Source organism: Humulus lupulus, chromosome 4 (assembly GCF_963169125.1).
Source record: "Humulus lupulus chromosome 4, drHumLupu1.1, whole genome shotgun sequence".
Lineage (NCBI taxonomy): Eukaryota > Viridiplantae > Streptophyta > Magnoliopsida > Rosales > Cannabaceae > Humulus > Humulus lupulus.
The window spans coordinates 5,206,903-5,277,057 of NC_084796.1; the positions used below are offsets into that span (position 1 = coordinate 5,206,903).

At 34.9% G+C, this 70,155-nt stretch overlaps 3 protein-coding genes across 3 annotated transcripts; all 3 read right to left on the reverse strand.

The window, feature by feature from the left end:
- Positions 1-8,222: 8,222 nt before the first annotated feature.
- LOC133829774 (N-terminal acetyltransferase A complex catalytic subunit NAA10) lies at positions 8,223-9,238 on the reverse strand. The gene has a single exon (XM_062259569.1). It carries the CDS (start codon positions 9,103-9,105, stop codon positions 8,470-8,472), a length of 636 nt encoding a protein of 211 aa, XP_062115553.1. The 5' UTR covers positions 9,106-9,238; the 3' UTR covers positions 8,223-8,469.
- A 3,165-nt stretch (positions 9,239-12,403) lies between these two features.
- Positions 12,404-16,082, reverse strand: LOC133829775 (F-box/WD-40 repeat-containing protein At3g52030). Its single transcript, XM_062259570.1, has 9 exons — positions 15,813-16,082; positions 15,527-15,712; positions 15,193-15,247; positions 14,374-14,472; positions 14,076-14,179; positions 13,754-13,843; positions 13,308-13,447; positions 13,122-13,206; positions 12,404-13,037 (listed from the first exon to the last, which is right to left on the reverse strand). Exons 1-9 carry the CDS (start codon positions 15,974-15,976, stop codon positions 12,683-12,685), a joined length of 1,278 nt encoding a protein of 425 aa, XP_062115554.1. The 5' UTR covers positions 15,977-16,082; the 3' UTR covers positions 12,404-12,682.
- Positions 16,083-19,728: 3,646 nt separating this feature from the next.
- On the reverse strand, positions 19,729-27,768 carry LOC133829776 (serine carboxypeptidase-like 40). Its single transcript, XM_062259571.1, has 7 exons — positions 27,120-27,768; positions 25,553-25,660; positions 24,698-24,972; positions 22,801-23,058; positions 21,889-22,100; positions 20,970-21,075; positions 19,729-20,100 (listed from the first exon to the last, which is right to left on the reverse strand). Exons 1-7 carry the CDS (start codon positions 27,520-27,522, stop codon positions 19,942-19,944), a joined length of 1,521 nt encoding a protein of 506 aa, XP_062115555.1. The 5' UTR covers positions 27,523-27,768; the 3' UTR covers positions 19,729-19,941.
- Between the last annotated feature and the right edge of the window lie 42,387 nt (positions 27,769-70,155).

Consider the following 70,155-nt stretch of genomic DNA (forward strand, 5'->3'; position numbering starts at 1 on the left):
GAGTAATGATAACTGCACTAAAATATGTACTCAAATATTACACTCAGTAACGTGCCACTGTTTTTAAAATAGTGAATCTCAATTTTAATAAATGTGATTAGCTAGCCTAAATTATCATGTCACTATGTGTAATATTTGGATACATATTTTAAGTGCACATATTTATTGACTTTATCCTTATTAGTATTATAGGGACCAAATGAGCAACCTTAAAAGATCCCCTCTCTTTTCTTATTCTTTTCCAGCTATAGAGATAGGAATATGTATAGAGATTTAATAGAGAAAAATTTAGAAATACTTATTGAACTTTCTAGCATCTTTCTAAGTTGATCAATTTTATTGTAATGAACCCATGATGGAAAACAAATCAATGATTCCTTGAGGACTTGTAGCTACAAATTTGCATAGAATTTTCTAAGTCATTGGGATGGACCCATTGGCATTATTGAGTTATTAATTTGAGTAATGATATCTGCACCCAAAATATGTATACAAATATTACACATAGTGATGTGCCATTATTTTTAAAACAGTGGATCTCAATTTTAATAAATGTGATTAATTAGGCTAAATTGTTACGTCACTATATGTAATATTTAGGTATATATTTTGAGTGCACATATCCTTATTAGTATTATAGGGACCAAATGAGCAACCTTAAAGATCCCCTCTCTTTTCTTATTCTTTTCCAACTATAGAGATAGGAATATGTATAGAGATTTAGCAGGGAAAAATTTAGAAATACATGTTGAACTTTCTAGCATCTTTCTAAATTGATCAATTTTATTGTAATGAACCCATGATGGAAAACAAATCAATGATTCCTTGAGGACTTGTAGCTACAAATTTGCATAGAATTTTCTAAGTCATTGGGAGGGACCCATTGGCATTAACTTGACTTAATAAGATGAGAAAGAGCATGTGAGATTCTCACTTTAACTTATTGGTAATTCTGATTTGGTATTACCTTGACTCTTAGGGCACTTGAGAAAGAAAGAAAAGGAGTTTTAAGTAATGTGATTGGTAATCAATGAGAATTGTTTGTAACAAGTCTCAATCAAGAATCTTGACAGTATGGCGTGAGTGTTCATCCAAATGAAGAAAGAAAGAAAGAAAAAAGAGAAAGACTTATTTAGGTGGTATTTAAACCAAATAAATCTATAAACTTTATAGGATATACACTATTTTACCCCTTGTATTAGGTGCACTAACACTCATCTGATTTCCAAAATACCAAATTATACTTCCTCTATGGTTTGTTTAAAGGGGCAACGAGCAAAATAGTCCAAAAAACAAACATTATTTAGATAAATGTCTTAGTTTTAAAATAAAAAATCAACAAACGGTCCAATACAATAAATTAGTATAGCGAAATTCCACATCTACCCTTATCCTCTTTAGCTTTAGGTAAACCCTAATATTCACTTGGGGCTTGGTGCAAAATGATAACTTAGGTAATCAACAATATGAAAGGGTAATTTTTCTACAATTTTAAAAATGAGGACATTAGCTTCTTTATATCATTATTTTTGACCATTTACTATAATTTCTCTTGTTTAAATACCTAATTGCACCCCTACAATTTTAATAATATATAATTTCATCTCTATATTTTACCGATTAATACAAAATACACACTTGAATAAATTTTTGTTTAAAAATAATTTTAATAAGACAATAGTACCCTCCGTTCATATACTTGAAACTATTGTTTAAAAATATTTGAGGAGTTTATCTAAATAATTTATTTAACACATTTCTAGAGCTGTAAATACGGGCCGGGCTTTTGAGCACGGCACGAAACCGGCACGAGCCCGGGAGTGTAACTCCCATTTCTTTTTACAAATTCCTTACAACAATTATGAAAAATAAGAGAAGATATTTTTATTCATACTTTTGAGTGCATTACAATGCTAACCAAATGCTAGAGCTATTAAGTAAAGTGGAAGAATAACTAATGAATATGCAACTATAACATTCATGGGCATTTCATTAGTATAATACCCATAGAATGATGCTAGATACAAGCAAACAATCACTAAAGTTATGAAAAATAAAGAGAAATTCATATTTTGATGATGAATTTTATCTGGAAGGTTAAGAGATGAAGAAGTTGTGCAAGTAAATGGTTGAAGGAACAAGTATTTATAGGACAAAAACTAGCCGTTTATGACCGTTGGTGAATAGTGATCATGACCGTTGGGGGTATAGTTGTTTTCTATTATGAGATTTTTTTAACAATTCTAAGTTGTTGGAGTAACTAACATGTGAGAATAATTAATTTATGGGTGTTAGAGAAATATTTTCAGAAAAGTTTGTAAGTCAAAAATGTTAAACTAAGTAATATAAGAAGATTGGGAAATTTTCATTTTTACTATTCACTGGGTACTATTCATAGTGGGTCCCACAGTGGGGTCCGCAAGGGTCCCACAGTAGGGTCCACATGGGTCCCACAGCGGGGTCCACCCCATGGGTCCCACATGTTGATGCAGTAGTGATATAGTGATGACCTAAGCAAATTACTATGTTTGATATTTTGAATATTTTATTATTTTACTATGCTTGATATTTTTAATATTTTATTATTTTACTATGCAGCATAGTGGCCCAATGTTTTCCTATAAATAGAGCCTTTCAGAATTCATTTTTGAATTACGAAAAATCTTTATTTCTCTCACTCTCCCTAAAACTCTTCTTAACACTCTTTTAAAGTTTTAAATCTCTAAAATCTAGGCGAAGTTCTGTTTGTAACGCTAGCCTACGAAGACCTTTTTGGGTAAGCTTCTTCCCGAGCCTTTCAGTTCAGTTATTTAACTATTATTTATATATAGATTATTTTACTATGCTTTTATAATGTCAAAATTTATATATAGATTATTTTACTATGCCGTTATAATACCAAAATTTATATATAGATTTCTTTACCATGTCGTCATATTTTACAATGCTAAAATTGAAATATGAACTAATTTTTAAGTATCTTCATAATACTAAACTTATATAGGCTATGGTCATACTTTGGACTATTATTATGGACAAGTATTATGACCTGGACTTTTCAGTATGACCATGACCACGACTTTTAGATCAGGACCTTGTCATGGACAACTATAGTATGACCATACGCCTGGACATAAAATAAGCAATAAAACAGGAAAAATGGGATAATAACAATTATAAGCTAACATTTCATAATGTAGATTTTATGTAAGTTAATAGTTTGTGTTTTTATCAGGAAGCTAACAATTTCGGTTGTTTTATCAAGACGCAAGGTAAGTAGAATCCTCATCTACAATACAAGTCTTTTATGTGTCTTATGTGCATTTATATGCTTTATATGTTATCCTGCCATGTTCTTATGCATAAGTTATTTTCAAGAATGTTATATTTATTATGCATAAGCACGCTTAATGTTCACAGACAAGTTATTGAAAACGTTAAAGTAGAGGTGCTGCTTGGGAGACCTAAGTCCCAAAAATGTAAGGAGGGAGATGTACGTCCCTATTATCATGTTTATGTTCAGGTGGGAATGTGATTCCCTATGTAATGCCGGCAGCAGCATCCTCTAGGGCCCAAAAGAAAGGAAAGTAAAAGAAAGAAAGAGAATACATAGCATGTTGCACGTTTATTTTAATGCATATGAGGTAGTTATTCTGCTTACTGAGCCTTAGCTCATCAGTTAATGTTTTGTATTGTAGGTAAGAGGCCCCAAATATAAATCGTTGATGAGTATACGTGGAGCCAACATGACTGTACATATGGGACTGACCTGAAGGGAGTGGAGTTCTGCTATGCTATTTTATAAATAAACAAGAAACTTGGTTTTATTATATTTCATTAAAAGTATTTTGTGAACTTTATCATTTACTTAAAGCTTTAAAAGTATTTCATGAACTTTGTAATTTACATAAAGCTTTTCAATTTATCAGTTGGATACATTTTCATTTCTACGTTAAGGTGTAGTAACGCCACGAAAATGATTTATAAAAGTATTAAGATTTGTATGTAAGATAAAGTTTTTATTTAGTTGTGAGTATTGTGTGGTTTGAGGTTATAAACATTATTTATGTATTGTTTAATAAAGTTTTTGTAAATTCAGAATTTCAGTATTGTCGTATTTAGGTTAAAATTTGTTTTTACACTATATATGTATGTTAAGAAAGGAGGTCGTTACAGGGAGGCACGAGCACGACACGACATGAAAAAATATGGGCTTGGGCCAGGCACGGCACGACACGACAAGCCCGAAGGCACGACACAAAAGCACGAACAAATTAGCCCGAAAGCTCGACACGATAAAAAATCCGATATTTTGACATTAATAATCATAATAAATTTTTATTTGTCAATAATTAATAAATTAAAATGATAATATATGTCTTATTTTTCTCAATGTTTATATTTTTATAATTATATTAATTTATTTTAAGTTTTGTTAGTTAAATTTTTAACATTTATTAGTAGGTATTAAAATTCTAATAATTATCTTTGATATAATTTTGTGTAAAATATTGTTAAAAAGTATATAAAAATATCTAAAATTATAATTTAAACAAATAAGTGTATTTGGTTTGGTGGTAAGTCCATTGATGGTTAAAGAAGAGGTGGAGGGTTCAATTCTCCATCCTCACATTTTTTAGCGAAAAAAAAGTGGGCCTAAAAGTGGGCCCGAATATAGAAAGTGGGCCGGTCCGACACGGCACGACATGGGCCTGGCCCATGGGCCGTGCTGGGCCTACTCTTTCAAAAATGGGCCGGCACGAGCACGACACGAATTGAATATGGGCCCGGCCCAGCCCGGTCCGAATTTACCGGAAGCACGAAAAATGTGGGCCGGGCCGGGCAGCCCACATTTACAACTCTACACATTTCCATAATAAAATTTTATTTAAAATGTAAAATATTTTTAAATATTTTGTTTTATTTAAATAAACCTTTTTAATTATTTTCAAATAAAAAATAATAATATCAAGTAAATAAAATAAAAGGATCGTATTATTATCTTATTAAAATCAATGTTAGACCACAAATTTATTTAAGTATATTTTTGTATTGTTTGATAAAACTCAACAATGTAATTTGATATTATTAAACAAAATAAAAGGCAAAATTGATGTAAAACCCCAATTTTAAAATTGCAAAATTCTCTCATGGTAGGTATTTCACTTTCTCTTGCTGAATGGGCATTTAAAGATAGATTTTACTCTTTAGTATACTAAACTTTTGGTATAACCCTATGTGATCACCACTATCTTTTCTAGCTTTTAGTTCTATGAAATTTTATACTCAATGCCATTGACAAGGAGTATTCACAAGCTAGGATGGTATAATTATAAATTCCACAAGCTTCCTAAAAGCCACATATTAAGAATAATATAATCACCTGTCTAGTTTATTTTTTTATTATTATGGATATTCAACTATCAGATTAGTCGGTAATAATAATATAATCACTGATCTGGTTTGTTTTCTTATTATTATGGATATTCAACGATTAAATTAGTCGGGTTATAACATATTTTAATCAACCTAATGTAAAAATCGAGTTGCAAAAATCAAATTCTAACCCGTCCAATTAATAAAAAAAAAATTTAATCCGTCTAAAGTTTTAAGTTGTTCCAATCTTAAATTTGTTTTTTTTTAAAATCTTCAAATAATTAGATTTAACAAACTACAAATATAGTATACATATTCCAAACTTAAACATATTATTCTAAATTTAAACTTTAAAACATTATTATAAATTTATTGTTAAAATTTTTAAAACAATATTTAATATATGTAATAATATCTCTTCTATATAAAAAGTGTGTAGATAATGAAAATTCTTACTTTTAAAGATTTTTTATTTTTCACCGTTAACTTTAACGGAATATTCTGTTAACGGAATATTCTTATATTTAATGGTAGATATTTAATATAAATTTAACGGTACATTATTATAAATTTATTGTTAAAATTTTTAAAACAATATTTAATATATGTAATAATATCTCTTCTATATAAAAAGTGTATAGATAATGAAAATTCTTAGTTTTAAAGATTTTTTATTTTTCACCGTTAACTTTAACGGAATATTCTGTTAACGGAATATTCTTATATTTAATGGTAGATTGTAAACATGACTTAAACTTAAATAAATAAATAATTAAACAAATTAAAATAGGATATTTTTGAGATATTTTACAATGATAATTATTTAAAAATAATAAAACCATACATTTTATAACTTAAATAAAATTTAATTAAACTTAAATTTAATATTATATTAAACACATAATATATAATCTTTTGTTGTCAATGCCAAATTCAAAAACTAGAACAAACATAAACTTAAAGAAAAATTAATTAATTAATTAATTAAGATATATTTTTAAGATATTTTATAATAATTTAAATAATTAAATTATATTTATTTAAAAATAATAAAGACATACATATTATTATTATTTTATTTAAATTTGTGTGATGATTTATTTTTTATCAAGTGATTGAAGTTTTTTTATTCATCAAATTTAATAGTGGACATTCCGAGATGCATATATACTACTGTCTATATGACTTTTTGTATTCTTATTTTATTTCTATTATTAATTTCTTTTTAAATATTATTATATTTTATATATATATATCATGCAGTCATGTTAATATATATATCAACGTTATGTTTAGATATCATATAGATGTCATATAGGTAGAGATTATTGATATAAATATTTATATATCCTATAGAACTATAATTCATTTTATTATATATATATATTTAAATAAAAATAATGAACCGGTTTTTATTAAAACTAAGCAAACGTGCATTGCACATTATACTTACCTAGTATGTAATATATGTATGCATAAATAGAAAAAAAAAATAACCGGTTTATCTGAAATATATTGACCAAATTGGTATAATTTCCATACCACCAAATATAATAATAGGACAGTTTGAATTTTATTCAAGTTAGGCGGTTTGGAAAAACTTTTGCATAGCCCTACTTATTATTATATGTTTCTCTCAAGGTAACCCCTAAGTTGAGGTCTTAAACATTTGGTTTCGTCTACACTTTTATATGACATTCATTGATTCAATTGTAATACTTAATATTGATATTATCTAATGACATAAAAACATAACTATAAATTCAAATTTTAAATTCGGTTTGGGCAAGTTTGGTTTCACCAATTCACGGATCAAACCAGCTTACAACAACAATAGTGGTAAACCAAAATATTACTTGTTTAGCCTCAAAATTACATATTCACAATCATCATCATCCTTGTCCTTAACATATTCACAATTTTTTACCTTGACCATTTGAGCCATCCCTCTCTTAAGTACTATTATCAACACATCGTAAATCTACTAGGTGTTCAAATTCTTCACTAATCCACATAAGAACAAGGACGTTCGCTCAGTTTATTAGAAAGGGTTCAATTAAAGTTTACTAAGAAAGCTCGAAAACCAGACACATCTGAGCTGTGCCTATGGCACATTCCCTGAATACTCTAAAGCTAGAAAAGTCATTTGTATGGATCAGCAAAGAAGCTAAACTAAGTTTTCATCTGAAGTTACCAAACATCTATTGCAAGTCACAAATCATGATGTACATCATGATTCTTCGATAGGGGAAAGAATAATATTCTATAACTAGAATGCTAACAAGTACCTCTAATTTTATGCAAAAGACACTCAATTTCAGCAAAGTCAGATTCTATAACCTAAATTTGTAGTTATAAAAACTGTAACAAATTAGTAAGTAGTTCCCACAAGAAATCTTACAAAATGTAGCTATCTAGTATTATACCAAGCTATCAACTCATGTATTTCCTACACTCACTGCTATACTCCAACACCTCACAAAACTACATTCCCATTTCTTTTAGAAAACTCATTTCCATGTTTGCATCTAGAGCTCAATCAAATCGTAAGCAAGGTTTGTAATTCACTAAAGAAGAAGACATGATCCAATCCAATAGCAATGGTATCTGAAAATGATGTCATATAAATAAGTACTAAGTAGTTGATAGTTTAGCCACTTTTCCTTCTAATTTTTAGTACTTAGCTTTCATGTCTGTAACAACAGACAGAGAAACAAAAAACTAAAACTCTAGATACTCATCACTCTCAACGAGACCAAACAAGACACAAAGCACAGATCATTAGCCAGTAAATATTCAATACAGAACTGTATAAACCAAACGACTCTCAATGGTATAAGAATCAATTGCTGCCCAAAAAGCACAAGAATACTCCATTAAACCAAAGAGCTCATACAACATATTCTATCTACCCAAGCTCATAATGTATATATAGTAATGCTACATTAGGAAACACACATAATATATAATTAGATTTCCCAATCCAAAAATGCATTATTCAAATTACCAAGCCAGAACAATCAGATAAAATAAAGGTAAAAGTAAACCAAAAAAGAATTAAATCTTTACTACCCACATTTCATTTCTCGATTCTCAGCCAGTTTTGGAGTCAGCTTTAGCTTTCTCAGCCTTGGTACCGCCTCTGGCCTCCACACTCTTGGGCTCACCACCAGAGCAGCACCCACCACCATGTCCATGGTGATGATGATGATGGCCATGGCCATGACCATGACTATGACCGTGAGCATGCACATTCTGATGAATCTTCTTCCCCTTAAGCTCTTTCCTCATATCATAAGCATCTTCTCCATCAGCATAATACTTAGCCTCAATATCATGAATCTTATACCCCAAAGTCTGGGTATACAAGTTAAAAGCAGCTCTATTACTCTTCCTAACGTGAAGAGAAACGTACTCAGCTCCAAATACCTGTTCCATGGCGTTCTGAGCTGCGCTCATGAGCTTGGTGGCAAGCCCTAGTTTGCGATGGGTTCGGAGCACGGCGAGCGAGGTGATGTGGCCGTGGCACTCGTTGCTCTCCTCCTCCATCTTTGCCAGAACGTATCCGACGATTCGGCCGTTGTAGTCCTCGGCCACGTAGAGTAGTTGCGGCCATGAGAGGATGTGGTAGAGGTAGTACTTCATCTGGTAATTCTCAGGAAGGCAGAACAAGTTGCAGGCTTGCATCGCCAGAAGATCGTCTATCGTGGCCTTGCGTATGCACACCATGGTGGGGTTTGGATTGAGGAATCTAGGGTTTCTCTGGTTTAGGGTTTGAGGGAATCGGATTGATTGTTTCTAGGCCTTCTCAAGGGGTTGGAGGAGTGGAGAAGACGAAGAAAAGCAATAGAGTGAGACGAATGGAGGCTTTTTGGGGTTTGAGGAAGAGAAGTTATATTTGGGCTTTATATGGGCTTGGACTTTCTCTTTCTATTGGGCTTTCTCATGGGCTTGAAAATGGGTTTTACATCGCCCGCTTATGTAGTGATGAACTAGTTTGATTTAAGGTAATTTTAAAAAAATATGACTTATGCAAAAATATGGGAGTTAAACTTTTCTTAATTTGTATAGAAAAAATTAATTAACAAAAATTTAGTTTATAGGAAAACTAATCACATATTGGAAATCAAAATTAAACAAAAAAAATCAGAAAAAGGAGGGGTACTATGGTAATTAATATAGCAAAAACTCCTTCAGTCAAGCCACATCTTCTCTTTCATTTTGCCCTAGTCGCCTCCATGTCCTCCACTCGCCTGCGTCACCATCTCCACCATCATCTCCGGCCACCCATCCTCACCACCTGCCAAACCCTCACCACCTGCCAAGAACACTCCAGCAGCACCTTCGTGAAACCCAGCCATCCTCACCACCTTAGGCGCGCACCTCACGACGGGGATGGCTGGGTTTGCGACTGGGTTTTGCGCACAGGGGATGGGGGTTTCTGATGGTGGTCAGAGGCGAGGGAGAAGGTTGGTTCGTGGTCAGATTTGTTTTTTTCTATCTTTAAATCTGTGGTAACTGGTTACCTTCACATTCTGATGTGTGCGTATATTTGTGGGATCTTTATGGTAACTGGTTACCTAGGTTACTAAATCATACTCACTCTTCCTTTTTTTTCCCCTTCAAATGTGATGTTTCTTTTCATTTCTAATATGAGTGACGTCGTCACCCCTCTTATGATAACTGGTTACACCTCTTATGACAGTAAGTTACTAGTCTCACTGTAACTGGTTACCCCTCTTGATACATGTTATTTAACCTCTAAGACTATTTTTTACATAACTATGAAAAATCAAACAAGTAACTGGTTACCCCTCTGGATAAATGTTATTTAACCTAGCTGTAGGATTTTTTTTACAGAAAAATCAATTAAGTAACTAGTTACCTTACCCAGGTTTTGAAAAAAAAAATGTTTATAATAAATAAAAAAAAAAAAAAACACAATTCATATTACAAAAAAAATTAATAAAAAAATTGCAAAACAACCATGGAAAAATTTAATATAAAAATAGTTATATAAAAAAATCAAATAAGCTAAAAAAAATAATCAAATTACAAATATACCATTCCAAATTAATAAAACTTGATTATGAGTAAAACTATGGCATAATCAAACTTTTATACAAAAATATGGGAAACTAAACCCATAAAAGTGAAATTAAAAAAAAAAGCCATATTTTTGCACAATCTATTAAAAATATCATATAACATGTAATTTTCACTTGATTTAAGGATATTTTTTTATAAATATGGCTTTTTCGCTATTATTGTGCAAAAATATGGGTATTATACGTTTCTTAATTTATATGAGATAATTTATTAAAGAAAAAAATAAAGTATAGGAAATATAATTGCTAACTAACTAAATATGAGAAACTTAATTAAGAGTAAAACTATGACATAAAACAACTTTTATAAAAAAATATGAGAAACTAAACCCATAAAAGTGAAAATTCTTATAAAAAGCTATCGAATAACTTTTTTTTTTAAATAAAAAGCCATATTTTTGCAAACTTGACTTAAAAACCTATATAAAATGTAGTTTCCTCTTGATTTAAAGTGTGTTGTAGAAAAATGACATTTTGTAAATGTTGTTTGTAGAGATTTTTGCAAAAGTAACTTGCTTTTTATTTTTTGTTTTATCATTTTTACGGCCTAAGATAAATTTATATTAGGTCTGTATTTAATATTTAGTATTGAACATACCAACAAAATATTATACACATTAAAAATATAAGAAATATAAAGAAAACAGAAAAAAAAAAATATCAAAACTCGTATAAATAAAGGGTCTTTTGGCAAAATGACCTATTTTTTAAAGTCATTTTGCACTCTAGCATAATTTTAATAATTCTTTGCAAAATGACCTCTCATAATTTAAACAGCTAGTTGAAAATTTAGACAGTTGGTCGAAAAATTAAAAAATTTTAGACAGCTGATTGAAAAATTTAGAGTGTGATTGATACTGAATTCAAATCACATTTTATGTTTTTAAAATTTAAAAATTGTGGGACCTACAAAGAAATCTTGTTTGGTTTATCATTTTTGAAAACTCATTTTAAAAACAAATTCTAATTTATCAAAGGTTTTAGAAAATGATGTTTTCACGTTTTCAGTTTGATATTACTTTTTTTTTTCCGACCACTTTTTTCTTACAATCTCTTTATATGATAGGTACAATACTTTTGTTTTGCAGATAATTCTTTTTTTTTTCTTTCTACAATTTTAGTTTTAGACTATTTACTCTCTATTTTTTTTTTTATAAAAAAGGGTATTTTCTTCAATTTAAAATTCCTATCCACCTATATATATTTGTTAAAATATTCCATTGTAAAATTATACAAGGGGATATAACTTGATTCTAATTTATAATATATTTTTAAAATAAAATTAAGCTAATAATAAAATATTTTATAAAATAAATATTACAAAAAAATATTACTATTAATAAATATATACAAATTTATCATTTCAATTCTATACTAAAAGTTAAATATTATCAAATAAAAATAGCTAACAAAGTAAGATATTTTTCTAAGTCCACAAATTGTAAATTGAGTTTTATGTTTTTAGATTATCTACCAATCATATATTCGGATTTTTAAAACTAAAAAATAGCTACAACTAATCACATTTTTAGAAATATGTTTCCAGACAATGAATTCAAATTTTTATTTCAGAATCACACTTCTCAAAAATACAATTTTCAAATCGTGAACCAATCAGGCCTTTAGACAACTGGTCAAATTTTAGACAGATATCATTTTGCAAAAAATTATTAAAAGTAAATCAGAGTGTAAAATCACTTAAAAAAAATAAATCATTTTCACCAATTTCTATGAAAATAAATAAAACCTTGCAGAAAAAAACTTAGCAGATGTTAAAAGTTTGCTTTTGTATGAACTTTTTTGCAAAAATGAGATTCTATAGTTAATAGTTCCACCAGTACAAAACAATTCCTCAAAAAATTCTGTACCAAAATTATTGGTAAACAATAGCCAAAATCATGGAAAAAGAAGAAGAAAAGTACAAAAGTGGAAGATATATACAAAATAACAATAATAAATAAGGGTTTGAACTATGGACTATTTGTTCATTCATATTTTTCATTCTAGTCCACTATTTGTGAACCCCTTTTCTTTCTTTCTTGATGGAGCATTAAGGTACGGGTTTTTGAGTAGATCACATATATTTTGGGACACAAATATGTCATCCAAAAATGTTTATGAACATAGAAAGGCAATGAAAAGTGAAAAGAATATCTAAAAAATACATTGAACTATCTCTACATTGTGGTATATATAAGTTAGCTAAATTTCCACAATCTGATGAACTTGGTATTATGTGTGGTGACAACCTTCTTCATCCCAACAGCCAAGCAAAAGATGGGAGGTCTAATGATTTTAGGAATGCTGTCAATGTGAACATCTTCTGCAAGCCGCGCTCCTCTTGTTCTTGCAACGACTCCATCCTTGTCTCGAGAGCTCGAAATGTTGCCTGCCAAAGCAATTCTGGAAACAATTTCACCTGTGTTTTGGTTCAGAACACGCAGTATGCCGTCTATTCCTCCCACAACTAATGTTGACGAGTCATTTCGTAGGTGTTGCAAGGAATATAAGACGTTGGGGCTAGCTCGTTTTTCCCATAAAATTCTCATTGTCCTGCAGGATGTAACAGAGAAAAATAGTTCATAGATTTCAAGATAGAATTGTTACGAAAAATTGCAGAAAGGCCTGTGCTATTACCTAACGTCCCAACAAGACATATTTCCAGAAGTTGATCCAGCAAATACTAGGTGAGAGCATGGGTTGAAACACAGAGCCCTTATGTCTGCTTTGAAAAGTTTGTTAAGTTTTGTAACCTGGAAAAAGTTTTGAGTATCACGAAAAGCATTCCTAATTTTTTCTAACTAGGTGAGTTGTCTATCTAACCTGTGGAATCTCTTGTTCTTAGCTTCGAAACCTGCTGATCGGATGAAAGACTTGAGATGCTGACGCTGCCTAGAGAGGAACCGCTGAGTATCAGTTGATCGTCACTCATGCATAAGCATGTCACTGGCCCAGAATGCATCCTGAAATCAGAAAAAAGAAACAAACATAAAAATTAAGAAAAGGAATAAGACATTCAACAATCTCAGCGCCAAGATGGGTCATCAGAATGGTGTATTTTTTTTTTTATCACAGAGTGGCAAACTAAAATAACTATTTGTTTAAAAATGTTCAAGAACAAATGTGAGTTTATAAACTGATCTAGCAGGATAGCAGGTCATCCTCAAGAACAAGCTATAATTAACTACTAAAGAATTTGATATGAGACACAAGTCTGAAAAAGGAAAGAATACATAGTAATCCAAACTAATTTTTTTTAATGTATTTACCTAAGTATCCGAGAGCATTTCCGACTGTACATATCAAATACACGAGCTGTTCCATCTTCACACCCAACCACAGCCTCTGGATCCAAGTACCTGTAAATAGAGAAGAATACATATTTAGACATGAATGAGAAAAGGGTCAGAAGGAATAATATTATACAAGGCAAAGCTGGTCAGTTCCAAGTGATGCACATATGCGGACTTAACATAAACCAGTGATCATGAATTATATTTCTAACTCACTCTTCACTAAAATTTCATAATTTTTTACTGCATCTTAATCAAATGGCCAAGTATGTGAAAATGAGAGGATGAACCACTGTACCGCATGCATAAACCCTTGGAAAAGGTACCATCACGGGGAGGAAATACACTTCTTGCCCCATCTCGCCTCCATATACATATTCGAGTGCCAAGTAATCCAACAATCTAAGAAATGTAAAGAAAATGTCATGAACTATTATACGATAATACTATGCAGCCTTCACTAGTAAGAAGTACAAGAAAGCTTCAAATAACACTCGTAATGATTTGCTGATTTGTCATGGCTGTTTACACCAGTCACTATATACAGAATACAAAAAAGGATAAAAATAAATAAGACTTTAATTTATTCAAGTTACCTTAGATTCGTCAAAATCAAAGTCAACTAGAGAGGTTGAGTCTGGTGTTGAATATTCTTCCAAACATTTATAGTTTTCTAACGACCACAGACGCATAACCTAGCATAAGAACCATAGAAAATTGGTAACAATAATAATTATGATGCGAAATGTTTTATAAGTAAATCAATGTATATATAAGAGGTGTATATTTGAGGGAAAGAAGGAAAATTGCAAAAAAAAAAAATCTTTTCATGTTTAGAAACATCAGTTTCTCATAAGAAAGTATTATGAGGGCTAATGACTAATGTGACATAGCATTATGAAATCATGGAAAAAAAATAATGAAGACCCATTTATTCTGATAACTATATGTTCTTTATTCTACTTGTGAACTTCTTGCACAGCCAATGCCAATGATTTGAACATAAGGTCTGTTGAAAAGACTGAAAATCGGCTCCTGATCTAAACAGAACATCTGCAAAGGAAACTTATCTATGATGAATAGAAATCAACATAATCACATTCTATTACGCAAGAACATATGTCTAAATCAGCATATAGTCCCTCATTTTCATGTTCTGACTAGAAGTACTTGATTGACAAGGTGAGATCATAAGTAAAAAAACCTTTGAAAACTAGGCTCTCCCTTCTAGCCTTACAATATTTACAAACTAGAAAACTATAACAATTGCTATGTAAGCACCCAAAACAAATTTAAACCTCATGTGGGAGCAAACCACATGCCTGTTAGTTTGAGCTACTCTTGCGCATATGTCAAGCAACTTTTCAGAAATTGGATTTTTATCTTGTAGCACACGTATGTGATGTGGAATATACCTTATCACCTCCACCAGTAATAAGCAATCCCCTCTTCATTCGACATCGATTCACCCTAAAGAAATAAAGGTTAGAAAACATGATATCTTCTCTTTGCCCTGGTTACATTTCAAGTTCAACATATACACTCAAAACATCCATATTGATCTTTATGCACATTCTTTAAACTTTGTCATTAGTAAGTACTAAAAATACGAGGCATGAAAGTCTATCAATGATTCAATATTAACATTTACCAAAGTAACCAAAAACAAAGTCTCAAACTTGAAGCATAAAAGCCCATATTTTGCTTAAAACTCACATAAACAAAACAATATAAAAGATTAAACATTACCCAACAGAATGGCCTCTCCACTGATTAACAACAACCGATCCTCTAGCCAAGGCCAATCTATGGCGCTCCATAGCCAGCTCCTCCAAATACACATTCAAAGGTTTCTCCAAACTCGTAGACCCATCCAATTGTTGCTGCTTTAAGTAAAAAACTTGAAGCAGCTTAGACCTATTGATAACCACATGCCTTCACCAAAAAAAAATAACAAGAAGCAAAATTTTGATACTCTTTCACTCGGGTTTCTCATATAAACAAAAGGGTATGAGAGATAAAGGGAAAAGGGTACCAAGATTTGCAGACTACGGAGCAGTGGGCGAGGTCGAACAGGTCAAGGAAGGAGAAGATGATGCAGAGGACGTTGTGGTCGAGGCGGGCACCTGTTGTGCGAGCTCTTGAGCTCCCATGCGTGTGCAGATGCATCTTCTTGTTGCCTGCCGAAGAGGACTCCATTACCGCCGGCGAGGCACTCGAAGCCGAAATAAATATTGTGGAGGAGAAGAAGTATGGCTTCCGGTTTGGTTGGAGAGTTCGATGTCGTTTTGTATTGTCAACAAAACATTTTGGCTTAAGAGTAGATGTAGTTTTTCCTTTTACTAACTTTTTAAATAAACGACACCTTATTTTAAGTCGTTTACCATTAAGAAGATTAACACCATACTTTTTCATTTTCCGTGGAGAGTAATTAACCAAGGCAAATTCTATAGTTCTTCACCCAAAATAAGCACATTGGTGCATTCCTAATTATTTTTTGCATGTAAATAGTTATAATCTCAATTTTTTTAGATAATGTTGTACATTGTAGTTATTTAGAATATGAGAAGAATAACAGAGTTTATAATGAAGATCAAAGTAAACAAATGTATTTCAAAGTTTATACAACCATAAACTTAAGCCGAAAAACAGAACATGTAATGCAACAGAAATATTAAGTGCAAAGAAATGTTTAAACTAATAAGAGTAATAAAAGGAAGAAGAACACCAAAGAATTTACCCTGGTTTGGCTAACTACTATAGTTAGCCTACATCCAGCTTTCCTCAAGGGTTTTATTGATCTTTCTCAATTGTTTCTCCAAGATTACAAAAGCTCCAAGATGGTCAGATTACACCCGTCTTTACTGTACAAGAAAAACAGTAGAACACCAAGCTAATCTCTCTCGAACACTCTAATTTTTCACTCAAGAAGCAATTCCTCTCAGTACAAAGATGTCCTCACATACTCATACAAAGATTCACTCAACTCTCCTAGGAATCATCTGAGTTGAAATCTCCTTAAGCAATTCTTGTTGGTAAAACCTCTTAAACCTGACATCAGACCTCTCTTTTCTGTTTTCTTCCACTTCCAAACCGAGACTTGAGCTACATATATATATTACTTCTAAAATCTTGGCCAGCTCAGCACAGCTGAATTCTTTTAATCAAAGAAACAAACTTAACTGCTATTAACAGAAAAATAGCATATGATTAGTTATGTCATGATTACAATAACTACCACATAGAATTTTCTACAAATTTTAAAAAAAATTCAGAATAATTTATTGTGCTAAAAAAGTATCAGACAATCTGTTGCGCAAGTGCCTCTCTTTTTTATACACCACTTCTTCGCAAAGGGCGACTACGACCTCTTGTACATCCAATGCCTCATCTTGTAGGTCTTGGTCGCCACCCACATTTATATCAATTGGAGGGAGCAACAGTGGGTCGAGGGTTGTTGTTATTATCCTTTGTGCTAGTCCTTTTTGGCGGCATCGTGTAAGGTACTAACAACTAACAATGAATATTCTCTCAAAGTTTGCACTTTCAATGAAAACACAAAAATATGCACTAATCTTTTGGTTAGCTACTAATTTAATTAAATAAAAACATGCATAAACTTAAGATGCTATTCAATGCAGTAATAAATAAGAGAGAAAGAGTGTTTATAGTGGTTGGACGAAGAAATGTCCTACGTCCACTAAATCAATATTATCGTTGTTTTTAGACTCTAAACACAAGATTAAAAGAACTTAAATCATATGAGTTTCATAAGGTTGTTGAGCATTTTCATACAAGGGGTAAATGCTACTAGCTACAACAGTGTCTTTAACCTATTCATATTTATGATCTTCATTCTCCTATTTATAGGGGTGCACTCAGGTCGGATTTTCGAGTGAAGAAAAATAGTACCGAAACCAATTCGAAAATTTCAGATTTTTGTCGGGTTTCAGGTTTGTTCGGGTTGGATTTCGGATTGGGCTGGGCCTATTGGGTTTTGGGCCGAAAAGCCCAATTTTGCAAAAATACCATTTAATTATAATAAGTTCATAACTGATTAAATTTAACTATAGTATAATATATAGTATAATATATATAAATTTATATATTATATAATATATAATTATATATTAATAAACAGAGAAAAGGAAAACAAAAAAAAAACTCACTTACTATCGTCAGTCACTAACCGAGGGGTCGTTAGGGTCGGGGATGGGGATTAGTGGCTGAGAGCTGAGAGGGGTCGGGGACTCGTGGCTGTCGGCGAGGTTGGGGCGGAGCTGATTGGCTCGTTGAAGGGCGGAGGTTGGGGCGGAGCCGACTGGCTCGCTGACTGACTGTAGAGTCTGAGTCGAGACTTGAGAGGGGTCGGGGGAGGAGGGCTTGAGCGAGGGAGGGCTTGGGTGTGGTGGTGGTCGGTCAGTGGGCTTCAGCTGCGGAAGTGCGGCGGCGATCTCGAGGGGCAGGCAGGCCGAGAGAGAGAGAAAGGGGAGGGTCGATCTCGGGGGTCTTACTCTTAGGGTTCTTTCTAAATTTGAAAAATAAAAAATAGTGTAAAAAAAAGTTTTAAAAAAATTTAGTTTTTAAATTTTTTCGGATTTCGGGTCTGAACTTGAGTTCAACAAATTTCAAACCCGAACTCGACCCGACTCCTATCGGGTTTAAGTTGGATTTAACCCGAATCCGACGGGTTTTCCCAAAAAACGAGTTTTTAGGTTGCGGGTCGGGTGAGTTTGCGGGTTTTGTGGGTCAAATGTTCACCCCTACTTATTTATAGTGGGAATGTGAGTGAGGTTTGATAACTAAAAACCCATTTCTAGCTATTTCCTGAGAAATCCAAGAATTAATTAACCTGACAGTGTACCAACTATTTGTAGTAAAGATACTAATGCATGCCCTCTATTTAAACATAAATAAATATGGCAACCAAGCTTAGGCTTGTATGGCGTTTAAAAACTTGGCGACCAATCTTTTTATCTAGCGACCAACTCATTCCATGCATCTTAGTCACCGTATTTTTGCCACATCATTTAACCAAAATAAGGTACTATTATTGTGACACCTATTTTTGGCATAATGACGTGGAAAAAAAAAAGAATTATAGTGATTGGGACCAAAATAACACTGATTGTCACAAGAATGTAGTTGCACGTGGAAGTTTTGTTGCTACCTAGAGAAAGGAGTTGGTCGCATATCATGATTATTAAACCACATAGGTAGTGTTATTGTATATTTGTTTCATTTTGTTGGTAAAAATTTCAGAACATTCGTGAAGATTACATAATTAAGCCAAAATTGATAATGAGTAATCTACCTACTTCCACTATAAATAAAATTGATAATGAGTAATCTACCTACTTCCACTATAAATATGGAGAGAGAGAGGGGGCTTAGCATTTTCTAGCCCCCCAAATATAGTACTTAATTCAAGTTAATTTGACTTTGAAGTTGTGAAGTTAATAGCAGTAAAATTGACTAGTGATCGTAAATCGTTCTTAAAGTCAAATCACTAATTTTTCTCATTTACTTCTGCATTTATTATATTTTTTAAGTTCGTGCAATATTCTACCTTGTTCATTTAATTTATTAGTAGATTAAAATTGGAGTCAACAATTATTCAATTATTATTATTATATTATTGTTAGATTATATTTAAATGATTAAAAAAAACGTATTTGCATGCTCAAAATATTACATGCGACATGCTCTTATTGCTAGCTAAAATGTTATTACCAAGATTAATCAATTTCAATATTTCATATCCCTCCTTTTACACATATTTATATATTTCATGTTGAATTTAATGCTCTTGAAACGTATACAAAATCATTTTAACATATGAAATAGATAACATTTTTATCCTATAACAATTTTTTTAATTAAAAAAAACTACAAAAAGGAGATAATAGAGAAACTCAAAACACAATAGAATCACATTTGTAACCCTTTTTTTCTTTCTTATTAATCAATGAGATCGGATCGAAACACTTGAATACATAAACTATAGCATTAATTAGAAGAATGAACTATTTATAATTGAAAACTATTCTATAATAATAAGAACTAATTATTAAAAGCAAAGAGAAATAATTATATAAACTTAATTAATTATTACATTATTAATTAGAACACTAAACTATACTATAGATATATTAATCATATAATTAATCGTATCTTGTGGTATCAGGGAGGTCTGTGCCATCAAGGAAGTGTTTGATGAGTGAAAGAGCTCTACCAGGCTGGTAACTTGGCACTTGATGACCAGCTCCTCTCACTGTTGAAAATGTTAGGTCTCCCTTATACACTTCTGTGTACCCACCAACCTATATATTTATATAATTATTGTTATAATTAATAAAGTAATTAAGGGCAATTTAGTCACTAAAAATATAATCACTAAAATCACAACAAAAAGTTGATATATTATAGATGGGTAGGTAACCATTTGGTATCCTGCATTTTTGCAAAGTATTATCTTGGTACCCTGTGTTTATAAATAATGTTCATTTAGTACCCTGCATTTTGAAATCGTACATATTTGGTATCCTAAACTCAAATTTAATTAATAAAATTTTACCAATTTAATCAAATTACTCACAATCATACGAGCTACAAATTATATATAACTATTGACAGTTTGGTCAAATTGACAAAATTTTATCAATTAGGACACCAAATATTTATATTTTCAAAATACAGAGTACCATATGAACATTATTGCAAATATAGGGTACCAATTAAATAAATTCCCTATAATATAACTAAAAAGTACTGTTAGTCACAAGCGTTACCAATATAATTTTAGTCACAATATATCATATGTAATGAAAAAATTTGTTGTCACTCAAATTATATTTTAGTCACAGATTGTAATTTTATGACTAATAATTTTGGTTACAATACTTTTTAATGAAGACCGAGTCACAGAATAAGATTTTTGGGAATACAGGAATCGTAGAAAACCAAATGTGGATTATTAATTTTAATCGTGTATTGAGAAAATTATATATGGTTTTTAAATAATTTTTTTTTTGTATTTCATATAAATCATATGGTAATTTATCAATTTTATAGTTTTTTGGCATATGAAAAATTATGGCATATTTCTAAATTTCGAGTTTTTTGGATAAAATCCTAAATCACTACAAATTAATCTGAGACACTTGGGGTGAAATATGATATACATACGTACCTCTCCATCGAAGTACCAAGGATGCCATTGAGTCTTGACAGAAAGGTTCATCTTGTTGAGAGAGTTTATGGTTGAAGTTACAGGTACTCTTGCATCGGTATCACCACTGCATATATATACACATATAGATATATAACTAACTGACTGTATACATACATAAATATATGGATTTTTTTTATGGTAGATGCATTATTTTTGCCCCTACTCATTAGGTGTTTCATTTTCGGTACCAGAAAAAATTATAACCTAATTTTTTTATATAACAGTGTACATGATAGGTATATCAGCAGACATCATATATGCAAATTTTCAAAAAATTCCGATTAATTTAAGGTGCCGAAATCAAGGTTCAAACAATTTGCTATTTTATATGCGTATAACAGAAAAATTAAACACGCGTAGTGTAACTGATTGTTTGAACCTTGATTTCGTCCGTATAAATTATTTCAAATTTTTTGAAAACTGGTGAAATATCTGCTATAATTGCAACGTACAACATACGTCATATAAAAAAATGGGTTTATACCTTTTTACACTCTGTATTTTGCCTAATTACTTGTTCGAACCTTGTGTTTTGACAAATTATTTTTTGGACCCTGTGTTTTGTAAAATTGTTCAAATATGTATCTAAACCTGATTTTGACTAACAAAAAATTGAGTATATAACAACACAGTTCTTAAGCAGAATGACTGTATTTTTGTTCTGAGTTGTTAGTTTGATGAATTATTTGTAATTTTAGTTCAAAATTTTTGATCAAAACCGGGTTTAGGGGTCTATTTCAACTATTTTAGAAAACACAAGATCCAAAAAATAATTTATCAAAACAAGTAATGAGACAAAACACATCCCTAAAAATGTATAAACCCTAAAAAAATTTCCCCTACCAAAGAATTTTCTTATATGAATTGATTTGATTACCTAAAAATCCAGACTCGAAGTCCATGGCTCATGAATTCACGTAGAAGAGGTAAGACGGTGTGGGGACTGTCGGCCCATCCTTCGATGACATCGCTGCATGGTTGCCAGTCATATGGCAGCTTCGTCACGTTGGCGTGCATCGCTGCCTGAACATCTCTTCTGTTTAAGTATCCTTCCACGTAGTAATCGCTACACGGATCAAACTTCATCACCTATATATATATATACATTTTCAAATAAAATTAGTAGAAATTTTATGTATTTTATGAGAGTTTTAAGTGTTAAAAAAATATCATTATGTATATATATGTACCTTATTGCTAAAACATGTGTATGCATAGTTTGTTATGACTAATTGTGATTTTAGTCTTAAAACAAACTTTTTCATAATGTACTTGACAAAAATATAATTTTTTTTAAGAGAAATTGATGAAAGTGAATTTTTTTATAAGTGATTTTGCACTTTTGGTTTTAAATTTTTCAATCAGCTATCTAAAATATTCGACTGATTGTTTGATTTTTCGACCACCTGTGTAAATTTTCAAATAATTGTCTAAATTATAAGAGAATATTCTGTAAAGAATTATTAAAATTAAGTTGGAATGCAAAATAATTTTAAAAATAAGACAATTTTGCAAAATAACTTTAAAATAAGACCATTTTGCAAAATGACTCTTTAAAAAATATAATTTTAATGTGTCATTATACAACATAGTATTTTATATATATATATAATTTTTTTGCAAATCACTATATTTTTCAGACAATATGTGGATACCGATGAAGTGTCACAAAAAAATTGTGTTGTGCTTGTAAATATATATATATATATATATGTATGTCCAATCCAAATATATGTAAAGTAAAGTAAAGTAAAGGTAGGTGTATATATATAGTTATTATATAACTTACCGAAGCAGATTTGGGCTTGGAAGTGAGATTGGAAGAAGTACAAAGAGGAGCATAGATGTTATATATATCGACGTAATAAGTGTCTCTGTCGACCTCTTTCATGGCGTTGTCACACTTGTCTGACTGAGCAGCCTTAGGTGAGAAATCACAGTAATTTTGTATGGCTGTTGCAGTTCGGTCTGAGATCAAGGCATGTGACCCCATGTACTCGTACATTCCTCGTTCATCACTCTCATCGTTAATCACTGCGTTACCAATCTTTAAAACAAAAAAACACCAAACAAAAAGGGGTCAAAAATGAAAACAAATATATATGTTTTGTAAGTATAATATGTATAAGAGTTTTGTTATCGGTAATCTTCGAGTGTCCAACACCACAAGAAATGTTATTATTTGATTGGTTAGTGATACTCCATAATAATTATTAAATTAGATTGAATGAGATTAAATATTGAATTTTATAAAAGAGTAATGATATGTGCACACACAAATTATACACAAACACTACACACTAATGTGGCAAATTGCTTTAACCAATTATATTTATTTAAGAGTGGTGCTATTTGACACTTTAAGGTATCCAACACCACATTAGGTGTCACCTCATGATTAGTTAGTAATGTATCATAATATTTATTAAATTCAAATAAATGAGATCCGATATTGGATTACACCAATAATAGTATGCCACCTACTTGTGGTGTTGGGCACCAATAGTGCCCCTTAGTAATTCTCTTTATTTAAGATTGATTCCACTAGGTAAAAGTAAGTGCACACATCATTACTCTTTTACAAGAATAATGATATGTTTACACACAAATGCTACATGTATTTATGTGACAAATTACTTTAACCAATCATATTTATTTATTTAAGATGGAACACCGATTGAAAGTGAGTTGCCTTTTGGACACTATTCTACATGTATAAAGCCTTTTGATACATATAGAACTACTATCACAATCATAATTAACAAAGAGACGAAAACTATGACAATGAGGGAAACAATATCATTAGATAATAGGACCCAATTAATTATCATGACAAATAATTATTTGAATTATTTTCCACCGTTATATATATATATATATGTGAATTAATTATATAGCATATTATAAAATATAGAAAGCCACATCTAAGAATGAATGCCTTTACAACTAAGCATACTCTACCCTACCCACTTGCATGTTACTCAAATTAATAATGAATATATAACTCATCATATATGTCTAACTACTTGGTATTCATTAGTTCTCAATTAATTTTCTACAACCAATGAAAACAAATAGAACAAATTATATATGAAGAATTTTCAATCATTACCTTTAAAAAATCATTCCTTTTTTAAAAAAAATATATTATATTTAATTTGATAAAGTATCAAATTGAATATTATAATATTTTGCTAAGTTATAAAAAACCGTTAAAACTCAAAATGTATGTTATCTACACACTTGGTATATTAGAAAAGATATATAAAAATTATAATTTATTATCTTTTGTACAAAATTAATTAATTAGGTGTTGGCCGGGTGGTCACTCCAATAAAATTAATTAGCAACTCTAAATATATAGCATATACCATACTATATTGTTATTAAGAATCAACATAATTTGAGCCAAACCAGTCCAAATTAAACAATTTACCACCCTATCCTACAAATAATATTTATAGATAATAATTATGAGGTTGTACTTATATATAATATATAAATAATTTTATATATAGCCATCCCAGCTAGGGTTTGGGCCCCAATCAAGTGACATATATAGCTTAGAATCCTAGCTACCTAGCCAAGCTCATCTTGGTCCACAGAATTTCAATAATTTTTTCTCCAACCTAATAGGAAAAAAAAGGAAAAGAAGAAGATAATAATAAAGAAAAGATAACACATACAAGGATTCCTTTGAGGTTGATAATGGTCTTGTTGGCTCTTCTGTTATGGTAGAGAATTGTATGAGCCAATTGAGGGACATAGTGACCAGCATAGCTCTCACCAGAAATGTAAAAATCTCTGCCTTTGTATTCTGGAAATCTCTCCAACCAATTCACCAAGAATAGATAGTTATCAGCTGCTGTGTTACTATCTCCACTTTTGTCATAATCAGATGTTGTGTTTGAGTATGAAAATCCCACCCCAGCTGGTGACTCAAGGAACACAACATTTGCAGCTGAAAAACACATAATAGTATTAGTATCTATTTCTTTGGTTTTGACAATTATTTGAGAAGCGATAGAGAGCTAGTAAAAACCTAATCACATGTTGGAGTATTTTTTTCTAATTACAGTGCCGAAAACAGAGTTTCTGATATTCTGATTTACTATGTTTGTAAAAAATACGAACTTTAAAATAGGATTAGTATCTATGTGAGGAGAGCTAGTAACAACCTCTTAGTCAATCTAACTTTAAAAAAGTATTTGTTGTAATTACGACACCCTTTTACAGTGTCGAAACCTGATTTACTATGCGTGTTCGAAAAAATATAAACTTGTTTTTGACACTCTAACTGTAAAAAAATACTCAAGCTTGTATTTTTTGAAACTATAATTAACTAAAGGATTGAAATAAGAGGTTAATTGTAGCATTCTTTTTGTGATTTAATTTTTCAATAAATTAAATGTAGAGTGCATACGATAAAATGTCATGTCAAAGTGATTGTGTTCGATAAAGTATTGAGTTATAGTTTTACAAAGTATAATATATCTAAAAAAAATGTATTAAATTAACAAACATTATATTTAATTATATACCATAATTCCAAGAATATCTATTGGTGTAAAGTGATTTGCCATCACTATGGACTCGGAATGGTCCCAACTCTTGCATTGCTCCATAGGCCAGAGATGAACAACCAGGTCCTGCCATGTGAAAACCATCCCAACATAAAAGTATGTAACTAATTTTATAAAAATAATAATAATAATAATAATTATATATATATCTCGTAAATGTAACCAAAAAAAAAATAAAAAAATAAAAATAAATAGTCAAATTGATTTGGCATGCATTCTATATAATATTAGTTTTATTACTTCAAAATTTTGATGTAATAAAAATAGTTGCCTAAATAATTAAATATGTCTTATAGACAAAACACTACGCAAAAAAATAATAAAGAAACAATAATCAAATATACTTTAAAAGTAAAGATCAAGTTTGTTTTTACTTTAGGCTCTGTGTCCTCAGTTATTATTTATTTGGACTCTGTGTTTTGATAAATTATTTTTTAGACCCTGTATTTTCTAAAATAGTTCAAATAGACTCATAAACCCGATTTTAATAAAAAAATTTTGAACTAAAATCACAAATAATTCATCAAACTAACAATTTAGAATAAAAATACAATCATTCTACCTAAGAATTGTTATATTCAATTTTTTGTTCATTAAAATCAGACTTAGGATCTATTTGAACTATTTTACAAAATACAAAATCAAAAAAATAATTTATCAAATCATAAAATATGTAATGATGCAGAATACAAGTCCACAAATATATAAATCTTTCTTTTTATGAGAGCAGCCGTACATATAATTATTTTTAATTAATTAATGTACTTTTTTTTTTATTATTATCTATAAACTATTAATAATTTTTTTAATTGATTGATTTATTATTATGATATGATATATAGTTACAAAGGCCACGCCGGAAAATCCTGAAGAAGAGATTTGAATCTATGTATAGTCACACCACCGCAAAAGGGGCACACAACCTGGAAAAGACTGGTTTTTTTTTAAAAACTAATTAATAATATCTATCTGTTTTTATAAATTAAAATACAACAATTAAATAATTAGGTTTACCAAATTTATTTATTAATCTAGTTTGTTGGCCAAAATGAGAACCCATAATTCATTCATTCATTACATGCCACGATATAATTAATTATTATTATTAACTTGTTGTGATCATTAGAATACTAATTGTTCTTTTAACAACCAATAATTCCAACCTAAGCAACAAATTAACTTTTTTTAATTATTAATTTATATTATTATTGAAAAAATCAAAACTGGTTCATTTCATGCAAGTGAAAAAAATATTATTATATAACAAAAACGACAGAAATAACTAATAAAATTAAATAAGTTATTAGAAAGAACTAAGAACCATATCATACAATGACATGAATACAAAATAAAAATATATATATTAATTTTTCACGTTAGATTCAAGATTTATTTTCATATAATAATCAAATACATACTGTCCCCACATTCTATATCCAACCAAAAAAATAATAATTTTTTTTTTCTAAAAATAAAAACCAGAAAAAGAAGAAGAAGAAGAAGAATTATTAGTAGCTATTATTACCTCCATTGAGCCAAAGAAGAAGAGGTAATGAATCCTTGTTATAGTGAGCCTCAGCAAAATAATAATAGAGCGAACGACCTGCCGTTTTGTTCACAGTGACATAGCCACCATATTGAGTAAAATTCACATTTGGTTGGCCTGGCAATCTACCAATTCTATCATTCTCCTTCAAGCTTTTCTGATCATCATCACCACCACCATGATGATCATCGTGATCAACGGCATTGCCTTGATCAACGGCGAAAAGGCTCGTGTCGACGCCTGCTGATCGCTTCGAGGTAGATTTGCTCAAATGGACAAGAGATTTGGCTTGCCTTTTGCCATGAATTTCAGCCACAAAATAACAAGATAGTATTATCAAGGAAAGAAGCAAACAATGGTGGTGAGAGCTCTTTAGCTTCATTTTTGTTTGTTTGTTTTGTTGTTAGTCAAAGGGAGAATGAGAATAGCTAGGGTTTTGGTGATGAGATTGATTTGGAGTGTTGAGAACTTGGTAGTGAGTTGGTTATATTTATATACAAGGTAGTGAAGTTTTGATATAATGTATATAACAAACTTTTATGAAAAGGGTAGAATTGGATGATTCAATTTTTTAATCATATACAAAAGAAATTGAGAGAAGGGTTTGGAATTGGATGATGAGAGAATTTTGTTTCTTTGTCACCAATCATGTTCTGCCATGTGAGTAGTGTTATAAGGGAGGTGATATATTGCCTTGTTATTCCACATTTAATAAATTCACATGCAGTAATGGCAATCAATCCGGACAAACTATATTATAATTTTTTTAATTATTATAGAAAAATATCATTGTATAAGACCGGCCGGCCTTTTTGGTAAAACATATTATATAAATAGAAAAATTGTTGGTTAGTGAATCAATATTTATAGATATTTTTAGTATTTTTAGTATATGGATAGTTTGCATTTATTTATTTTATAGGATAATGTATAATATAATTATAGGGGATCTCTCACAGATTTTCAGAAAATTTCAAATAATTTAGGTTGCCGAAATTATGATTCAAACAGCTTATTGTACGCGTGCTTCTTTCAATATTTATATGCACGTGCAATAAACTGTTTGGATGCTGATTTTGATATCCTAAATTATTTAGAATTTCCTAAAACTTTATAAAATGTGTCATGTAACTACATTATACACGGTCATGTAAAAAAAAAACAATCCAACTTATTAATATACTGAAAATATAAAAAATAAGCATATAAATATATATATAAGATTTAATTAATGCACATATATAATACCATGATCAAAGATTCCTTTTTCTGGTAAAGAAAAATTATATTGGTGATCTATTGTTTAGTCGAATACATGTATATAAATTACCTTGAAAAAATCATTAGACAATTTTTTTGTTAAAAAATGATGGCTTCTTTTGCTTAATAATTGCAGCCTTTGAAAAGATATAGTATGGTAATTGGCTAGTGCTCAATACAATTCGCGTGTACAACTTTACAAAATGGCTTCTTTTTTCAATTATTTTTGTGATTTTTAATAATGAATTATCATTGTGATGTGAAAGTTTGCACACAAAAAAAATCATTAACTTTTCACTTGTTATACCCAGATTTTGAGCCATGTTAAATGTGACATTGAAAGCTGAATTCGCAGCGAATGAACCCGTAAAGTTCGAAGTAGGCTCCACGATTAAATATTGAGCCTGCAAGACTCGAGACGACCTCGAATGTGGTGGCCTCGATACGTTCACGATCTCGAAAGGTAGCTCCCGAGACGCCTCTATCCTCAGGAATGACCTCGGATCAGGGACTCCGAGCCTGACGTACGTACGATCTCGAAGCCATGTGACCTCAGGAGATGTCATTAGCTCGAAAGCTGATGAGAAATATGGGGGATTAAGGCTTTGGAGATATATGATAATGACTTTGAATATCTATAAGTGTTGTTTATAAGGGGCGTGCTCTGCATTTATTATTGTAAATCCCATAAAATCATGGGATATTATTCGATTAGTTATACGCCCCCTGGTCTTCAGGGGACGTTTCCTTTTATATCGGGTCGCAGGCATTTAAAGCCATTTATTTTATTTACACCGAAAAGAGTAACTACCCAAAATATGTGGGATAGTATTCTGCATCATTCTCTATATATAGAGAGGTCATGCACCATTGTAATGGACGGAAAATTCTGAACCTTGAGAGAAAACTCTGAAGAATTTATGCTTAAGAATTTTCAGAGATAATCTTGAGTTTAATAACAGAGACTCGTGGACTAAGCAGATTTAACTGCTGAACCACGTAAAAATCGTGTTTTGTGTTGTTATTTTTTAATTGGTCATTACTATTTGTTGTTTACGTGCTCTTCTTTCACTGTTGACGAAAAACGGCGTCAACAGTTTGATGCTTTCATTGAGAGCCTTAAGCATTCATCCCTGAAAAGTCATGGCCACTAACAATCAGAACACACCTGAAGAAAATTACCCAAGACGTCCTGGAAAACAGCCAATGGAGAACCCGGATGTTGAAGAGAGAAGTGGGTCTTCTGATTCCCGGGGACCACCTCCTCCACCAAGGGATGAGGATATGTATTACAATCCTGAGCGGTATGTTCCTATTGTAGAACTTGAAAACCGGCAATTTAAGTAGCTGTTGGCAGAGGCCAACAAACGGAATGAGGAGTTGACAAGGATAGCCGTAGAGGCGCAGGTGGCTCAGTCCCCGCCTCCGCGCGAAAATCAAGTCCCTCCTCCAAGGGACGTGCATGTTCCTCCCCGTAGACCCCGTGGACGTCCACAAAAAGACGCTGCCACAAGGAGGCCGACTCAATCTCCGGCACCAGCAGAGCCATCCGCTCCACCTAGGCCCCAGAGGAGTACTCGGGCTCGGGCCTCGGCTAACCCGCCTGTGGAAGTGCCTGCAGGAACTGAGAATAACTGAACCCCTGCAGAGGCTCGGACTCAGATACCTGGGAGCGCACCAAATGCGACCGACCCATCTCGGGCAAATTCTGGACCCTCTAGGCCACGACATGGGTGGCAGCCATCGTCGCCTATACGGTTCCCTCCATCACCCATAAGATATCCTTCGCCCCCCCGCAGGAACGCTCAACCCGTTCGAGATCAGGGGGAAGGGCGTGCGGGGGGAAGACAAGTAAACGGGGAGGCTTTCCAGGAGCGGAGAGGCGCCCCATTTGAGAAAAGTCAAACGTCTCGGTCTCGCACGGCGGAGACGAGGCGACGTGGGAAGAATCCATCACGAAATAACCAAGCAATAAGTTTTACCAGTGATGAGTCCGGAGATACCAGGTCGGTCAGTAAGCATGACTGAGGTCGTAAGAATACCGGAAGCCGCAAAAATCGTCATGACCTGCGAGATCACCTGAATCAGAGTCGGGGTAATGGTGACTAAACGAATCCGGACTTGAGGAATCGCTTGAATAGGCGTAGAGATCCCTTGCGGAGACGCGAGCCTGGGATTGTGATCGATGACAGCCGATTCCAGACAGTGCCTCTTGCGGACCCTGTCCAAGAAAGAATTGACCAGCTTGAAAAGGCTTTTAAGCTTTTGAAAAACGAGCAAAGGAATGATCGATATGAAGACTCTGACAAGGAGCTCGAACCATTTGCTCATCATATTTCCAATACTCCATTTCCTCAAGGGTTCCGGATCCCTCACGTCCCAACGTTTGAAGGAAAGACCGACCCGTGTAGACACCTGAGCATGTTCAACACTATCATGAGAGCCAGTAACGTGGGTTACGAGCTCAGGTGCATGTTGTTTCCAGCATCATTGACAGGACCTGCCAAAAGTTGGTTCGAAAAATATAAGAGACACTCAATAACTTCTTGGGAGCAGTTGTCTAAAGACTTTAAGAAGCAGTTCAGAGCAATGATGGGGGTCAGACCAGTGGCATCCACCTTAACTAACGTCCGACAACAGCCGGGCGAAACACTAAAAAGTTACTTAACAAGATTTAATCTGGAAGTCGCCCGAGCTTGGGACGTGGATGACAGTGGGCACCTAATGGCTGTCCGAGCTGGCGTAATGCCGGGAAGTGCCCTTTGGGACGACATGAAAAGGAAACCGGTAAGGTCCATAACCGAGTTTAACAGACGAGCGCAGAGGTTTGTCAATGTAGAGGAAGCGAGGTCGACGCTCAATGCGACTTCCCAGCCCGAAACTACAACGATAAACATCAACTCTGCCTAAGCCTCGACGGACCCAGCAGCTCCAAAGCCTGCCACAGAGAACCCCTCCAAGAGGAAAAAGAATGAAGGAAGTAACCCCGAAGCTGAGGGAGGAAAGAAAAAGAAAGGGGAGAGATATTTCTCCGTGTATAGAGTATACACCGAGCTCAATGAGTCTCTGGAGAACATATACCTGGCTAATGAAAACCAGGTCCCCTTTAGACGTCCGGACCCGATGAGAAATCAAAAGTCCAAGAGGGACTCCAGTAAGTATTGCCGATTTCACAGAGACACCGGCCACACAACCGATGAATGTCGACAACTGAAGGACGAGATCGAAGGATTGATCTCGAGAGGTTACTTCCGGCAATATGTCAAAAACCAGAATACTAGTCAGGCGGCCGCGAGCCAGAGAGTAGCTGCGCCTTCAACGACACAAAACAATAGTTCTCGAGCTCGGGAAGAAGACAGGCCCCCGCCGATAGATGGAGAGGATGTAATAACCATCTCGGGAGGGCCTCATCTCGCAGGAGTGGGCAGGAACGCCCAAAAGAGATATGTTAACGAGCTGAAGACTGGGGACGGGTCTCCTTATGAACCCAAACCTAGGGCTCCAAAAAGCTAGAGGATTAAGACACAACCAATATCCTTCACTGAGGAAGACGCATCCCATGTCCAGTTTCCTCACCACGATCCGCTGGTCATTACTCTTCAGCTGGCCAACAAAAGGGTCCACCGAGTTCTCATAGATAATGGGAGCTCAGTCAACATTCTTTACAAAGCAACCCTCGAGAAGATGGGACTCTCCCTTCGCAACCTGAAAGCGCGTGCAACTACTTTGTATGGCTTTTCAGGAGAAGGAACCGCCTGCATGGGATCCATCGAGCTCCCCGTGACCTTGGGAGACTACCTAGTCTCGGCAACCAAGATGATGGAGTTCGTGGTAGTAGACTTACCATCAGCCTACAATGTGCTGCTCGGGAGACCCGCCCTGGTCGGGCTGGGGGCAGTTTCATCAGTAAGGCATTTGGCCCTTAAGTTCCCAACCCCTAGCGGGGTCGGGACATTGAAAGGAGACCAATTAGCAGGGAGGGAATGCTACAGCATCTCCTTGAGAGGAAAGAAACAGACGAGTGCACAAGCACTCGTCATCGTACAAAACAAAGACGGAACAGTCTTAGAGATTGACGAGGAGATTGATCCAAGGATTGAGGAGAAAGTTGACCTCGAACCTTTAGAGGAGCTCGAAGAAATTCAGCTCGAGGAAGCTGATCCCTCGAAGAAGGTGAAGGTCGGAAAACACCTCCAAGATGAGGCAAAATAGCAATTAATTTGCTTTTTGAAGAAGAACCAGGATGTCTTCGCGTGGTCACACTCAGACATGGTGGGGATAAGCCTGAATGTAGCAAGCCACACACTGAACATAGACAAAAGCTTTCCCCCGAAGCAACAAAAGCGAAGACAGCTGGACGAAGACAGAAAGAAAGCACTGAAGGAGGAGGTTGACAGGTTAAAGGCAAACCGATTCATTAGGGATGCCTTCTACCCCAACTGGGTAGCCAATCTGGTGTTGGTCCCAAAGCCCAATGGGACGTGGCGAACCTGTATTGATTACTCCGACCTCAACAAAGCTTGCCCAAAAGACTGTTTTCTGTTACCAAGGATTGACCAGCTCGTGGATGCCACGGCGGGGCATGGCCTGATGTCGTTCATGGATGCTTATTCTGGATAGAACCAGATTCCCATGCATGCCCCCGACCAAGAGCATACGAGCTTCATCACAAATAAAGGGCTATACTGCTATAATGTCATGCCATTCGGGCTCAAGAATGCTAGAGCCACATACCAACGGCTCGTAAACATGATGTTTTCATAACAAATAGGGAACAACATGGAGGTTTATGTTGATGACATGCTTGTCAAGTCTCAACTCAACAAGAACCATGTTGATGACCTCGAAGAGTGCTTCAACGTGCTCAGGAAGTATAACATGAAGCTAAATCCTCAAAAGTGCACTTTTGGGGTGTCTTCAGGAAAATTTCTGGGCTTTATTGTAAACTCTCTTGGAATCGAGGCTAACCCCGACAAGATCAAGGCCCTGATCGACATGCCCTCACCTCGAAGGCATAAAGATGTTCAAAGTCTGACTGGCAGGATGGCAGCCCTAAGCAGATTCATCTCGAAATCTACGGATCGTGGTCTTCCATTTTTTAACTTATTAAGGGGAGGTAAGAAATTTGAATGGACGGAGGAATGAGAGCTGGCTTTTCAGGAGCTATAAAAGCACCTTGTAGAACCACCCATCCTGTTGAAACCTGAAACGGGAGAAATACTGTACCTATACTTTTCAACCACCGAACACACGATAAGCGCAGTGCTCGTTCGAGAAGAAGAGAAGGTGCAAAGACCCGTTTACTACATCAGTAAAAGATTACTGGGGGCAGAGTCAAGATACCCATTGATGGAGAAACTCGCGCTCAGTTTAATTCATTCATCTCGTAAACTCCGCCCCTACTTTCAAGCGCATCCCATCCATGTGCTGACTGATCAACCGCTTAGACAAGTCTTGTCTAAACCAGAAGCTTCAGGTCGACTTCTTAAATGGGCTGTTGAGCTCGGACAGTTCGAGATCACCTACCACCCAAGAACGACCATTAAGGCACAGGCATTGGCGGACTTTATAGTGGAATGTACTGGAATAGCCGACGACGAGGTAATAACCACGGCCCACGAGCTGTGGAAACTTTACGTCGATGGCTCATCAAATGAAAATGGAACGGGGGCAGGGGTCATTTTGGTTACTCCCGCAGGTAGCAGATTTCATTATGCCTTAAGATTTGGCTTTAAAGCGTCGAATAATGAGGCCGAATACGAGGCTTTACTCGCGGGACTTCGTATAGCAAAGGAGCTCAAAGCAAGAGCTATACATTGCTACAGTGACTCCCAGCTCGTGGTTAATCAAATCCTAGGAGAATACCAGGCTCGTGGTACAAGAATGGCGGCTTATTTGGAGAAGGCAAAATCCGCGCTAGAGTGTTTCGAATTCTATACAATCGAACAGGTTCCCCACGAGCAGAACTCTAATGCAGATGCCTTAGCTCGACTCGCCACATCCACCGAAAATGAGGAACTGAATGTTGTACCCATAGAACACCTATCAGCACCTAGCATTAACGAGCCAGAAGAGGAAGATGTGTGTATAATCGAAATAGAGCCAACCTGGATGACCCCAATAGTTGAATATCTCGAAAATGGAGTCATTCCAAAAGATCGGAACCAGGCTCGAAAGTTGATGTATCAACTTCCCCGTTACACCATTTTGGACGGAAAGCTATACAGAAGGGGATATTCCATGCCGTTACTTAGATGCGTAACCCCTCCCGAAGCTAAGAAGATCATTGAAGAAATTCATGAAGGATTTTACGGAGATCACACCGGGGGGCATAGCCTATCCAAGAAGATCATACGCCAAGGATATTTCTGGCCAACCATCAAAACGGATTCTTTCGAGTAAGTGAAGAAATGCGACAAATGCCAGAGATTCGCCACGATACCCCGAGCTCCACCATCCGAGTTAACCATGTTGACTTCCCATGGCCTTTCGCGGTATGAGGCATCGACCTCATAGGCTCTCTCCCGACTGGTAAGGGCAGTGTAAAATATGCTGTGGTCGCCGTGGATTACTTCACAAAGTGGACGGAGGCTGAACCATTGGCGACTATAACTTCAAAAAAGATCCTAGATTTCGTGGTAAAAAGCATCGTGTGCCGATATGGGGTACCAAGGAAGATCGTATCCGACAACGGAACCCAGTTCGATTGCGACTTGTTCACCAACTTTTGTGAAAAGAATGGCATAATAAAGAGTTTTTCATCACTAGCCCACCCTCAAGCGAATGGCCAAGTCGAGGCTGTAAACAAAACTCTCAAAAGTTCTCTGAAGAAAAAGTTGGAGGATGCGAAAGGACGGTGGCCCGAAGAATTTCCCCAAGTCCTTTGGGGGTATAGGACCACAGCTCGAACATCAACAGGGCATACCCCGTTCTCTCTAACATACGACTGCGAGGCAATGTTGCCCATCGAGGTCGAAATCCCAACGATCCGAACTCAGATTTACGATCAAAGTTCAAACCACACTCAACTCGAGGAAACCTTAGACTTGATTGAAGAAAAGAGAGAAGAGGCTCAGCTGAGAAACGCTGCTTACCAGCAACGAACTACCAGGTATTTCAACAAGAGGGTTCGAGATCGAAAGTTCGGAATGTGAGATCTGGTGTTAAGACGCGTATTCTTGGCAACGCGAGACCCAGCAGCTGGGGTGCTCGAGCCGAATTAGGAAGGACCATACCAGATAGAGTCAATCATCCGTCCCGGTGTGTACAAACTTGCGAGATTGGACGGGAGCTTGGTACCACGAGCATGGAATGGCGAACACCTTAGACCTTACTATCAGCAGTGTAGGAAAAGTGTTGCCTACAACCATGAGTTTCTATTTGTATTAGTTCGTTTGCTTTTTGATTTCCATCAAATAAAGATTTATTTCATTCAGTATATTATCTCTTTTTATTTTTTATTTTTGCAATCTCTCTTAATTTAATAACCTATGGTCACACTCATAGGATATTAAGGGGGCATCATTGGTATATATACCATCAGCTTAAAAAATAAAAAATACACAAAGTATTTGGATATAACCAGATGCGCGAGCTTAGATAGTTCAGACGTAACCGAATTATCAAAAACATGGAGTATTTGGATATAACTAGATACGCGAGCTTAGATAGTTCGGACATAACCGAATTATCAAAAACAAAGTATTTGGATATAACCAGATGCACGAGCTTAGATAGTTCGGGCGTAACCGAATTATCAAAAACATGAAGTATTTGGATATAACCAGATACGCGAGCTTAGATAGTTTGGACATAACCGAATTATCAAAAAACAGAAAACGTTTGGAGTTAACCAGATGTGCAAACTTAACAGGTTTGGAACAAACCAGCCAAAAAACTAATCGACGATAAGTAGGAACCTAAACCTACTTCGGGATAAGTCGAGATCGAGGCTGGAATATCTTAAAGAAAAATAGTTTCAAACTCTTAACCTCAGAATAAAAACCGAGGACGAGAAAAAGTAACTAAGCAACAAAAAAAAAATATAACCAAACCATTCACGTTACATACCATATAAGTACTTTCGAGTTCATGGTTAAAGTAACATCCGACTTTGATGAATAACGAGGTCGGGAGCGGATAATTTGAACAAACTATGCATGAATGCATCGAGTTTCGAGCCTAAATCCACAATATGTTTGTATGAATAAATAAACATAAATGATTCATCCATATAAAATGTGCAAAATATTTCGAGCCAAGAAATGTAAAGCATATAAAAGTCAATGTTAAAAGAAATTGTATCAACCCCATGGGCATAAACTAAAATAGTTACAAAAATAAGGGGACGCAGCCCCAATAAGTGATTTCCCCGAGATCAGATTTAAGGAAGAGGAGTCTCCTTGGCCTTCTCAGCATCAGTAGCACCGGACCCCCCAGGACGAATAGCATGACTATCCTTCTGAGCAGCCTCTCGAGTAGCTTCACTTGCCTCAAGACGGGCATTCCACCGCTCAACATACTTGGCCTCGAGAGGACCCAGGAAGCTGGTATCGAGGTCGGCATTATCAACCCAAAGTTTGTACATGGCTTGGTCGACCGCTTTCTCCTTCTGCTCCTTAAACTCGTCCAGGAGGCAGGCCTTCTCGCTCTCCATGATGTCGAAGGTAGCAGATTTCTCCTCTTCGAGTTTAGCATTAGCCTTCTCAAGATGAGTCTTCGCCTGTTCAAGCTCGGCATTCGTCTTCTCCAGCTCCTCGAGACGGGTCTTCATTTTTTCAAGTTCGGACTTCGAGTCCTTGAGTTCATCAGCCATCTTAAGCTGGAGATCCTTCGACTTTTGGGCCAGAGACATGCTCGTGTGCACCTCGTTGGTCAGCTTATAGTTAAGCTGTGCTGAAACGACAAGGGCCTGAAATACAAATAACGAATTAGATCGCGAGCTGAGGCACAAACACTTAAAGGAGAGTTGCGAAGGCTACCGCGACAGTGAGTTGGATACTCTTATCATAAAGAGTATTGCAGTCCGAGGCCTTGTGCACAAGGTCCCAATGGTCGGCGCCGAAGCCTGAAAAGCTCTGACCCACTCGAGAAAGGACATCCGAGCTGAGCACAGCCCCTTGGGTCCCAGCGGCGCCATCAAGCATGAACTCCTCAATATGAGGTTGGGCTGTCGGAAGCTGAACCTTGGAGACAGAAGGTTTCTTCCGGGGCCGACCGACTGTTATTTGAGTATCGGTCGGAGGAAGCGAGATGGGCGCGGTTGAGCCAGACGCATCAACCTGGACAATCGGTTCCTCGGTTGTGCTCGCAGTAGTCTGGGTCGTTGGGGTCTTCTCGTGGCGTCTGGGGATCTTGGGTGGTCGGTCGGACCTCCGCGGAATCCTCGGACGTTCACTCTTCTAAGCTCCAGATCCCTCATCGCTAAAGAGCACAGCGTCGAGGTCGGAGTCCATGGCACCTGCACAGTTCCAATCAGAGTCAAACATAATGATAATAAGCTTGGAAAAAAAAAACCAAGTGAAGAAAAGACCTAACTGGAACTCTTCCCCGAACTAGAGCTCGGGGACCATGAAATTCCCCCATCTTCAGAAGAAGCAGGGGGAGTACCTTCCCTATAGGTGGGTGATAACCTCGAAAGGTCCCTATAATCGTTGGTCCCGTATTGGACAGCTATCCCGTTCCACACCTCGTCCGAAGTATACATGGTGTCATACTTCCCGAGCCCACTATCAAACCTATGGACACAGTCGTCTACCCAACTCCATATGTAGAAGTGGTATCTATCATGTGGGCATGAGACTAACCTATTGGGCTTATGCCTTAGTAAGGTGGGGGACCACATTCTCGAAGTATGGAGGGCTTTACCGTCATCCGAGTCTGAGCTTGAGGCTTCGTCATTAGCCTCGTTCCCCGACGGCAGACTCCTTATGTGAACTGGAAGTGGGGACCTCGCCTCTCTCCTCGGAGGGAGGACGCTTGTGGGCAGTGGCACCTGCTCCCAGTGTTCATACTTTTTATTGGACCAGTCAGAGGTAGACTGGCTCTCCCCCAAAAGTCCGCATTTTCGGAGCTTATCCTCATGTAAAAGGTACAAGAGAGACCTCCTACCATGAGGGAGTTGGAGCAGGGTCTCCTTATGTCCCTTCATTGTCTCGTCAGGAGTGGGACGCTGAAAGTTGGCTGAAAAGCAAGACACATTTCAACTAAGTACGGATCTAAGAGCTAAAATCTCGAGCATAGAGATAAAGATAACGGGAATACTTACGAATCCGCCTGAACGAGTAGTGTCGAGACGGGGACAGACCGTCTGTCCAGAAGAAGGCCTTTTTGAAATCAGGCGGATGATTGGGAAGATCTTCAAAGACCTTCTTCTCTTTGGGATAGCTCGAAAGATAATAAAATCCATCTCCTCCCCGAGCTCGGGAGGGGTTGCTTTTCAGACAAAAGAGATATAAAATCTCTTGAGGCGAAGGCCCTTCCCACGACAGCTCGTGGTATAGCGACCTCAGGGCAGACAGCACCCTGTAAGAATTGGTGTTGAGCTGGAACGGAGCCAACCCAACGAAATCCGTGAAGTCCTTGAAAAAAGACTTAAAAGGCAACAGTGCCCCCACCCTCATGTGTTCCTAGCTCCATGCCGCGTATTTCACCTTGGCGTCGCGGCCCCCAGGGGCGAAACAACTTCGTTCGTGGTCGGCCGGAACTCGACACTTCAAAGAACCTGACAAGCTGAGGCCATGGTGGGCCAAGATGTCAGTTATTTGACTAGTCGAGGTAACCGAGCTCCAATAGTGCTCGGCCTCGAACATTTCTTTCCTCGGCTGTGAGGAAGAAGGTTCCCCCATTAGTGAAAATTGAAGTTCTCCTGGATAGAATGCGACAGTGACCTTTAGTGCAGGGTCGAGGGGAATCGGCCTAGGCCCTGAATTGGACTCGGGATAAAGAGCCTCCCGAAGAATTCTCCTCTTCTTCTCTATGACCTTGTCTATTTGGTGGTGATAATGAGCTCGAATATCCTCCTGCTCGCGTGCAAGCTCGTACTCCCGTATCCGACGTTGATTCCGGGCAAACAACGATTTTGGGCTCGGGGTTTTTGGCTCGTAAGAGATTGCCAGCAACGACCCCCACCATCTTTCCAGATTTTGTGACATCTAGCGAGAAAGAAAAAATGGTGAGGGCCATGCATGCAAGAATTACAAGTTCGACAGGACGAGCTCGGAGTTTAGGAAAAAAACAAGCTATATATTAAGACCCTTATTAAAGAGTCAGGACGTGCATTCCACGAGAAAGGGAGGAGAGTGGATAATTTTTTGAAAATCCCGAAAATCAGGGGAAAAAGAGTGGCGGATAACCAGAAAAGGCAGCCTTGGTTTTCGTGCATTTGTCAAAGCCAAGGTTTTTTACCCGAAATCTTGGTGTACAAGAAACGTCTCTTAAAATTTTAAAACCCAGAAAACAGGAACCTTGCTCAAACATCAAAACTGGGTGTGAACCAGTGATGTAAATTCAGTATGGAAATCTTAAAAAAAAAACATAAGAGCCTATCGGATAAAAGTCCCCTAACGTATTATGCTAAGAAAATAAACTAGTACATTCAAAGACACAGCAAGAACAGTACGAACAAAAACTGGCAAAAGGGAAAACAAAGATTGCACACTTACACAATAATGGCGATTGCAGAGAGATCGTTGATTGAAGGAGAAGCTGCAAATAAGAGCTCACGGACTCGAACAAACCGGGGGTTCTTTGCTTCTTTGGCTGAAAGAACATGCACGGGATAGAAGTTTTCTAGGATGGCCTCTGGTTTCGTCCTTTTCTTTTGTTGCTCCTGATGAACGAAAATAAAAAAGAAGATGATGAATGGGGTCTCATATATATAGATGGAAAAAGAGGATTAATCCGGGGCATTGAATGAAATCCTTGCAAGATCCAGCTGATGGGGATTACTGATAAGATGGTACCGAAAAGGTGGCTGTAGAGTCCAAGAACTTTACTTAGCTAATTGTTTTGTAGTATTATAGTATGTTTAGTGTTATCTTTGTGACTGTGGATTTTTGGTTCAGACCGGGAATTATTTGGACACTCATAGTAGTACTTATAGATTTTCTAAGTTTAACCTATAGTTTAAGAATATTAATTTTAACCTAAGGTTGATTAATATGACTAATATTAATGATTATATTTTTTATACTATAAGGTTTAGATATCAACCAATAGGATTTTAAGCACATGTTATGAATGGAGATTAAGGATTAAGTATTTTTGAGGATTAAATTTAATAAGGAGTAAAGTTTGAATGTTATAGGGTCAGTCAGCAGCTTTGAATACGTTGAGGGCTTAGTCAAGGTTGTTTACTCCATTCAAACTTAGCTAAAAATGTGTAATTTCGTGTTTAAATATTCAGCGTGTGCCGATATATCGCAGCTATAGGGGGCGATATGTCGCAGCACGTAGATACGGAAAACACGAATCGATGCACGGTCGCCTCGGGAACAGTGGTCCAGGCGATATATCGCCTATAGGGGGCAATATATCGCCTCCACCAGCATGTTTTCAAACACTTTTGAATTCTTTTCCTTTCAGCCATTCAAACTCCTTCATAAGTCCAGCATCTTTTGAACGAGTCTTCAGCCTCTGCTGAACGATTATTCAAATTATTTTCACCTAAATAACCATTATTTTTATTCAAGTAAAATCAAGATACTTTCATTCCCAAACTCTATAAATAGGACCTAGTACCCAGCCATTATTCACTTTTACTCTAAGTTCAGAAGCTGCAAGTGCTAGGAGAGTGTGAGAGTTAAACACTTGGGTGGGAAAATCATAAGCTTAAACATCATAAGCTTATCAAACACTTTGGGAAGTAAGATTCTTTAGTATTTCAGTTGTGGTGTAGATTGATCTTGCAAGTCTTTGAGGTAAACCCAAAACTATAGCTCATTGTTTTATGTTATTTTCTTTCTCATAGCCTTCTACTCAGTTTCCTAACCTCATTCTTATTTTGGTTAGGAAATCCAAGTTCTTAAGCACATAAGTTTCGGTAAGCATGTTTCTCAATGGGTTAGTCTTCCCATTCATTTTCATTTCTTCTTCTTCATAAAACTCACTCTTTCTCATATGGTTTTAGGAGTGTTCCAAAAGTCCCAACTCAGTCCAACATATCCCGGTAACTTTGGTAAGGAAAATAGGGTAGAATCTATATGTTTATGATTATGTTATCTTATGTGTTATGTTATGAAATATGTTATGAAATGTGTATGTTTGTTGGCTTGGGCATATGCCCTATTTGACTAACAAGACCCCAAATAGATTATGGGCATATGACCTACTTAGCTAGTAGGACCCCACTAATCTCATGGGCATAAGCTTGTTTAGTCTATGGGACCCTAAGTAATAATGGCCATTATAATAAGTGTATGTATTAAGTGTTATGATATGTCTTTACGTTTATTATGAAATTTATGTTTATGACTATGTGTTAGATTTTCCTTGCTGGGCATTAGGCTCATTCCTTTTTGTTTTATGTGCAGGAAAATAGCTTTAAGAGGCGGTAAGATTCGTGGACGCTTAGAGGATGTGTATCGATGGTGAATGGAGTCAAGGGGCCGAGCGTTATTCGATTTGAGGATGTAGTCTTGTTTTGTTTTTTTTATGGTTTTATATGTATTTTCTGCATTTTCTATGTAACTCTTTTCATTTTAAGTTATTTTTTGTTTTAAAGACAATGGGTACCCATATCCTATATATTTTATGAAAGTAACCTTTGTTTCTACAAGTTTCTAATAAATTATGGTATTTTCGCAAATGTAAGTTCTATTAAGGTTTTGTATGTATAGTTTCATTAATGGTCCAAAAGTCTATATTAGTGGGTCATTACAGTGGCAGACAAATGATTGTGGGCATGTTTCCAAGGTACTCAAGTATCATAAGTGAGTAATACCCATCTGATGCGTGTCCATTTTCAGGAGTATGACGGTACGGTTCCCGAAGAAAGTAGTTCAAAAGTTTCATTCTCTTAGGATTCGAACAAATACTTTTGAGGGGGCAAGATGTTATACCCAGATTTCGAGCCATGTTAAATGTGACCTCGAAAGCTGGATTCGCAGCGAATGAACCCGTAAAGTTCGAAGTAGGCTCCACGATTAAATATCGAGCCTGCAAGACTCGAGACGACCTCGAATGTGGTGGCCTCGATACGTTCACGATCTCGAAAGGTAGCTCCTGAGACGCCTCTATCCTCAGAAATGACCTCGGATCAGGGACTCCGAGCCTGACGTACGTACGATCTCGAAGCCATGTGACCTCGGGAGATGTCATTAGCTCGAAAGCAGATGAGAAATCTGGGGGATTAAGGCTTTGGAGATATATGATAATGACTTTGAATATCTATACGTGTTGTTTATAAGGGGCGTGCTCTGCATTTATTATTATAAATCCCATAAAATCATGGGATATTATTCGATTAGTTATACGCCCCCTGGTCTTCAGGGGACGTTTCCTTTTATATCGGATCGCAGGCATTTAAAGCCATTTATTTTATTTACACCAAAAAGAGTAACTACCCAAAATATGTGGGATAGTATTCTGCATCCTTCTCTATAAATAGAGAGGTCATGCACCATTGTAATGGACGGAAAATTCTGAACCTTGAGAGAAAACTCTGAAGAATTCATGCTTAAGAATTTTCAGAGATAATCTTGAGTTTAATAACAAAGACTCGTGGACTAGGCAGATTTAACTGCTGAACCACGTAAAAATCGTGTTTTGTGTTGTTATTTTTTAATTGGTCATTACTGTTTGTTGTTTACGTGCTCTTCTTTCACTGTTGACGAAAAACGGCGTCAACATCACTTAATTATGTTTATTAATTATGAAGAATTCTCAATTTTATAATTTTTATTTTAGGTATACAAAAGCACTCACAACAAGTGAGCTATAACAACTATACAAATGTAAAATTTAGCTGAAAAGTCTCAAAATACCCTAGCTTCTTTAAAATATCAATCCTTCTCCATACATTAACTACAAACTCTAGCTTCTTTAAACAATTTTAATTTATTTTTTTCTTTCTTTTTTTGTTAAATAAATTAATAGAATATATTCAAAAATATAAAAAATATAAAGAAGTTGATATATAGTACATAAATAAGTTTTTTGTCATGTATTTTAAAAGATAAGTAAAGAAGCTCATGGAAGTAATTTTTATGTTAGGTTGCTTTTTTCACACAAATATTATAAAGATGCAAAGTTTCATCTCAATTAAATCTGTACAAATAAATAAAGAGATTTCATCATATTCATGGACTGAGTAATATTTATTCTTCAAACTAAATAATTTAGGGCTGCACATCAGGCGGGTTTTTCGGGTTCGGGTTTTTCAAGTTTCGGGTGGGAAAAATTAATACCGAACCCGCCCGAAATAGTTTCGGGGGTAGTCGGGTTCGGGTGTGTTCGAGTTCGGGTGGGGGAGGACTAATACCGAATACGACCGAAATGGTTTTGGATGTGGTTGTTGTATTACCCTGGATAACCAAGATCGTTACACTGTGTGTTTATAAATGTGCAAGACTTGCTAATCAAGTCATTTAGTTAAAAATGTGACACTAAAACCATAATCGAACTAGGGTTAAAATGTTTTGGTCATAAAAGATAAATTTCATTTGAAATAAACGTTTGATACACGGGATTCCAAAAATAGGGTTAAAGATCAGTTTACAAAATTTTAAAGGTTGTGTACAACCACAAGCCACTCTAATGGCAAAATAGACATTTTAGGTTCTCCTGTCCCTGTACCATCCCTCGGCCGTGGCGACCAAGCAGCCAACTATGTATATTCTGCCCCCAGAGCTCTCCAATTTAGGGTTGGTCCAACTTACTCTTTCCTTTACCTGCACCACGTAGCACCCGTGAGCCAAGACCCAGCAAGAAAACCATAATAGTAATCAAATAATTCACAAAACATTAACCATATTCTCAGCATACCACATCGTTCACATAATCAGTGATATCAACCAACAAATCATCATTCTATTATCCAGATATTCAACATGCCATAATCATCAGAAATTAACGACAGTAAATATATCATACAATATTTAGGGTCGATGCCCTTAGGCCGCACCCTCCATTTATCCCACTGACTCTGGCTCACTAGGACCGTCTCGAGCTATATGCTGCAAATATATCCACATATCAATTTCTGGCACTCGTAGGTCGTTTATTTCATGTTCACATGGCATAACACAATCACACAACATTTCATACAAGTATAGGGAAACCTTAGTCCCAACATAGCTACACAAACGGGTGCAGTTTTCTTACCTTGATTCCGAGCGGACAAAACGAAATGATTCCGAGCATGGTCCTTAGCCTTGAGCCTCAACGATAAACCTAGTCACAAGGGCAATTGATATCTATCAACTTCCAATAAGAAATCAAATACTTAGGGAACAAAACTAGCCTCTGGGACCTCAATTTCTACTAAACTGGGTACTAGAAATTGTCCCGAGCACCTAGGTTCGAACCCCCGAGCCCTAACAATACTTAAAACACTACCTAGACCAAACTTCCCAGGAAGGTCACGACTTGGCTCAGCAAGTCGCGACTTGCCCCAAGTCAGAGAGCAAACTCCCAAGCCAAAGGGGAGGCGGGTCGCGACTTGGCCAAGCAAATCACGGCGCGCCCCCAAGTCAGAGAGCTAACTAGGCTAGAAGGGCCACACGCGCCGCGATGCCCCTAAGCTGGGTTGCGGTGCGCCCTGCGAACCTAGAGAAAACCTAGGTTTTCTCCTCCTTCTCCCAGCCAAGAACACTCAAACTTACCCATAATTTTACCCAACAACTTTCCCCAATTCAATCATCAATCAAGCTATTAATTTTAAGAATAAACCACCTATCTTAATCCTCAAAACCTTAGCAATAAACTCGAAGTCACCAATCAAATTCATTAGCTATTAATATCCCAAGAGCTTGGTCTAATTCCATCATCCAATTCAAGTTCAAGGGTCCAAATTTACCTAGACAACCCAGCAGAATAATCAGAATTGAAAGCCAAAATTCTTACCTCAATATAGCAGTCTTCCCCCCTGAACTTCTAGCTCCAACACCCAGCTAAATTCCCCTTCAATTCTCTTCTATTTTCCTCCAAAAATTCCCAGCCCAAGCTTAGCATATGCTCTCGCCTTGAAGAAAAGCTTCAATATCCCAAATGAAAGCTAAGGAGAGAGAGATACGTGGGAGAGAGAGATGAGCTGAGAGAGAGAGAAAGTTTTCCCTTTTTCCTTCTCCAATATTTCCACTGCCTTCCATAATAATCTAACAAAATCTGATTATATCCTTTACTAACAAAAAGACCATTTTACCCCTCCAAACAAAACTAACATTTAACTTAATCTAGGGGTATAATAGTCATTTGCTCCCAATTCGCACTAATTCCTCGAGTGTTCCTAATATTTACCACTTAAATCTCGTCATCCAATAAATCACCAATTATTTACCAATATCTAATAATCCCCAATATATTTCATAAATTCCCAAAAATACCCCCAGGCTCCCTCGAGCCGGGTATAAATCCCCGCTGTGACTATTTCGTCAAACCGCTCACTAGGACCGTCTCGAGCTATATGCTGCAAATATATCCACATAATAATGTGGTCTCAACAATTTATCATATATAATCACATTTATGCCCTCAACAAGCCAAATTACAAATATGCCCATATGAGCAAAACATGGCCCACATGTATATTAATACTCATAAACATGCATTTCACATATCCATATAAGCATATCATCATGTATATCACATAATCATGCATTTAATCATTTAATTCACACATAAACCAATTATGCCCTCCTGGCATACTAATCAAGGCCCTTAAGCCTTATTAGTGATTTTGGGTCGTTACAGTCGTGTTCGGGGCGGGTTGGGTAAAAAAAAATACCTCTGTGACTAAGTGATATTTGCCGCTGGGTGCCGTCGTCGCCCTTTTCCACCTCGTCGACCACCACCAAACCGAGGCAAGACCTGTGGGGAAGCTATGAGCCTAGGAGCTGAGAGAGAGGAAGAGACTGAGAGAGGAGAGAGGATGTGGGGTGGTGTTTTGGGTCTCGGAGAAGAGAAGAGGCGGGGTTGTGTGGTGGTCGCAAACCTCATGGTGGGGGGTTGTGTGGTGGCTGGTGTTGAGGAAGACGAGAGGCTGAAAGGGTCGAACGAAGAAGAGAAAGAGAGAGGCAAGGAAAAGAGAGAGGGAGAGGCAGTCGGGGCGCCGGGGGGAGGGGGTAACGATTAGATTATGGTTATTATTATTATTTTTATTTTAAATCTAAAAAACACTTAAAAAAACTAAAATAAAAAATTTGGTGCACCCGAACACGATCGGGTGTATAAATAATACCCGAACCATAGGTCGGGTTAAGCCCGATCCGACCCAAACAGTCGGGTTTTGTTGTTTTTCGGTTTTTGCGGGTGCGGGTCAAGCAGGTTTTCGGGTATTGATGTGCAGTCTTACTAAATATCTTATAAAAGTTATATTTAAATTATAATCTAGCTATGGCTAGGTGAGATTAATTTAATGGTAACTACTATTTTGGATCCTGTGTTTTGCAAAAGTTACCGATCAGACCTCGTATTTTGTGAAATGACAATTTGGATTTGCATTTTACAAAATAGAACAAATTAATACCCTGGACTCAATTTTGGTCAAACTATGTTCAAATATGACCAAAATGCCCTCAACTTTTTTAATTAATGAATTAATTAAAAAATTAAAAATGTATTTTAAAATATAAAAAAAATTAAATTACATATAAATTAACTAAAAAAACTAAATATTTTTAATTCAATTTTTTAAAAATAAAGTAAAACATATTATTTAAAATTCTAAACCTTAGATCTAACATCCTTTTCTTCTTCTTCTTCCTTGGGCCAGACTGCATTGGTGGAAGATATTGGCACTAATTTGGAGCTTGAGGGTGAACTGGCGGAGGATATTAGCACCAAACTGGTGGAGGAGATCGATGCGGCAACATCCACTACAACAAAAAATGTCATTTGCGTCAGTTTATGACTGCCACAATTGAGTTTTTGCGTCAGTTTATATGTGACGCGGAATCCCATGACACAAACCAGGCTGGCATTTGCGTCAGTGGGGCACTGCCACAAATGTTAAAAACGATTTTTTTTTGCGTCAGTTGGGAACTATCACATAAAGTATTAACCAGGTGTAACGACCCAAATTTACTAATAACGCTTAAGGGCCTTGATTAGTGTGCCGGGAGGACATAATTGGATTATATGTGATTTAATGATTCAAAAGCATGTTATATGATTATTTGAATATCTGTGATGCATGACTATGTGTATTAGTATGCATGCTTAGTATGCATGTAGGCCCTGATTAGGTTAGAAGGGCATAATTGTAAATTTTGGCCCGTTGAAGGCATAACTGTATATATATGTGATAAATTGTCGAGACCACATTATTATGTGGATATATTTGTAATCTGTGACTCAAGATGATCCTAGTGAGCGGCTTAGCGAAAAAGTCATGGCGGGGATTTATACCCAGCTCGGGGTGAGCCTGGGGGTATTTATGGGAATTTAGAGAATATACTGGGGTCAATTTTGACATTGAGGAATATAATTGGTGATTAGTTAGGTGTCGGGAAGTAAGCGATAGATATTTGAGATACTCGAGGAATTAGCGGGAATTGGGTGAAATGACCAAAATGCCCCTAGGTGGATTAAAAGGCTTAGGAATTATGGGAGGGTATTGTGGTCATTTGGCTTATAAAGGATAAGTGTTATTAGGCTTTATACTTAGTGGATTGTGTAGAAAGAGCTGGAAGTCTGAAGGAAAAGGAAGAAAAAGGAAAAGAAAGGGGAAATTGGAAGTCTATCATTCTCTCTCTCGGTTTAAGCTTTTCTTCATCAATTCTTAAGGTCTTTTGGGGCAGAAACTCAGGGAGAGTCAGAGTAGAAGCTTGAGGCTAGGGTCCTTGGTCTGGCTAGAAGAATTAGCAAGGATTTAGCAAGAGCAATCCATCCATTTGAGGTAATGTCTAAGTTTGCTTTCTTCAGTTTCTGGTTTTATGTAAACATGGATTTTGAATTGAGTCTTGATGGGGAATTCTAGGGAAATTGAAGTTGAGCTTTGAGGAGTTGAAGGCCAATCTAGTGAGGAGGATAACCTAGGTTGAGCTCATCCATCAAAGGTAAGAAACTCTGGCTTAAGTTATGTGGTTTCAGTTGTTGTTCTTATTGAGTTTTTGAGCTTTAGGTTCAGCCATGGTGAATTTTATGATTTGGAGTGCATGTGATTGAGTTATGTGTGGTTGGGATGTTTGGGATGAGTGGAGGATGTTGATAGGCTTGTTTTTATGTTTGGTTGAAGTTTGGAAGAGTTTTGGTAAGGTTTGGCTCAGGGAAAATCAAAGGAAGAAAATGCAGGGTTTGTTGTGCTGTGCTAGCGCTACAACGCTAGTCACTGGGCGCTGTAGCGCTAGGCCATGTGGTCTGGGGAGTTTTAGGCTCTGTTTGTAGCGCTGTAGTGCTCTCCTTAGAGCACTGTATTGCTACCTTGTTTTCAAAAAGGGGTTTTTGAGTTATTTTCAAGGGTTTTTGCCCGGGGGTTCGGGGTTTGATTCCACCACCCCATTTGGTGGAATTAGGGCTTCCCAAGGGCTCGGGGTCGGTCCCGAGGCTAGGTTCTGGACTTGAGCTTTGGTGATGATTTTGATCTATGGCTGTGACTAGGTGTACGCTAGAGCTCAGATAGGATCGTGCTTGAGGATCAAACTAAACAAAGCTAGCGAATCCAAAGGTAAGAAAACTGCACCCGGTTATGTGTTTGTGATGGGACTAAGAGCTCCCTATATCTGTATGATGTCATAGATGATATTATGCCATGGGACATGTGATAAACGGCCTAAGGGTGTCGTAAATTATACTTGCGCACAGGGCGCGGCTCGTCCACTGGTAGCCGAGGACAACTTAATATTCACTGAGCTCGGTTTAAGCGGGCCGGAGTTAGTGGGATAAATAGATGGTGCGGCCTAAGGGCGTTAACCCTAGTTATCATATGTTAATTGATTAATGATATGGGATGATATACTTGGTATGCTGAATACTTGAATAACATGATTGCTTAGACTGTTGAATACATGCTTATGTGGTATGAGTTATCTGATTGTCTGTTGAATGATTATGATCTGTTATTGTGTTTTCTTGCTGGGTCTTGGCTCACGGGTGCTACGTGGTGCAGGTAAAGGCAAAGGCAAGTTGGACCAATCCTGAGATGGAGAGTTGCGGGGTTGAATGTACATAGTCAACTGTTCGGCTGCCACGGCTGCGGAGTGGAACAGGACGAGAAATGCTTAACTGTCTGTTTTGCCTTAGAGTGGCTGGTCACTGTATCTAAATCTTGAATCTTTTGTAAACATTCTTTAACTTATTATATTGTTAATTGTTATAGAAAAGTATCATTGTATAAGACCAGCCAGCCTTTGGTAAAACATATTATATAAATAGAAAAATTGTTGGTTAGTGAATCATTATTTATAGATTTTTTAAGTATTTTTGGTATATGGATAATTTACATGAGATTTCTTACAAATTTTCATGAAATTTCGAATAATTTAGATTGCCGAAATCATGATTTAAACGCATGTTTGTTTCAATTTTATACGCATCTACAAAGAGACTGTTTGGATGCTGATTTTGACATCCTAAATTATTCAGAATTTCCTAAAATTTTGTAAAATATGTCGTGTAACTACATTATACATGATCATGTAAAAGAAATATAATTCCAACTTATCAATATATAAAAAATATAAAAAATAATCATATAAATATATAATTATATGTAAGATTTGATTAATGCAGATATATCATACCATGATCAAAGATTCCTTTTTTGGTAAAGAAAAATTATATTGGTGATCATGTATTATAGTGTTTATATTATTGTTTAGTCGAATATATGTATATAAATTACCTTGAAAAATCATTAGACATTTTTTTTTTGTTAAAAAATTGATGGCTTCTTTTGCTTAATAATTGCAGCCTTTGAAAAGGTATTATAAATAGAAATAAATTATGTCAAAACGAATAGTATGGTAATTAGCTAGTGCTCAATACAATTCGCGTGTACAACCTTACAAGATGGCTTCCTTTTTCAATTATTTTTGTAATTTGTAATAATGAATTATCATTGTGATGTGAAAGTTTGCACACACACACAAAAAAAAAATCATTAACTTTTCACTTAATTATGTTTTTTATGTATGAAGAATTCTGAATTTTATAATTTTTATTTTAGGTATTCAAAAGCACTCACAACAAGAGAGCTATAACAACTACAAATGTAAAATTTAGCTCAAAAGTCTCAAAATACCCTAGCTTTTTTAAAATATCAATCCTTCACCATACAGTAACTACAAATGCTAGCTTCTTTAAACAATTTTAATTTATTTTTTTTCTTTCATTTTTTAAAATAAATTAGTAGAATATATTAAAAAATATAGAGAAATTGATGTATGGTGTAATATAAAATAGATAAATACATTTTTTGTCATGTATTTTAAAAGATAGAGTAAAGAAACTCTTGGATGTAATTTTTACATTAGGTTGCTTTTTTCACACAAATATTATAAAGATGCAAAGTCTCATATCGATTAAATCTGTATAAATAAATATAGAGATTTCATCATTTGAGTAATATTTATTCTTCAAACTAAATATTAGTGTTGCACATCGGGTGGGGATTTTCGAGTTCGAGTTTTGGGTGGGAAAAATTAATACTGAACCCGCCCAAAATAGTGTCGGGTGTAGTCGGGTTTGGGTTCTCATGGGGGAGAACTAATACCGAATACAAACGAAATGGTTTCGGATGTGGTCGGGTTCGAGGTGGGTTGGGTAAAAAAAATACCTCTATCACTAAGTGATATATGTCGCTGGGTGCCGTCACCGCCTTCTAGCACCTCGTTGACCACCATTGAACCGAGGCAAGACCCGCAGGGAAGCTGTGAGCCTAGGACGTTGAGAAAGAGGGAGAGACCGAGAAAGGACAGAGGAGGAGAGAGGATGTGGGGTGGTGTTTTGGGTATCGGAGAAGAGAAGAGGTGGGGTTGTGTGGTGGTCGCAAACCTCATGGTGGGGGGCTGTGTGGTGGCCGATGTTGAGGAAGATGATAGGGTCGAACGAAGAAGAGAAACAGAGAGGGAAGGAAAAGAGAGATGGAGAGGCAGTCGGGGGGGGTGTGGTGGTAACGATTAGATTAGGGTTATTATTATTTTAAATCTAAAAAAACACTTAAAAAAACTAAAATATAAAAAATAAAAAATTTTGGTGCACCTGAACCCGACCGAACCATAGGCAGTTTTTGTGGGTGCGGGTCAAGCGGGTTTTTAGGTATTGATTACAATCCTACTAAATATCTTATAAATTTTGTATTTTAATTATAATCTAGCTATGACTAGGTGAGATTTATTTAAGGGTAAATACCATTTTGGACCTTATGTTTTGTAAAAGTTACCGATTGAACCCCGTGTTTTGTTAAATGATAATTTCGACCCTGCGTTTACAAAATAGAACATATTAATACATTGAACTTAATTTTGGTCAATCTATTTTCAAATATGACCAAAATATCCTCTACTTTTTTTAATTAATGAATTAATTAAAAAAGTACAAATATATTTTAAAATATAAAATAAATTAAATTCAAATTACATATAACTTAACTAAAAACCTAAATATTTTTAATTCAATTTTTGTTTAAAAAGTAAAACATATTTTCTAAAATTCTAAACCCTAGATCTGACATCCTTTTCTTCTTCTTCTTCTTTTTTTCTTCTTCTTCTTCTTCTTCCTTGCAGGTGGTTAGACTTCATTGGTGGAGGATATTGGCATGAATCTGGAGCTTGAGGTGAACTGGCGGAGGATATCAACACCAAAATGGTGGAGGAGATTGATGCAGAAGCATCATTTGGCGACCTGGAGCTTGAGGGTGTTGGGGCAAGACACGAAGGAAGATGAATCTGGTGCAGTTGGGCAACTGCTGAGAATCCCAAGTCCAGGCGACACAACATTTGGGATGACGATAGGAACGGGTATGGAGAGCTTTTCAAATTCTTCTTCTTTTTTTCTTTCTGCAACTACCGACCCGAGTCCAACCGACCATGTCTTTTCTTTCTGCAGATCTGAGTCAATGAATGATGGGGCGAGACTAAATCCAACATTGGACAAGGTTGGAGTTGACCTCTTAGGCACCATGGCAGCTAGATCCGAAGCTGATTTCAAATATGATTTTTCTTTTAGTTTAATCTTTGAGTGTTTTGAACTGTATTTGGGTGTTTGGATGATTTTCTACGACTGAGAATTTTAATTATTTGAATTTTTTTTGTTTAATCTTTGAGTGTTTTGAATCTGTATTTTGGTGTTTGGATGATTTTCTAGGGTTGACAACTCTCAATTTTTGAATTTTTTTGTTTAATCTTTGAGTGTTTTGAATTTGTATTTGGGTGTTTGGATGATTTTCTGTTGGAGTTTTATGCCCTAATTAAAACCCAAATTATTTGTAATCTCATTTTATTATCAATAAAAGAATAGAAAATATTTTTTGACTTGGTTAATCACTTTACTCACATATTTTATTTTCATGATTATTTGTTTAATATAAACTTCTATTAAATCCCGAGCATATAGCTAATCTTATTTATAGTGACGTCATCACAGTGGAATACAAATAAGATTATATGTTCAAAATAAGTTAGTCCTAAGATTAGTCAGTGCACAGGATTTAACACTGACTTGCAAATCTACGATATGACCTACTTACACATTACAGTATTATGTTCTTTCCAGAACATTAGCAAAGTAGATAAGATCAGATGTATTTGTTACATCGGACTGGACCGATATTGACAGTTGATAAGATAAGTAAACATACCGTTATTATCTATTCTAGTCATATCATATAGTTGACCATAGGTCAATTCAATCTCAATTCTGAGTGGTTAGTATTCTAACTGATTGTATTATTTGAGTTATTTGACTTGTTCGTTACCAGCTTACCCTACGGACTAGCATATACTTACATCTTGGGAACTCGGTAGTATAATTGAGTGGGAGTGTTAATCATAGATATGAACATCTATAGCTTTCTGATGAAGAAGTGAAACGATGGTTTCCTTTTAGTTTGGTTCAAGGTGTTAAATGATAGAGATCTCATTTCAGTAATTAAATTAGTTTACTGAAATATCATTTACAAGGAACTAAGTGTTTTAAGGTTAAAATACAATTAGGGGTAAAACGATATTTTAGTCCTATCTCATTGTAGACTGTCTATAGAAGATTGAGTGACAATTATGGTTGTAACAATGGATAAATAATAGCGTATCTATATTTTTTATAGGGCGTTCTATGAATTCAAGAGTGCAATTCCGAGTCTATAGTGGAGTCACGAGGAATTAATAAGTTAGTAAATTTATTTGTTAGATTTATGATAACTTATTGGAGCTTGATTTCATAGGCCCATGGTCCCCATTGTACCTTGGATAAAACCATCTAGATAGTCTCAATTAATTGATTTAATCATCAATTAGAATTATCAAAGTTGACCAGGTCAATTTTGAGAAGAAAAGAGAAATTATGGCAGATTTATTAATTAAGATAAATTGGTATCTAAATTAATAAATAAGTTTAAATCAAGGTTCAAATTATGAATAATTAATTTGATAAATGATTTAAATAATTATTTAATTAATTAAATCAATATAAAATAATACAGGCCTTGATTTTAAGTCCAATGGGCTTATAATCAAATGAGAAATTTCACGGGTCTATAGCCCATGATAATTTCGACCTAGGGCTTCAAAATGGCTATTGTTTTATTGATTTTTTAATTAAATTAAATGGCCTAATTGAGTCTATAAAAGGAGTGCTTAGAGAGAAGTCAAAACATAAGTTTGAGAAGTCACAAGTCAGATTTTCTGATAGTTTTAGATTCTCTCTAAACACAAGTCATTTTCTAAGCCTCTTTGTTATTTTCTCTTCTTCTCTCTATATCTATCTCATGTATTGAGAATTTCCCACACTAGTCTAGGTGGTTCTAAGGATATATTGGAAGATTGTGAAGAAAATAGAAGATCGGTTCAGTTTCTTGATAATACTCTGCGACAGAGAGGATACAAGAGTTAGAGAAACTGAAGGAAAGACTCTTTAATTCCGCTTCATATACTGTAAGTATTCTATTCTTTGTTTATCTTTGAATTCAATTTTAGAAACATGTTTTATGTTATCTCGTATTAATTTGTTTAATATTAGATATACATGAAAATAAATAAAGATCATGTATAAGCTAATCTAACATTTTCTAGAGCTAAGAACTGCTGGACAAAGATGGCTAAGTTTCCAGGTTACTGGGCAGCAACTTTATGAAAGAGGAAGAATTGGAAAATGAAGAACATGAAGATGAAGAAGAAGAAAAAAAAATGATGAATTGATTGTATTTTAGATTTTTTTTTTATAATTTGATTGTTATTTAGATATATTTTTAGTTTAGTTTTTATTGTTTTTATTTTAAATATTTATGTTAATTTTTTTATTATTTAAAATAGTTTTTTAATTATTTAAAAAATTAATTTCTAATTATTTAATTAATACACAATGAGTACTAAATAAACAATAATCAATATCAAATCATGCTCATGAATTTCTATGATCAAACATTTTATTTAGGGCATTAATATAATAATATACGTACCTCCAATTATCGCCTTGATCTCTAATAATCATGTTGATTACACTTCTTTGATCTACACATATAGAGAAAAGGAGAGCTTGGGAGTAATGAACACTACTATATTATTCTCTCTACACCATAGCCACACTCATTCCACCTTAATCATCAATCAAGAGCACAACCCTTTATATAAGGAATTATGGGCCTATTGGGCTTACATGCCCAATGTGAGAGAATTAGTTGTCTTGGCCCAATGGGCTGACCAAAGACGTTTTAGAGTGTCCATGGGCCTCGGGCATGTTAGTACGTTATGTCCATCCCATTATGGTCCGATAGTAATATCATGCATTACCGATTATATAGTTATCATTACATGCTAATACCGACACTGTGTGAGCAACACTTAATTATGTTAGTCCATATAAAAAATTCTAACATTCTCCCACTTGGACTACATAATTACACCAATATGTGCTCACTAAGCAACAGTATCAATACACAGAAATCTCAACAAACAATAATGTCTATAAACTAATTATGCACCATATTGTATCGACAAGACACAAATATAATACATAATGAGACATCTGAGACTCATAAAACATGATGATAACTACTGATCTGGATCCACTCGAACATAGCACCGAGACTAAGCCACTGGCTTGCATCAACAAGTGTGTACACACAACATCAAAGAGTTATCCAGAATATGCATATATTCAACAACCAACAGCAATCCTTAACATGTCGATCATACATGAAAAACAATGACTCCCACTGATCAAATACATCTTTGGCTCCCAACAATCCAAACAAGAAATGACTTCTTAGTACATACGTTCAAGTAACTCGTGTCAGTGTAGTCATTAGCATGTTGTTTGTAAGTGCGTGTTATGATACTAATAGAGGACTCCACAACTTTCTCACTACATATGGAACGTCATCATCATTAATGGAGCAATATTACTCCCCACGTTCCGAGAGATAGATATCATTGCGATATTTATCACATAAGTTCAGTAAGTTCACAATAGAGTCAACTACTCTTAACACTGAAACGGAATATCGCAATTGTAATGTACAATCAATGTCCTCGTAACACGCCACACACTCTACCTTCACATACGAGGATGTTGTCAATGTCCATGCAACACCTAATCACATATAACTTCCCTTACCACTATACTCACTTTGTATGAGAGAGAAAGTTGTAGGTGTTCATATGACATTTAATTACAAAATAGCTCCTCCTAGAATCATGAATGCTTATAAGTGGATTTTATCATCCATGCAGCCTTTCCAATCGATATCACTAAAACCAACTACTATATGTCACAATGTTGGTTTGTCGATTGCTAACACATCCTTGGTACCATAAGGATGACAACTCAAGTACCAATCCAGCATGCCTGTAACAGATATCACGATAGGAATGTGTATACTAGAGTAAGCCCTAGGCTGCCTTCAATAAGTATATATGTGAGATAATCTCAAACTTGATCTCTCATCATTACTAATATCATGGACTTTAGGCCGTTCATAACACATCACAATTTAGACTATTTAAAGATTCTCAATGAAATCAAAACATTAATCACTACAATAGTTAGTCAATGCAAACTATGAGACAATTCAGTCTACCGTTGATCTCATCACGAAGAAACTAAATTTTTAGACCATACAAGGTTTATCAAGAATTCTTCATCTGACAAATATTATCAAATAACGGCTTAATTTGTCTCCAAAAAAGATCAAAATTATAAGATACGAGCAATGTACTATATCAAGTGACAATATAAACATATCATTGCTCCCACTGATCTCTCATATAGTGTTGACTAACGATAATGTTTCGAATTGGCTATTTTGAGAATTACAGTAATCACTATCTTGATGTCCTGCCTCAAAATGGATTTAATGCATTGAACTCGAGTGTCCTTTAAACAAGAATTTAGTTCTTGAATCCTTATATATTGATTTCCAAATAGTCACCACTTTACAACTCAATAATAGTAATGAACAAATTCATTGTTATAGTGGAGACTAGCTATAGACTTTAATTCACCTTACTTTAACCATCAAACAACTTATTCTTAAAAAGAACCACCATCAAGAAAATCTCTCAATTATTATGGGATTAAGCCTAAACTTTCACGCTTGATCATAGCTTGGAAATCATGAAATAACCATATCAATTCTCCAAATAAGGATTAAGAACTACCAATGACTATCGATTAGAAATTTAGAGGTATATGTAATTAAACTTATCTCGTGTATGGAATCATAGGTTTATCAAACTGTCTTGATCCTTTATCTTTATTTGTCTGCATATGGAGTTTCTTACAATAATCTGGCCAATTGTAGGTCATCAATAATAACAGCGGAAGCAACAAAATGAGGGATAAATCCAATTATTCCCTAAATAAAATTTTTACCCTTGTCTAATGCCAGCTTAAAACTCCAACATAGATAACTTTATATACTTATAAAAAATAATAGCTAGAAGAGCCATACATATTAAACTTGATATTCTCAATAAAACACTTAAATGTTCATGTTATTTCATATGATTAAAATCCAAGATTGTCAAATGCAATGTCCTATATTGCCTCATAATATTAGAACTTCTGAAATAGCCTTAGATGTAAATTCTTATTCAATCACAACATTCATGAGGCTATTCAGAATAAAACGATATGATCCATTGAGTCTTAGTATCTTGAGTGTTGCTGTGAAAGACTTATCTCACATTGTCTTTTTCGAAAAACAACTAACATAGTTGTGAATATGGAATTATGTTTGTGATTATATTATTCCATACAAGATTCAAATATCTCTCCCACTCGGACCAATATAATCAACAAACACCATATTAATCTCCAGCATGCAATAGGCAATCAAATAAATTATGTATAATATCATATCGATAGGATATGTATACTACACATAATTTGGCTTGAGAGACATTCAAATATAATAACAACCATCAAACCAAGATGCATGGAGTACAACAATTAAGACTATCTATCAGTCTCGTTGTGTCCTTGTCACTTCGAGAAACAATACACATAAAAAAGTGACTGCATATCATTATGCATGCATGGTTTAATCCCTTAGGTGTTTTCCACTATAAAGCTTTTTAAAACATAAAAGCTTTCAAACTTTGATGAGTCAAAACTTTGAGAAGACTGTGCTCAAGATAATAATGCATGAGAGATCTTAACAAAAGAGTGATAAATACTCGATATCTCTCAAAATTTGTATGCATTATAGATTAATCATTGTGGACAATTGGGTTGTAAAACTATTATCAATAATTATGATAGTCATTAGCGATGAATATGTGTACTGAGATTGAATAAGTCAAAAAACTTATATCCTCTATTCTTTCCATTTCTCATCCAAAATTGCAACTAAGTTATCAAAGTCACTATACTGAAAACTTTGTTCAGACTTAAATCAATCCAAAATTGTTGCCTAAATATAGCTTAGCTATCCTCAATTTTACTAGCAACAGCGATATGAAATCGAGTACATATGCATTAACCCATTATCTTGAATTCACTATATTTACAGACATTCACAATTAACATAATCATCTCTTCGGAATAGACAATGACAATCATACATCCATTGTAATATTGATCCAAAACTTGTCAACTTATGATCTATGCCTTATCTTGATCCTTAAGCATAAAAGTATTGTAATAATTGATTCATTAGTTCCACCGAAACTATTTAAAGGCACAAAACCAACGTACCAGTCTCCTGAACTCATCATTGTGTAGCATACGTAGGAATATCACTTTAGATGCCCAAGAAAAATTCCTAAGTGATTCCACCCTCATAAAATTTCTCAATAGGGATCGATCGACACATATATACCTTACTAAAACCAACTGACACCCATCGCAATACTCCCACTGAGCATGCAGTAACTTGGCATCTTTGAATTCAAATGATTTCAAGATTTATCAATTTCGAGGCCTAGTCCAATTTTCTAATGAGAGATCGATATGACAAGACATATTATAGTCCCATCCGATAACTAAGCGGTAGAGGTTTTAGGATTGCTTAATACTAAAAAAAAATATCTTAGAGAAGTGCCACTATGTGAAAACAAGGATTATGCAATCTGCTCGTTTTCTTAGCTTTCTCAATGATCTATCAACGGAAACGATCATGTCATGTTAGAGTCATTCAAACAAAACATATGACTCTTACGCAGGTAAGGACAACTACTTTAAATATCATAACCAAAATTAGCTAATTTACTACCGATAGGGTAGAAAAGATTGTGTGGTTCATGACATCTAATGTGTTTCCTTCACCATCTAAGCATCCAACTTTACAGTAAAATCATCGACAGGATGACTAAATTGCATGTATGGATCTTAGTTTTTAATTGTGATTGATACGGGAGAAAAGTATTTAACATGAATCACAATTTTCGACAATTGACATGTGAAAACTTACGACAGGTAAGCACAACACATTCAATGAAAAAAATTTAATCTCATAATTATCTAATAAGGCTGATTGCGCATTTTTGTATTTCTAGATAATTTTATTGCCAAAAATATTAATGAAATATTGACAATAATTTTTATAATAAATGCACAAACTATGACCAATATCTTATTACACATTTTCCATAGTATATGCCCCAAAAGAATTCATAATAATAACAACAATGAAATTCACAAAAAATTATCAAAATCACGAAAGGCATATATATAACAAAATTATGGAATGATAAACAAATAAAAAATGACCTTGTATGAGATTAAATTAATTAACGATAAATTTATCACAATTCTCACTATTTTATGAATAACAAAATTGACATGCTTAGACTCACGATAGGTGAGTACATAAGCATTCAATTAATTATTCACTAACATAATTATATTATCAAAAATGTCAATCATCTATTAAATAATTTTTATGGCATGAATATAATTATGTCTTCATCCAATGAAATAAATAAAAAATAAAATTGTGAGAGAAAAAAAAAATTAATTCAAATTAATTATGTGATTATGCGTCAATTAACAATTTAAATTGACCAAACCCAAAATATAATCACACAATCAAATGAGAAAAATTAAAAGGAGCAAAATGGTGAAAAATTGGTCCAAAATGGAATCTTCACGTGCCCCCACGCGCCCAAAAAAGTTAAAAAAAAATTTTGCTGAAAAATGCCCAAAAACGACATGTAGTTTGTCAGAAAACGACATAAATCATAAAAAACGACAGCACTTCGGAAAATGACAAAAAACAAAAAACGACACTAAATCAGAAAAACGACGTCGTCATTTTGAGGTTGTCTTCAACCTCCAGCGGGTCTGTTCGACCCGTTTCGAACCCAAATTCTAACCCCGTTGGATTTTAGCCACCAGAGCTCCGATTTTGATGTCGTTTGAGGGGTTTTTCTCCATTTTTCATGCTCTTTCTATTTCCAGTATCCATTCAAACTTATAAACATCCGAAACCCGTAGATCTAATAGCCATTTTCTGCCATTAACAAGCTTTGAAAAAGCTTGGAGTTTTTGGTGTTTTCAACGTAAACGAAACGGAAAATACAATCTAAAATATTGATAAACTCAATACTCATCCTCCAATCTGATTTTATCTACCAATAATATATAATTTCGATTTTTTTTTTATGTAAATCAGATTTGAAAAAAAAAATTATTCTAATAAGCCCTAAAATCAAATGACCTGGCTCTGATACCAATTGTTATAATTAATACACAATGAGCACTAAATAAACAATAATCAATATCAAATCATGCTCATGAATTTCCATGATCAAACATTTTATTTAGGGCATTAATATAATAATATACGTACCTCCAATTATCGTCTTGATCTCTAATAATCATGTTGATTACACTTCTTTGATATACACATATAGAGAAAATGAGAGCTTGGGAGTAATGAACACTACTCTATTATTCTCTCTACACCATAGCCACACTCATTCCACCTTAATCATCAATCAAGAGCTCAACCCTTTATATAAGGAATTATGGGCCAATTGGGCTTACATGCCCAATGTGAGAGAATTAGTTGTCTTGGCCCAATGGGCTGACCAAAGACGTTTTAGAGCGTGTCCATGGGCCTCGAGCATGTTAGTACGTTATGTCCATCCCATTATGGTCCGATGGTAATATCATGCATTACCGATTATATAGTTATCATTACATGCTAATACCGACACTGTGTGAGCAACACTTAATTATGTTAGTCCATATAAAATATTCTAACATAAGCTAATCTAACATTTTCTAGAGCTAAGAACTGCTGGACAAAGATGGCTAAGTTTCCAGGTTACTGGGCAGCAACTTTATGAAAGAGGAAGAATTGGAAAATGAAGAACATGAAGATGAAGAAGAAGAAGAAAAAAAAATGATGAATTGATTGTATTTTAGATTTTTTTTTTAATTTGATTGTTATTTAGATATATTTTTTAGTTTAGTTTTTATTGTTTTTATTTTAAATTTGATTATTTACTTTTAAAATATTTATGTTAATTTTTTTATTATTTAAAATAGTTTTTTAATTATTTAAAAAATTAATTTCTAATTATTTAATTAGTTTATTAATTAAAAAAAATCGAGAGTATTTTGGTCATATTTGAAAATAGTTTGACCAAAATTGAATCCAATGTATTAATTTGTTTCATTTTGTGAAAAGCAGAATTTAAATTGTCATTTAATAAAATACGAGTCCAATTGATAATTTTTACAAAACACATAATACAAAAGAGTACTTAGCCTTTATTTAATTTGCAAGTTCTCATTTATAAATAATACATTTTTTTTTCCTAACAACGTGCATTTTTTGGCTGAAGATTTGATAGTCTCGTAGTCATAGGACATTTTTTTTTTAATCAAAATAAATAAAAATAATAATTTTTAAATATGCATTATTATTACTATGCATGTCCTCTTTTCCCATAAAAAATGATGGAATTTATATACATCACATTATAGAATAATGATCATTAAATAAAATCATTTTTTTCATTTTAAGAGTGAACATGCAAAGTGGGTCCCTAATCCTTTTTTAATTTATTTTTATTTTTAATGGCGTTGAGGTTATGTATTCTACATATTAATAAAAGTCAACTTAAAGAAGATACATGCTGCCAAATAATAATTGCTTCATATGAAAGAACGATAAAAAAAAATAAACACAAACTTTCTAAAGAGTATCCTAAATGAAGCAATTAGAAACAAATAGTAAAGGTATCAAAAAAACCAAATTAGTCATTATGTATATATAGATGTCATTTTCTCAACCTTATATAAAAAAGGATTATATATAAAATATATTAGATACAAAACAATGTATTGTTTAGTTTTATTTATAAAATTTATTAATTTTTTTATGAAATTTGTATGATTAAATTTTAAATAAATAAAAAATATTATATATAAAAAAAAATAACATAAACATATTAAAAGAAAAACTAAGCAAAATATTGTTTATGATTTTTTTTTAAATATATATATAATATAATAATTTTTTAGATCACAAATTACTTTACTTAAGATACAAAACATTCATGATATTATTCAAATTACACTTTAATGATTTAAGAATTAACTTTTTTATTCTTGATTGAAGATAAATGTTATTATAATTTTTTATGTAGTTACATAATCATACTATTTATATACACACGGCACTTATATATAATATATTTATTGTTATTCAATGTGATTATATATATATATATATAAGTTAGATCAAATAAAAAAAATAACATATTTTCTTTTTAAATATAAATGATAATTTTTTTAATAAAAATTTAAGATCATGTATTATATATTATTGTTATAATACTAATTTATAATATTTAAATTTATATTTATATAAGTATTAAATATATAATCTTGTATTAAATATTATTATAATATTGAATTCATATTAATATAATTATTAAAAAATTAGAATTATATATTTTTATCATAATAATATTTTATAACATTTTAAATTTATATTAATATAATATCTAATCTTGTATTATGTATATTATTATAATAATAATATTTGATAACATTTGAATTTATATTAATATAATTATTAAATATGTAGTTTTATATTAAATATTATTATAGCAATGATATTTTATAATACTTGAATGTATATTAATATAATTAATAAATATTTATTTTTAATAACTTTTAAAAGTATATTCTATTAAATATTTAGAATATTCTGTTAAAATTTAAAAAATATCGTTAGAAGAAGATATTCCAATTTCAAGAGCACAAACAAGAAATTCATTTTTTGTTTAATATTTTACCAACAATTAGTTGAATATAGCTTTTTATGTCTTATATGTTTAATTTTAATCAGTCTCTTTATTAGAGAACTAGATAGACAGAGAGAAAAGTCGTATAAATGAGGAATTGTGGGAAACTTAAATCGGCAGACAAAATTAATTACTATATTATACTTTGATGATAATGACTATTAAAGTATACAAATAAAATATACTTAAATTTTCAATAGGGGACCATAGTAGATAAACAGGCCTGGCTTTTAGACTGGATTTGGAATTTGATGCAATCAAGACGATTATTGGTTGAGCTATTTATTATTTCTTTAATGTGAATATATAATTACAATGGCTAATATATATAAATATAGAGATTATTTGGTAAATATTTAATCTGCAAAACTTAAAAACTCGCACAATTTTTCCGACCCGCAACCCGAGGACCCTTTTTTTTCTTTTACAAAACCCACCCAATTTTGGTCTAATCTGATCCAAACACGATAGGTTTCGGGTCGGGTTCGTGTTCTATAATATAAGGCATACGGGTTCGGATTACACCCGAACTTGAACATATATATTTGAAAATAATAATAATAATAATTTTAAAAATAACTGAATAGAAAACGTGTGAAACCCTAAAATTACTTATTCCCCTCTATAATGACCCACTATTTCTACGACCTTGGACTATTAAAACTACTAGACATAGCTACTATTTTTGGAGAAAACATACATAAGAAATAATCATAACTTTATTAAAACTCCAAAATAAATATTGTGCAAATTACAAAATAAGATGTAAAATATAGTATGGGTACCCATTGTTTAATAAAACATAAATTTAAATCAATTGTGCAAAAAATAAATGCAGAACTATAAAAATACATAATTCAAAAGACTAAAATAAACGTCATCATCGATCAACACGCAGTCCTTTCTTTCCGTTCATCCTTAACACACAAGTCAAGCTACCAAGAATCCTTCCGCCTTCCATATCTATTTTCCTACATCACACTAAAAATAAAGGAGTGAGCCTAATGCCCAGCAAGAAAAATCTATTAAAAACATACATCATAATTCATAAGCATAAGACTATATCACATACTATAAAAACATATGACTATCAAGCATATATCATATAGTTCTACAATGGCCATCATACTTATTGGGGCTCGTTAGCTAAGCAAGTCATATGCCCATAAATTCTTGGGGCTTGCTAGCTAAACAAGTCATATGCCTAAGGACTACAAAACATATAACATAACATATATGATATCATAGCATAAAACATATCATAACATAAACATATAAACACATATATCTAGCTTATTTTCCTTACTAAAAGCCATGATATTTGGGAACAAGAACGGGATTTAGAACACTCTTATAAACCAACAGTAAAATGGTGAAAATCTAAAGAACAATAGATGAAAAAGAATACTAAACCATCCAAGAAGAAACTTACCAAGAAGAACCTTAAGTTTCAATAACTTAAATACCTAGTCAAGAATTATAAACAAGAGTTAGAATCTGAATAAAGAAAACTAAAGAAACATATAGAACTGAACTTAGGAATAGAAATACCTTGAATGACCTTATGGATTGGTCTAAACCTCAATATCGAAATCACACTATTTCTCACTTCCCAAGTGTTTATAAAAGCTTAAACCCAAAACTAAAGTGTATCTCTCTATAGTAACACTAGCACCTTGGAGGCTCTGATCAAATGCTTGAAGAATGAAGAAAATGGTTGAGCACTAGGTACTATTTATAGGGTTCAAGGAGTGAAACTAACCTGTTTTAATTTGAATAAATAAATGATTATAAAATGAAAAAGATTTGAATTTTCGTTCAACAGACGCCCAGAACTCAGTCAAAATCGTTCAAAGGCAGGTCTAAGTGGTTAAGGGTATTTTTAAAATTCAAAAATCAAACTTTCAAAAATACATATATGGAGCCGATATATCGCCCCTATAGGCGATATATTGCCTCCCCCTGTATTCCCAAGGCTTGTTCGATCGACGTGTTTTAAGTATCTTCCGTAGGCGATATATCGGCCCTTATACTGCGATATATCGGCATACGTTGATATATTAAACACGTATTTACACTTTTTCAGCATTAATTTTGAATTGGATAAATAGCTTTGACTGAGTCATAATACGTTCCTAACAGCTGCTAGAAGGTTCTAGAGCTTCTAGATATTTCTTTTATTAATACTATCCATAAAAAAATACTTAATTCCTTAATAATCATAATTATGACAAGTGTCACACTCTTATTGGTTTTATCTAGACCTTAGGTTATAATAAATATATATATGACCAGCAATATTAATCAAATCTTATGTTATAATTAATATTCTTAAACTATAGGTTAAACTTATTAAATCCACCAATGTTGCTATGAGTTTCCAACTAAGTCCCGGTTTGAACCAAAATCCACGGTAACTAACATACTGCTAACTAATACTAACTACTACTACTACTACTACTACTACTACTACTACTACTACTACTACTACTACTACTACTACTACTACTACTACTACTACTACTACTACTATCTAGCTAGCTAAGTAAATATTCTAGGACTCTACAATATTCCCCTACTAAAAGGAATTTCATCCTCGAAATTTACTTACCAAACAATTCCAGTTACTGGGCTAACATGTCTTCCTCCAACTCCCACGTTGCCTCCCGTTCAGAACTATTACTCCATAGGATCTTGACTATCAGAAAACTCTTAGACCGTAATCCCTTCATCCCCCTATCTAGGATGCTAACCAGTCGTTCCTCGTAACTCAAGTCTTTTTGGAGTGCTATCGTATCGTACTTGAGGACGTGAGATGGGTCTGACACATATATACGCAACATCGAGATGAGAAATACATTGTGGCTATTTGCTAGAGCTGGCGGTAGGGCTAATCTATATGCAACTGCTCCCACTTTGTCCAATATCTCAAAAGGACCTATAAACCATAGACTAAGCTTGTCCTTCTTCCCAAACCGCTTCACACCTTTCATAGGAGATATTTTTAAGAAGACTTGATCTTCGACTTTGAATTCCACATCACGCTGCTTGGCATCCGCATAACTTTTCTGACGGCTCTGAGCAGCGAGCATACGCTTTCTAATCAACGCTACTGCATCCTGAGCTTCTCTAACAGCTTTGAGTCCAAGGAGTTTCCTTTCTCCAACCTCATCCCAATGTAACGGCAATCGACACCTCTTTCCATAAAGCAACTCATAGGGTGCCATCCTGATTGTTGACTGGTAGCTATTGTTGTAGGAGAATTCTATCAGCGGCAAATACTTACTCCATGATCCTCCGAAATCAAGTACATAAGCACGTAGCATATCTTCTAAAATTTGTATGGTACACTCGGACTGACCATCGATCTGAGGATGAAATGTCGTACTAAGACTTAACTTGGTACCCATGGCTTGCTGCAAGCTTCCCAAAAATCTCGATGTAAACACCGATCCTCTATCAGACACTATGGTCTTAGGGATTCCATGCAGTCTTACTATTTCTTGAACATAAACGTTTGCATATTGATTTGTTGTGTGCGTAGTCTTGACATGCAAGAAATGAGCTGACTTGGTTAGTTTATCTACTATTACACAAGCTGAGTCGTGCTGTTTATTTATTCGTGGAAATCCCATCACGAAATCCATGGCTATGTCGTCCCATTTCCATTATGAAATACTAAGCGGTTGCAATAAGCCTACAGGTCGCTGGTGCTTCGCTTTCACTTGTTGGCATACTAAGCATTTGGACACATATTCTACTACGTCTTTCTTCATTCCCGGCCACTAGTAAATTGCCTTAAGGTCGTGAGTCATCTTGGTTGACCGTGGGTGAACTGAGTATGGGGTAGTGTGTGCTTCCTGTAAAATCTTCATCTTAATTCCATAGTCATTTGACACGCATACCCGCCCCTTATATCTCAAGAACCCCTGTCCTGATATCGAAAAATCTGTGGCCTTTCCTTCCTTGACTGCAGCCATATGTGATACTAATATGTCATCATGCCCTTGCCCGATCCATATATCTTCTAACAGACTTGACTGGATGGACAAGTTAGCCAGTTGACCAATGACTACTTCTATTTCGGCTTTGATCAGCTCTTTTTGTAGCGACTTTTCTATTCCAGCTATCGCTGCTAAACTTCCATAACTCTTCCTACTTAGCGCATCCGCAACTACATTTTCTTTCCCCTGGTGGTATAGGATTTCGCAGTCATAATCCTTTACTAATTCTAACCACCTGCGTTACCTCATGTTGAGCTCCTTCTGAGTGAAGAAATACTTTAAGCTTTTGTGGTCCGTGTAAATGTCACACTGTTCTCCATAAAGATAGTGGCGCCAGATTTTCAATGCGAAGACCACTGCTGCCAACTCCATATCATGCGTTGGATAGCGTTGCTCATATTCCTTCAGCTGCCTTGAGGCATAGGCTATTACCTTGTCATTCTGCATCAGCACACAACCCAAACCTTGCTTCGACGCATCACAGTAGACTACGAACTTGTCGTTGGGTGTCGGTACACAAAGTACTGGTGTTGAGCATAGCTTATCCTTAAGCAACGGGAAGCTCTCTTCACACTTATCCGTCCAGCTGAACTTTTGCTGTTTCCAGGTCAGGTTGGTGAGCGGAGTGGCTATCTTAGAAAAGCCTTCTATGAACCTCCGATAATAACCTGCTAGTCCCAGAAAATTTCTTACCTCTGACGTGTTCTTAGGTCTTGGCCAATCCTTCACAGCCTCTACCTTAAATGGGTCTACAACAACTCTTTCCTTAGATACTATGTGGCCGAAGACCGCTACTTGTGAAAGCCAAAATTCGTACTTCTTGAACTTGGCGTATAGTTGATACTCTTTCAGTCATAACAAGGTCATCCTTAAATGGTCCTCGTGCTCAACTTCGTCCTTTGAATACACCAAGATATCATCAATGAACACTACGACGAATTTATCCAAGTAATCCTTAAAGACCCTATTCATTAAATCCATGAATGCGGCATGAGCGTTGGTAAGACCAAAAGACATAACTAAAAACTCGTAATGTCCATACTAAAAGTTGTCTTAGGAATATCCTCTTCCCCTACCTTGAGTTGGTGATAACCGGACCGTAGATCTATCTTAGAAAACACGGTCGCTCCCCAGAGTTGATCAAACAATTCATCGATCCGTAGTAGCGGGTACTTATTCTAAATCGTCACTTTGTTAAGCTCACGATAATCTATGCACATCTGCATGCTTCCATAATTATTTTTCACAAATAGAACCAGTGATCCCTATGGCGAATGACTTGGTCTAATGAAACTCAAGTCTAAGAGTTCTTGCAACTGCGTCTTCAACTCCTTGAGTTCAGTTGGTGCCATCCTATATGGTGCCTTTGAGATAGGCTCGATTCCTGGTACTAGTTCGATTGTGAAGTAAACTTCTCGAGTTGGCAGCAACCCTGGTAAGTCGTCAGGAAATTCCTTTATGATGTGGATGTATCCAACCTTTAGTGGTGTTTCCTTTACCACATCCGTGATGCTAGCTAAGAATGTGTCACATCTTTTTTCTCTCATCCACTGAGCTTTGAGAGATGAGATAAGCGGCATACGTAGTCCTGAAACTTTTCCTATGAAACATAGTCTCTGACCATCAGAAGTCTCGAACATCACTTTCTTGCGTTTGCAGTCGATGGTTGCGCCATGCCTTGCTAACCAATCCATGCCCAGTATCACGTCGAAATCTTTGATATCTAGTTCTATCAGTTCTCCTTCTAGTTCTACGTCCTCGATTTTGATCGGTACGCCTCGTACTATCCGTGATGATAGGACTATTTAACTGAAGGCAATTCTGTCACAAACCTAGTTCTAAATCTTTCACAAGGTTTGTCTAATTTCTCTATCATTCCTAACGAGATATACGAGTGAGTGGCTCTCGAATCAAATAATATTGAACATACTTTATTGAGGATAGTGTTATCCAAAAAATAGTATTACCCTAATTTTTGCCGCTTAGGTCGACGGGTTGTAAATTTGAAACTTTAATGACCATTTTGAGTTGTAAATAACTTGTAAACGTTCTGGTGGGCCTATGAATAATTTTTAATAAAATTTATCATTTCCTTTTTACTGATTTTCACCTTAACCTATTAATGACATTTAGAAGCACGTTTTTAACCAAAGGACTCGGGTAACGAGTCAAATTTCTGGTTCACTGATCACCATAGCGGTCCCGGGGTAACCGAGGCGCTACACCGCAGCCCTAGCTCGAAGAAGCAAGTGGAGTGATTTGTGCCTGCTGGGCGCTGCAGCCCTAGATGTAGGGTGCCGCGACCCTTGCTTAAAGAAAGGCTGGGGGCCGCGACACAAGGTGCCAGGGCCGCAGCCCTTGGGCAGTTTTGAGCTCGTTTGCGTGTTTTGACCCCAGGAACATGGTTTTAGGCCTCGGGACCATTCCAACTACCCGGATTGGTGGGGTTTGATGTCTTTGAGGCTAAGTTTTGGTTCCGGGATTGGTTTTAGAACTTTAATTCATTGGATCACCATTTGTGGTTGTGACTAGGTTATCACTAGAGGCTTGGAATCGGGATCGTGCTTGTGGCTCGTTTGTTGGTAACCTGTGCTTAGACCGAAGGTAAGAAAACTGCACCCCATATGTGACATGCATGGTTATTCTTGATGCATGTTGGATGTTTAAATGTGA

What these genes read in the sequence shown, in the direction of transcription:
- LOC133829775 (XM_062259570.1), bottom strand. Translation starts at nt 15,976, where the DNA reads ATGGAGTCCTCTTCGGCAGGCAACAAGAAGATGCATCTGCACACGCAT. An exon ending in TCCGTAGTCTGCAAATCTTG is followed by an intron (nt 15,713 to 15,812) that starts GTACCCTTTTCC and finishes TTTTTGGTGAAG; the next exon opens with GCATGTGGTTATCAATAGGT. An exon ending in AAGAACAAGAGATTCCACAG is followed by an intron (nt 13,207 to 13,307) that starts GTTAGATAGACA and finishes TTTTCAAAGCAG; the next exon opens with ACATAAGGGCTCTGTGTTTC.
- LOC133829774 (XM_062259569.1), bottom strand. Translation starts at nt 9,105, where the DNA reads ATGGTGTGCATACGCAAGGCCACGATAGACGATCTTCTGGCGATGCAA.
- LOC133829776 (XM_062259571.1), bottom strand. Translation starts at nt 27,522, where the DNA reads ATGAAGCTAAAGAGCTCTCACCACCATTGTTTGCTTCTTTCCTTGATA. An exon ending in TCTTCTTTGGCTCAATGGAG is followed by an intron (nt 25,661 to 27,119) that starts GTAATAATAGCT and finishes TTCACATGGCAG; the next exon opens with GACCTGGTTGTTCATCTCTG. An exon ending in CTTGGTACTTCGATGGAGAG is followed by an intron (nt 20,101 to 20,969) that starts GTACGTATGTAT and finishes ATAAATATATAG; the next exon opens with GTTGGTGGGTACACAGAAGT.